The following is a 68,881-nucleotide window of genomic DNA, read 5'->3' on the forward strand; positions in this document are numbered from 1 at the left end:
TTTTTTAGTATGGAGTTATCACGGTTATCGTCTACCCTAGAGTGCTCCATACAAAAGCCTTGATAAAAGTGAAGAATAGGAGCACCTTATCAATTCTAGTTATTCTTAAGTTTCCTCTCATAGTAAATTGATGGACCCTTCACTGTTCTCTCGGCCTGTAGTAATAACAGAGCAATTTTTCTGACGCTTACGCAAAATAATGATTTGTTGATTTACAACTCCACACTCCTAATTTCTGTTTTTTATTCATTTTTGATGTGATATTGACTATCCATCTTTTTCGCAATGCGTAAGAAGAGTAATTTTCTGTGCCTTAATGTGTATGTTGAAGGAAATAATTTCAAAGCCTACGCAAAAGGGCAGCGGTGAACTTTCTATAATACAGATATCAAAGCATCTTTGACTGTAAACCGAAACCTTTGGGATATAGCAATGAAACTACGACCACTTAAAGATAATTATTATTTGTCTTGATTATAGGCAATTTTGCCGGTCGGAGAGAAAAGATCGATGCTTGGAAATGTTAAAAGAACATTACGTTTTATGTTATTAACTTTGCAATATACCGGAGGGAATGAAACCTCATCTATTGATTAAATATTGACCTAATTTCAATCCGTGTGTAAAAGACCTTATTTATATGACATATCGTGGGCATTTTTCTATGAATTTCAGGATAAATATAATTTATCCCAATCCGTAAATGTTGGTTCTGATGTAGAGATATTCTTTATCTCTTGAGAAATAGACTATAAGAGTTTGAATGTAATGTAGACATTTTGTGAAGGATAATTTGTGGATTTACGAACCAACTTGAATTATCTTCTCTCCTCTTTACAGAATGAAAGCGTTGGAAAAAGTGTCTACGGAGTAAGGAAGAGTGAAACCACCAAATGAAGAAATTCAAGTCATGGGCTGCATAGATGAAGAAGTAGGGGATAAGGCGTCAATGAGGGGGCGGGGGTTTGAATATTAGGCGGTTCATCGCTAGGTGTTTTCGGCAAATGAGTGACACTTTCGTGCGAGCGTCTTTTACACAGTTATTCACATTTACACACAAACGACACATGGTATGAATCAAGGTATGAAAGTATATAAAATCTCCATGAGTGATCACGTCAACCGAACGAACACAAATCAAAGAGTTATGCCATTGACGGCGAAACCGATACAGTGCCAATATAGAACTTTCAGTACCAATAAAGACGACCAATCTTCGAAAGGATTTATGTTACTTAATTCAGTCAGCAATGCGATCATCTTCTTCTATTTGCCTTAGGTAACGGTAAGCTTTCTAAGACTTATTCCATTTCTTCATTTGTAATAGCGTTAGTTAGAAGCTGGAAAACCTTTCTTTGTCTAAAAAAAGAGTCATTAATCCTGAATAATTATGCCATTAGTCTGAAATCTGAACGACGACGGAAGGAATAACTTTTAAATGGATCAATAAATTAATAAAGTAGTTTTTACTTTTTCTAGTCATTTGCAGATTCGCTGTCCAGATACCCATTCCCGGGTGGGATAGTCTAATGTCGTCTTTATTATGGAAAAGGGATTGCTACATGATTCTTTGCAAGCAACAATGGAGCCTGTTTTACCGACTGAAGATATAATTTACCTGCGAAAGCTACTACTTCAAGGAAAATTTAAGGAACGACTGATGGCATTGACTTCTTTCCGTGAAGTCAGTCCCAATTCTTGGTCTTCATCGTTGAATTTTAGTAGAGGTAGGTAATCTCATTATGATTTCATCATTTGAATTGATCATTTTGTCACGTGTAACATTTAAAATTGTTCATTTTGTTGACCTTATTAGTGAATAATAGTTTTGAAAAGGCATCTTGAGTAGGCTAAAACATGTTTTTAATATAATAAATTTTGGTTCGGTTTGGTTACTACAATTTAACTATTATCAGTTGTAATTAACTGTGCTCTTTAAAATCCACTAAGAAGTATGCCTATGAGAGGTTCATAGATTTTAATCAAGGCGTTTGGTACAAGAATGTTTATGAATTTTTCACCGAAAATTCATACTGCGAGGTTTTCATATCAGTGTGGTGTAATCAATAATATTGGTCGTAGTCAACTAAAGTTGAAGAGAGAGCCTTTGTCCGCCAATATTTTCGAACCGATTTCTTTTTAAGACAGCAAAAAAAACTAGATAACGCTAAAGATCGTAGACTTCAGGTTTCATTAAAATTTTATCCATTAAAATACATTAATAAATACAATGATATTAAATATTATAAAAAACATATCGCGCGGAAAAACAAAACTAGGCTTAACCAATGATATCCATGCATAAGAAGGCGTGATATTTCGATATTCGAGATATTTTGAGACCTTTTTTAATGAGAGAAGCTACGTAATATTCGCCGAATACTTGAATACTCTGATAAAAATCACGATTAGTTTTAGAAATAACCTGGAAAGTTTTCCCAGATTTACTTCAGCTCTAAAACAGCTTTGATATTGACAATTACTGCGAACTAATGTAAGTGTAAAAGCAAAAAAATTGAGAGGTAATAGTCTTTGATAAACAAATGAAAGAAAAATATAGGGCAGTAATCTTGAGTTTACATTGTATATGTCTTGTGTTGCCGGTATACGGTTGACTGTTTACAAAGGATTTATTTCAAGAAGGTAAATTCCATCAACAATTCAAGGGAATACTTTATGTGAATGGTGAAGACTTGTGGAAGTATATTGTAGGATATGAAGTTATGATACCTTGCACTTTTCCACATAGATATTTATTTAAAAATGAGTCAACATGTTTCACTGCACATCATCAGTTATCATGAGTCCAGTGAATTATGTAGACTCAATTTCAAATATAAATCTATGTGGAAAAGTGCAAATTATACTTACTTCATACCCTGCAAAAGAAAAGCTTCAGATTTTAGCAAGTAATATGTCGGAAAAGAACCTCGATTATAACCATAATCTAGAAAATATATATTCGGACGAACGTTAGTTCCACGTCCTTGTAAGGCATGTCATTCAGGAGAGAGATAGATATTGGTGGTGACATCGCATAAAGCTACGGTCAAATTGGGTCCTACTCGCCGCGATCACTGCTTCACGTAGGTTTGAACGTACATGTGTCAACATCGCAGTGGAAAGGGGAAAAAGGTTATCTACTTCCGAAGACCAAATCCATTTCTCACGCCAACCCACTTCTTCCACGTCGTGACTCAGTTACTCTCATCTCTCTCTCCCTAATTCCGCTCAATACATACTTCCTGAATAATTTTGCCAGCACATCAATCCAGAAAGTCAAAGTTAGCGATTGAAGGGCAAACCTAAGATCAAATCCTTTGCGAAAATTTCAGGTAGATCACTAATTGCCTGATGTCCGAGATATTTTGAGAAAGCCTAATTATTATAGTTGAAACGATCACTAGGATAAGATTAGGGACATGGACTACAGAACCGATAGATTTAAGATGTCGTTTTTCCGCGTAATACCTGCGATAGTTTAGCTGCGATAGTATATGACAGGTGGGCCAATCTACCCCTACATCGGGGTAAGTTGGCCCAGTGGCTGGGGCATGTTGGCCCATGTATTTTTTGATAAGCTGAACTAGTATGATTTTTGGAAATCAAAATAAAACTAATATTTATCAAGAAATATATTTCAATATACCTAACCATTTTACTAAAACAACGGGAAAGCTTTAAATTATTAGGATTTATAGCTTGCTAATACAAACCAGTTAACTTTTGTGACTGTCCAGATACAAAGGATCAGCACAGTTGTTGCACTTGTACAATAGCACGCGGATTTCATTGTTCACACATGTCTGATGAGCCCAACGCTTGCAATTTGTGCACTAATTCCATTGTGCTCCAGACTAACCGTCGAAAAAAGGCACACTTTAAGCTCAGTGAATCTTCATCTTCCTATATCGGACGCGCGTATTTTATTTTTTAGCTCCAGTTGACATGCGTTACATTGTGATACTAAGTTACGCTCAAATAGATGTCTATCTTTACCACTACGCTTATATTTTAGAAGCCTCTGTGAATTTAATTTGAGTCTTTCGGCCGTATTCATAGTTTCCTTAGTAAGCTACTAACGCCCAAGTAGCGTTCTAAGTAGTAGCATACTAGCAAAATGGTATTCATAGATCGTTAGTAAGGGCTACTAAGCTTAGTATGCTACTATCTTAGTATCCGGTTCTCAGTCGCCCTCCGGCCTTGTCTAAAGCCCGTATGACACTTGCCAATTTATTGGCCAATATATCGGCGCGCAATATTGGTTAAAATATTGGGCTTTAGGCATCGTATGACACGTACCAATATTTTCACCAATATTGGCCGTTATAGTGTTCTAATACCCCACTAGAGAACGCCACATAACACAAAATGACAAAAGAGCATCTCAAGACGCAGGTTAATTGCCAATGAGCTACAGAATGGGAGGTGGCATAATAATTGTAAATTTAATAACTATTTCGAGGGGCTGCAAAGATATTCTCGAATTGCTCGAAATTTCATTCGGGTGAGTTCCTTGAATGATGAGAGATAGGAAATATTGTGATCTCATAGGTGAGCCAAGATAACGTAGCGGCTCGTTTTGGCTGGAATATATGTTCATTGAATAAACAGAGATTGTCATCAATTGGGACTTTCACCCGAAACTTTAGCGCTCAAATCATGAAAAATAGTTTAATAATTGTAATTTAAACAAAATATAGACGCAATCGAGGAGAATCACAACGTTTTTATTCATTAAATATCCGAAATGTTATTTCCGAATTACCCACTTTAGACAGTTGATTTTTGTGAATTTATGTTCTCTCAAAGTACATATTAATTATTTGACCTATTCCATGGATTGCTATGCTTCTAAAGTTTTTATATATGATATTAAAATTCCGAGGTGAAATGTTTTGCAAAGAGCTTCTAGATTTGGCCACTAGGAGTCGACAAGACTGAGTTCTGATTGGAGATTGGCCTCGAGAAAATAGAACCCGTTCTAAAATCTAGATTGGCCAAGAAATTGTGCCCAATATTGTGAAACGGAGATTGGGCTAGAAATTGGTGTGTGTCTGTGGGTCCACAATCCAATATCCAATGGATTGGCCAATAAATTGGGAAGTGTCATACGGGCTTAAGGGAGCTACTAAATATGGCGGACCGTTGTGGATGATCGAACTCCGGTTTTATTTGTATACTTTGAGTTTTAATGCATTTGTGCCAAAATGGAAGACGAGAATCCATTCTTCAAGTAAGGCAGGCAACGTATGTAGTGTAATTATTGACAGGAATTGAAAGTTTTTCGTAGCTGCGAGGAAGCTACGACTTGCAGTGAACTTGTGCCTCTAATGTAAGTGAACACAATTTGTACATTCAGTGCGCCCCTAAGTGAATTGATTGCATATAGACGATGAAGTAAAGAGTGAGGCGACAAGTGAAGTGATTTGTGAGTGTATGAGCTTCGACAAAATTATTTATTTCTTTCATACTGGTTTAGCCATTTCGATCAAAGGTATCTACTAGCTGTTGCGAAGGGGATATGTTTCATATTTGAAGCAGTTGTTCTTTAGGGATACAGCAAACGATTATAAATTTTCATTCGTTTGTACGGTCATAATTTGTGTTTGATTATATTACTTATTCTAGCCCCTTTATCGTGAGCTTTCGGCAGTGTTTACATTTCGCGTATTTCGTTGCGCTGTTGTTTTTGTTTTGGTTACGGTACGAGTGATAGTTGGTGATAGTGGAGAGTGAGATTGGAAGTTTGTTGATGTTACAATTTCTGGTTTAAAAATTTGTGTCAGCCTATTTATTTCATTGTCTACGTATGGTAATGTGAAATAACACCAACTGATTCTAAATCATTAGTGATGAGTGGGTAGTGAGATGTGAAGAATTCTTTCGAACGTCAACGAGTGCAAATTCTTTTGGTGTGTGCAGAGTGATTGGAAAACTGATTATCATTGTTTACTAGAGTTACGTTATAGTGTTTTAAATTAAGTGTGAGTCAAGATTTTCATTGAACCAGTTGATTCAGAATGTGCGGATTATAAGTGTCATAAAGACAGCTCGTGAAATGTGAAGTGAAATGTTGTGTGCGTTGTAGTGCTATTTGTGATATGATAAGCAATAAATAAGTAAAACAAGTTACGTTAATTATGCTTTGTTTTTTACATTAACCACCTCTAGTAAAGTATATGCCGTATATTTCCGCACGCTGTCAATATTCGAAATGTAGCGAAGCAGATAGTTGTTTCCTTGACTAACATTTTAGGAGTTGCAAACATATGTTACTAATTGCTCGCACGTAGGTGTTTGTAACGTAATAAATGTGTATCATTCACACATTTATCTCAACGTTATTTTCTTAACGTTTCATTTCTGTATTGCAAATGTTTTCGTTTCTACTCCGACATTGAGGTGTATTTCTGCTTTCCGAATACAAATATGTATAATACTGACGTTGCTAGGTATGTTTTTCCATACTAATCACGCATACACTAATGGAAACAAATATCGGAAGTGCAAACAATACGCAATGTATATGATCAATAAATATATGGCCGTTTGTAAAGCGATAACTGCATCTCAAACATACAAATGCTTCGGTATTACTCATAATTCTACCCTTTCCCAAAGGTATTGCATAATTTTTGTGTACAGCAATCAAAAAATCTGTCTGAGATGCGATATCACATCGAATTATCCATTATGAAGTAAAAATTTCAATGCATTTTGCTGAATCAATTTCTTTTGTTTGATAGTGTTACGAATTTTGCGCGCCGCGGAGGAGTCAGATGCAGTGTTGTCAAGCGTAGCCTAGCGGGTTGAACCCAAATCGCTACCGAGTATCGGCTGCCGAGCTGGCTAGTAGCATACTAAGTTAGTAGCTCTTAGTAGCTCACGTAATACAATCCATGAATACCATATCTTAGTAGGCGACTAAAAGGTCTTAGTAGCCGACTAAGTTAGTCGCCCTACTAGCGTGTTTTAGCGGAAATCTATGAATACGGCCGTTTGTGTCTAATCAGTTCAGACGCAACCCAACGCTCCCAAAGACGACTAATCGCAGACCCAGCGGTACCTCTGGAGTTGACTATTGATGCAAGCTTACCCTCAAATGTAACATAAAATAATCCATGTAAGTGGGGAAGGGGTAATCCAGCTCTCGAGCTCACTTTAAATTGTAATCAAATCCATCCTACTGAAGAGGCAATAAAATGCGAAACTCCACTCGACTTTTTTTTCATTTTTCTCCGATGAACTGCTTAAGCATATTTGCATAAACAGTAACATATATGCTAACCAGAAAAATTTAATCTACTTTTGGAGAAGGAGAAAATATGACATGCTAATATCAGGCAATATGACATGTAATGCTAATGTCATGCTACGATAAATAGCCTAATAAACGTATGTGTCGGTTCAAAGCGGTAACAAAACTTAACAAAAGGTACATCCCCACACTCTTGTCGGCAAGCATGTATTGTAACCGATTTGAAACAATATTAAGTCATTTACACCTGAATGACAGCTCATTTGATGATGGAAGTGACCTTCTATTAAAATTAGGCCATTTTTGACGAAGGAATGCATAGGACGGGGCATGTTTGCCCGGATGGCCAACGTGCCCCGTCGTCGCTGGGCCAACCTTCCCCATCGCCATAGGCGGATCCAGGGGGGGGGGGGGGGGCACGGGGGCACGTGCCCCCCCAGACCCTTAAAAATATGATAGATTTTTAATACGGTCCCATTATCATTTCGTTCGTTTTGTACGATGAGGTATCCTTGTGCCCCCCCTGAACAAAATCCTGGATACGGCCTTGCTTGTGCCCCTCCCAGAAATAAATCCTGGATCCGCCCCTGCCCATCGCCATGTTTAAAATAAATTCTATTCGTTACAAACATCACTGCAGCAATTTCGAATGTATGCCACACAGAAGTTATCCTTAAACTCTGATCTTTAATGATAGTACTCAGCTCTTGGGTCCAAATTGATCAAAACTTAACTAACACACATTTAACCTGGGAGTAGAGTTTTACTGAAACACGTGCAAATACAATTAATCACTATAACTTGTCAAAAACTGCTCCGCCAGTCTTAATGGTCTTGTGGAGAAAGGGGAAGTGTGCTACCAACCTTCTGATAGATTCCTCGCACGATTCAGTGTCTATTGTATGAATTAGCTCGACTGGGCCATCCTGCCCCTATGGCCAACGTGCCCCGGTCTCCCCTACTTTTTAATTTGCGAGGGCTGTTTTTTTCATCCTGCGATGAGTTATGACCATGGGAGAAGTTCAGAGCTTTTTGTTGGGGGGAGGGACAGCAATCCTGCCGGGGTTCTATGGAACATCTTTTACTGTAACGGGGCTGGTTTTCCATAGCCCTTAGATGTTCCTGAAAATTTTGCTTAAATTAGCCTCTAGAAACAACATTTTAATAACTACCGACAAAAATTTACTTAAACTTTTGAGGCTTTCCATGATGTCATGAATAGAAGACAAATTGATTGATTAAAAATCATTTAATAGCTAAATATTAAGTACACTTTCGGTTAATTTTCAATTAGTCGTTTTTCCGGGCACGCTTTACAATACCTTCTTCGTAGAGCGTTGGAGCGCAAAGCTTTCAATGAATTTTACCGCTATCCAGAAGCGTCCGTTTGAAAACGCTATCCTTCGAGCCGCATTCTCACTCCAGCGAAAAGGTGGAAGTCAAAATCGCCAATTCAGTTGCACGGAGGGTGATCGTTAATGTCCGATTGAAATTCCTCAAGGAGCAGTTTGGCTATGCCAGCGCCGAGAGGACAAGAGTTGTCATGGGTCAAAAAGCTCCCAGAAGTCAGCATGTCTCATCTTATGCTTTGATTAGCGAAATAGCGCAATCGGCGAAATGATTTAGGGGAGAGTAGGGGAATGGCGAACACCTAAGGCATTTTTTCTCTAAATCCGAAATGACTTAACCGATTTTAAAATAAATTTGTTCCAATTAAATTACGTTTATTGTACTACAAAATAAAAAATTATTTTTATATTTACTATGACCTATAAATTTACATATTTCAAATATCGAAACCCTTGCTTTGTTCGGTATTTTCCGCCATGTCGGGCAATGGCGAACACATCTATTGCCATATAAATAACAAAAGAAATCAATTGTTACCACAACAACTCAAAAGAAATCACTTTTATATTTATTATTCCATAACAATGCATAGTACAGTCATTGTATATACGTAGTAGATCTCCTTCTTAAGGAAATATATAATATGTAAATATAACATTATAAAAAACAATAGCCTGAAATTGTCTCTAGGCAATGTCAACAATGGTTTAAGGCATATTAGGTTTATTTCTTAAAGATCCCAAGTGCCACTCATTTTCTTAAGCAAATATCACACTGGTATCCCTCTGGAGTGTCCCAGCCAGAACACAAAGCACGTTCCCAAATTCCACACGAGGTGCACCTGTACCATAGTTCACCATCCTGGCCAAAGTCCTCACAGACGAAACACTTGTCTTTGTCGGTTTCCATATCATCGAACTCATTATCATCACCGAAATGGCTTTTTCGGTGGCCCGTTTCCGTTTACTTGGCATCTGGAACAGTTAACACCCGCTATAAAACGGGTAAGGCAAGTGCAATGTTTATGGAGGGTAATGCCGAACAAACGGAGGGCAATACCGAACAGTGTACGCCATTACCCGAAACCGGTACGCCATATTAAAAAACACCTCGTGAAAACACGGTTCCTTATTTACTTAAATTCCAACTAAATGTGTTGAGTATGCATGTTCGACAACCTATTAGACTATTACTAAGGCATCTACAGTGAATAATAATGTATACATACCTTAAACCATGAGGTGATGTTCTTAGATCAGAAGCGACAAAAACACACTTTTGACATCAACTGCCTGAAGTGAGCTGAGCGAGGGGCGGGGTCGCGGCTGTAGTTTCGCATTAATCCCCTTAACGTGCAGCACCTCACGGGACAAAGAAATAACGCATTTGAAGTGAGAAAGGCATAGAGCTTAGATAGAAGCTCCAGATTTCTCCATAGAAGCTCTAAGGAGAAAGGGATGTGTTCGGCATTGCCCGCTGTTCGCCATTACCCTGTTCTCCCCTACACTCACCAGATGCATTTATTTTTGTACCCACAAGCAACTCGAAATCCACACCCTTTTGACCTCAAAACACGTCCAGAATAACCATTCGATTGTTGAAGGATGGCCTGAATTTTCTTGGTTTTCTAGGGGTTTTTCGGTAAATTCATTGGCGTATCCGCCGATCGCCAGTATGACGATTTAGTTGACCGATCGGAGATCGAAAAAAAATCATCCCTCTTATTTATTTCCCGTTAAAATTCTGCACGCTACTTATCAAACAATACTTCCTTCTCGTCTGCGGTAAAATCAAAAATGCTATTTTATATTTCTTTCAAGTTTTTTTTTTAAGCATTCACGGCTCAATGTGACCAAAATTATTCACTTCCCATGAACAAGAGACCGGAAGATGATCACGTAACTTTGCTAAGTGGACTGAAAATGGAAAAGCACGCTACAAAGTACAAAAAATGGTTTTGGGTACAAATGTTTACGAATTTGTTGCCAATATTATAGCCAAAATGGTATAAATTTCGCCAAAAACGCCGGTATTGAACTTTTTCTGAGATTCACCATATTCAATACAATGATAACATAAGTCAAATTAAGTAATTTATTACAAAATCGTTCGTTACCCCTGAAAATGATGTTACCTCTAAAAAATCGGGAAAATATAATGTTATTGCATTTATGCTCTTTGAGCGACCTCTAAATGTTAAACAATTGTGCTGAAATTTTTAGGATATCCATTCTGCACCCCATAGCATATTTTAAGAGGTAGAAATCAAAAATCCGAGAAAAAATAAGCCACACCCTAAAATGACCCCTGGCACGCGTCTCAACGGCTCTTGTTTGTTAACTTCATGGAACAAAAAGGACATTATAGTCAAAAAGCGCTAGTTGGCGCAAAATATAATAAAATATCTATAACTACAAGGACGTTTCCACATGTCTTTGAATGTTTCGTAATCCTACCTCGACATATATTTTTTTAAGTCAATTTAAGCATTTGAATTCGATAAAAAACGAGGTTTTAAAGGCTGAGAGATTACCATTTGAAATCTAGTGTTTGAGAGCAATTATATTTTAATAAAAATCCCTCTAAATAATGCTACATACCGATGGCTATAAGATCCCGTTAGAAATTGTGGTTCCTTGCGTTCTTGCTATCTAGCAGGTATGCTAGCGAGTGAGCCACCGTCTGGATGTAGGCGGAGGGTAGGCAATCTCAACGCGTGACTTTGCAGCTGCATAATATTTTTATAACTTATACAAACGTTGTAAAAGTTACTATTCATGATTAAGCATTTACTTGCGGATATCGCTACACCTACGGCAACTTTATTTTTAAAAGTAGCAAAACTGACTTTTGTCCCGCTAGATTAGCGATTGGGACCGCTGTGGGATGGAGTGATTTTGAACGAAATGGGTATGCGGTTTTAGTTACTGAATAACCGGATATTTTTTTCCTTTTTTAGGTTGATTTTTAAGTTTTTTTGGCAAAAATAACTTTTTTCTATAATTAATCTTTAGACAAAATTATCTCCAACGATTTTGATTAAATTTAGGCTACACTGTTTATAGCCTTCTGAATGCTTGATGAAATGTCTTAAACTGCATCTCTCCTAAAGTTGTCGTTCGGAAGTTATGAAAGTTCAATTATAAGTTTCCTCAAATTTTATAAGAATAGCTAATACTAGTAAAGTAGTAAAATTGTCCATCCCAATCTACTTGAGAGAAAATTTGTGCCACTGAAGTGGTAGGTACCATGCTAGGCGTTGTACTATCTATGCACTATCTTCGTCATACAATCTCTATTTTTTAGGTGACTCTTATCTTTCTCTAATGTATTTATTCTTCTTGCTAATGTCACGCAAAGCTTCCTGATTTTTCACTCGGTTTCTGTATTCTTTCAGTGTCACATTCCACAATATTTCGCTTTCTTCATATAACGTAATAACTTTTTTGTCTCCAAGTCCGACCATTTGTAACTATTTTGCTCAAGGGGATTTTCCATCCTTTTCGCTTAATCCATTGACAAAATAACACGACACAAAAAAACAAACAAAAGACAACAAATTACAGGAGACTCGAGAGACAACACAACTACACTTCAGCCCAACTTCCACAAAAGTGTCGGGAAATATCTCCCACGGTTTGATCAGGCGACAGTGCGAGCGCGAGAAATTGCTAGAGCTAAGTTTCATGTTTAGACCTGCGAGTCGAAGTGTCAGACACTCCGCCGCCCAGTTCGCGACAACTGTCACGACACTGCTCGCCGACCCGTTTACACTTGCAATCAGACTGTCAAACTCGCGCAATTTCTCGCAGGTGTAAACCTAGCTTATGTGTCATATATAATCCGTCTCATCTCTAGCTACATTTGATTTAAAAATTTTCTCTTTCATCAGCACAAATGTCAAGAAATGCCTATGTTCCAGAGAAGTAGAAAGTAGATGAATAGAAAGAAATGATTTAAAAAGTGCCACAACAGAAATTCGAACCAGGGAGGTGGGAGTAGGAACAGTAACCTCAGGACTACGGCTCACACGTTATGACTTAGATTTATACGGGAGTACATTTGACCTCAAAATGTTTAAATGCGTTTTTTGTTTAAACTATTGTTTATATAGCCTCATGTGAGAGGTTATTTGAGGACAGTTCCCGATAATTTATAACTCTACTAATTCTAAGTTTGATTGATATCTTTTCAGATAATTTTTCTAGTTTCATTGAACTCTGAGGCCCACTATTCGGACCATTCCCTTCTGAGCGTGAGGTACGGAGGACGCGAAGTTGCCCTCTGAGCGCGGTACCCGCCTAATGACGGAAAAATTGATTACGATAAAATCTAAAATCAAATTTTAATTGAAAAGTTTTGAGGAAATCGAGATCAATCCTTAATCACGGGAAAAATCTTCAAGTCATAAGTATATTGATGCTTTGATTAGTACCACCAACATTTTGAAACCAACCATAAGAGGCACTTACTTTATCACTTACTTAGGTTGTTCAAGCCTCAATTTTGCGGCATATCCATTTCCTTACAGTACACAGAAGAAAAGTAGGAGAGAAGGGAATCCTCATAAAAACCTTGTCAAGAAGAAGGAACAACCTTATAGGACATATCTTAAGATATGATGGCCTGATGAAGACATCCGTCGTGGGACAAGTACACGGCAAGAACGGAAGAGAATGACCTTGAATGACATAAACGGAACAGGTAAAGAAGGACGTCGAAAATAAGAACTGCGTAGGTGTGGAAAGATAAACGGATTATGGTGGGCTCAGGATTGTTAGCCAGTGATGATGATACAGAAATAGTATATTGTTAAACTTAAGGGTGAATGGTTTTATTCGGCAAAATGCTGGCTATTTTTAGGAATGACACAGTGAATACTCCCGATACCGGGTTAATTCCATTTAAAAAAATTGTGAAACATTAAATATTGGTGAACCTGTGATTATTTTTACTGATGTATTGTTTGCAGTTAAACGTTGAAAAGTAATAATTTATGTTAATGTTATCATAGGTACCGTATGTATTTTGAAACCAACTTCATTTAAACAGATAAAATGTATGGTGTCATTACAATAATATGATAATGAATAAAATTAAAACATCAACCCCAATGAGCAGCAAGAGGTAAGAGGTAAAGATTAAATTACACTATGATTAGTAAAATTCATGGTAATTATACGGATTGTCACACCATCCGACGGACGAAGTGCTGTGCTTCAACTGCCCTCCACGAAGTACTCTATCAGTCAGCGGGAACTCTTTGAAAAACCTCCGACTCTAATGGTATTTTAATCTGGACGTTAAGGGTGAAAAGCCAACACTAAATCCACTACACCTACCAGTTCCTAGTGTGTTAACCTAATAATACAAATAAATTATAAGCATTCCTTGCGCCCATATCCAATTTCTTTAACTCAACGGATGTCGTGTTATTGTTAAAGCACTCAATGTATGCGAAAAGAAATTGTTTAGATCGGTGCAGTCGCGTATCTGGCTTCTTCAGGAGGTTTGTATGATAAATAAGGTTGCCTTAGGCTATACTCATAACTACGTCCATAAAGTACTAGGTGCCTTATACGCTTTATGAAAGATAATTTTATGCTCGTATTCAACAACCGAATCCCATTCATTCTTTATCTTTTTCTTCTCTTCTGGTCTTGAATGCCATTTGGAAGTTTTTTAATGTTGGAGTTTTTGCGGAAAAATATAACGAACATTATTCATTTCCTTTGAATAAGTATTAACTCTTTCGCTGCTGTTCAATCTCCGAAAACCTTCTCCTCACATGCGGCGAAAAGGTTAAAATGCGTTTCATGGGCCCATGGTGCAGGTACTTCAAAAATGGGCGTGGTACATCCTCCAAAGGGTCTATTAGACCTCTGGACACCTACCAAGGTAAAGACCTTTCTGAAAAGTACGTGTAAATATTAAGCCAAGTGGTGTAACACTTTGTCCGCATAATCTTGCATTTTTTTTATTTCGAGCATTTAAAATAGCTGTCACTTGCCATGCAAGAAGAACGTAATTCGCACCACTGCCATCTTGAATGACGTCAGCTCATGCAATAGTGTTGTTCGCGTCCGTGCTCATTACTGTAGAGGAGGTAAAGAATTAGTGATATTATGGATATTACGCCGTTTTTGTTGTCGTACGTATTTCGTCGATTTGTCGAAGCGCAGCTATAAGTACTGCATTGTGCCTACGTGCAGTAATACTAGTGGAAATTCCTCAAATAAGTATTTTCACACGGTCCCCCAAGACGGTGAACGACGAACTGGGGCCGTATTCTGTATTTCGTCGGTACCGCACCGGTCGGTTTCCCTTCCCAGCCCACCGACAGCACATCATTCCGTACCGACGACGGTTTCCATACCGACGACGGCTAATTCAGCGATTCAGTATGGTCGTCGGTATCAAACCAGTCGGTACGGTTCCCCCTCCTTCTCAAACAGGGAAAATCCGAATATATCCGAAGTTCGAAGTCATCTAACGTGTCTCCACCAATGAAAGAAGGGTAAAAACAAGTGAAGACTCATTGGCACAGTTTGTTGTCGTCATTCTCAATCTTTTTATTTGCGGAAATTACGACTTATTGCTAGATTAAGATAAACGATATTGAATAAGTTGTTAACAATGCTTATATAATGTGTGGAAGTAATGCTGTACATACAGAATCGAAGGAAACAATATTACAACATCACAATAAAGTTTGTATGTGATGGAGATTGTTGTTGCTGGAATGAATTATTGAAACTATCCTTGAGATCGTAGTTTCTTTTTTTAAATATTGGTTCCGTATATTGCTATTTATTCATGATTTGGTAATATAGTTGTCATTAAGTAAGTTCCGTCTAAATGTTATCAACAGAAGGTTATGCCATTGGCACCGTAGCAGACGAAAATAACATACCATGGAACGTGAACGTAGGATTCAAAAGCAAATGTAAATGTCATACTAGAGGAACGAGTTAGGAAATTGTTATAAAAATATGGAGCTGGGTGTAATTAAAAGAAGTGTAATGACGAGGAAGTAAATAAATTGTGATTGGGTGAAATACATATGTATAAGTGCGCATTCCAAGTGAGAGAGATAATATTGCGGTAAACCTCATACTTATTAGCAAATATCTTCTTTTATCGTCAAGGGAATCAATGGCTGACGATGAAATGAAATATAGTTGCCTGTTACAGATGAAAGAAACTGATACCGTTGTGGCAAACTTCATACTTAAATAAAAAGATCTTATTTCTATGCTGAGAGAAACGCCAAATGATGATTGAGTGAAATAATAGTTGCCTATTCAGAGTGAGATAAAGTGATAACATTGCGGAAAACTCATATTTAATCAAAATTATCTTTTTTATGTCAAAGGAGCAAATAAATGATGATAGAGTGAAAGAAATCCTATTACAAGCGAGTGAAAGTGGTAGCATAAATGAGAGAAAGTCATTATATAGTGGCAAACCTCATGTTTATTAACCAATATCTTATATTTATGTCAAGGTAATCAATATAGATGATGATACAGTGAATTATAGTGGCCTATTCGAAGGGGCAGAAAAAGATAACATTGCAGCAAACCTCATTATTTACTCGGTGATGAGATAAAAGCAAAATAAAACGGACAATGCGCACCGGGGAGTTGATGAAGCCCACTAGTCGGTGGCCGCACCGACACCTTTTTGCTGTCGGTACGGGTACCGACGATCTCCCGTCCTCTCGTCGGTGCCGCACCGACCGGGTTCGTACAGAATCGCACGACTTCTTACCGGGAGTCGGTGTGACGTCGCACCCGACGAATCGGTGCCGCACCGATCGGTTTGGAGTTACAGAATACGGCCCCTGTTCGGATGAAAAAGTGCCAACGAATTTCAGTTTCTTGATTTATTGGTACTCACTACGAAAACTCTAATATCATTAACACGAAGTAATTCTCTCTTGAAACTAGGGAAAGACTGGAGTTAACAATGTTAGAGAAACTCGAATATATGCTTACAAAACCAAATGAATAAGTACCGTAGAACCCTACAGCTCTTTGATAAGTAGCAAATGTAATAATAATAAGCGGATAGTTTTATCTCCTATATTTTTGCTGTAGGTAAAGAATGTAAGGAACAGCAACAGAAAAAGGGGAATTTTTTTATCCCATTAAGTTACTTAAAAGTGAAATTTTGAGCAAGTGGGCTACTTCGAAGAAATTCCATATTATATTTTCCACACTTTAGGAAATACTAATTGTTAGGTCTATTAAATCGGAGATTTCACCACTTAAAAATTTCATCAGGTTGTTCTACACGAATAAATAACGGGAAAATTTGTTTACCTTAAAATGCCAAATAAAAAAGATACAATACCACTTAGAGTAAAGTCTTACGTGCCCAAACTGGCTATGCAATGCTTACACGAAAGAGTCACAACTTCGCTTTTGCCGCTCTCCTCCAAAAGACGGGCTTCAACAACATAGGCCTTCGATCGAACCTACGAATACGAGCACGGACGATGCATTCATTTTTATCGCGCTTAACTTGCACGTAACCTATAGCATCATCGCCGTATTCTCCTCGTCCGGCTCTATGTGAAAAAAAGGATTTAGAAACGTTAACATCAACTAATACCCTAAGAAAATCAATTTCCAATCGTGGCGATATACTCACCTAGCCATCTTCACTCCCCGGGTCTCAGAATTAATGTAGTTACTATTTCTACTTATGAATGTAAACATTGAGGCAGTTGAAATTTTAGGCAAGTTTCTCGCGTCTCCCTTATCGAAACCAGGATCCATGATGCCCACAGAAGCAAAATAACGTCCCTAGTAACTTTTTCACTCTTCGGAAAAGCACGTCACGGCGATATTATGTACACTTCTCAAAGTGAAACGCTAACGAAGTGGCGATCCGTGTTGAAGATCTCCTTGCAAATCCGCCGAACCCCCATGAATTTCATGGTACCGCCGCATGGTTGCATGAGCTGACGTCACATTTCCGTCAGCCAATGGAAATACGTATTGAGGTGGGAGTGTCTGCTGATGAGAAAAGCTTCCTTTTCTTGCGATTAAAAAACATTCCATGGAAAATTATTACATACGATAAACGTTTTACGTATATATTTATCCTTGTTGATTTTTTAGAGCATATTTGAAGGCAAATTAAAATTTTGTCCAGAGGTCTATTCGGGACCCTATTCTCGACGAGCTCACCCACGCAGGACCGTCTCAACGACCCTACCAGCGGGCCTCCCTCCCGAAAAGTGACCGCTCTGACTGCAATTTGAAAATCAACCATTCAATCCGATCATCAAAATTTGATTGTTTGCATCGCACTCCTGCCAATCAAGCAATCAAGTACGTCTTTGAACAATGTTTCTGCGATGAAAAATAACGATCTTGTTAACTTTGCTAAAACCGTGGCTGCGGACCACCGGAAAATGGCAATTTCCCATGCTTATTTCCACTCTTTGGATAAATCTGCTTAGAAATAAATGTGCTAACGCAAAATTAAGTCATTAATTTTAAAAATTAGTCGATAAAAAATTCGATGCTATTTTTTTTCTTGAGTCAACTATATCTATTATATTGATGTTATCAATTGACCCTTCACAAAATAAAAAAATTACTATTTCCTCAGACTCGCGCGTGAAGTAATCCTAATCAGCTACGGAGCCACATACACATTGACTCCAAATATGAATCTGAAGAGAGGAAATCCTCGCCACGGAGCTCGCAAGAAAACACTCCTAAGGCCCAACGTGTGCGTGGACGTGAGTTCCCTCAGTGCATTCTATCCGCTAGGGCAGCGGTTCCCAAACTGGGGGTCGCGACCCCCAGGGGGGTCGCGGGCCGTTCGGAAAGGGGTCGCGAGATGTGCGAATAATAAAGTGAACTATGTACTTGAACTTAGACAACCATTTTTAGGGGGTCGCGGCTAAAACGTATGGGCTAAAATGGGTCGCAGAAAGAAAAAGTTTGGGAACCGCTGCGCTAGGGCATTTGAGCCTGTAGTTTGACTCCTGTCTCGCTAGCCCGGTCGCCCCCGCGTCCGTCCTCGTCGGCTATTGCTGGCGTACTGGTGAGAGATGCAGGCTACCTCATGTGCCAATCTTCCAAGTTTTTACCGACCCTACCACATCAGTTAAGTGGGGCTCGTTGGTGTCTACATACTTTTGAAAACGACAGGACGTTCACAGCAGTGAAAGGGTAAAGAAGACGAGAGAGAGAACGCCCAGATGTCCACCCTACCTTTCGCTGCGTGGCTTTCTCTTCTCTCCCCCGATGCGATGATTCGGCTCGGAGTCCCAAGTCTCTCGTCACATAACTTACACTGCTCCGCACCACCCCGGCCACAAAGACAGTACTGAATCACCACCGTGAGTCGGGTGGACCATAGCCACCTAGAATACAAGGCCTGTTCACTGCTTTGTGACGTCACTCAGAGAAGTGCCAGGGAAGTTGCTACGGTACTCGGACGGGAAGTCGTCCTTCGCTGGGCATTCAGCTGTCTCCAGCCAATAGAACGCCAACTTTTACCTAAATTATTACTCATGAACTTGCCTTTGCCGTGAATAATGTAATAATTATATAGCCGTCCAGTTAATTGGCGTATTTGAATCACATAAAATAAATTACAAGAGTGAATCTTTAGCGATGGGAACTGAAACCAACTACTATCGGCGCAAAAAAGGTAGAACGTTGAACTTAAGCATTTTTATGAAATTCTGCCGAGGCTCCATAGTGTTGTGTCATATACACTATGTTATACTATGAGTCTCACTTGTCAGAGTTACTGAGCAAGGCATATCTTCTCAGGATATTTTGTTTCTCTCTACTAACACTCCGAATTCATTTACCCATTTGGCGCTACACAAATTAGAAAAGAATTTGTTAGTTGTCTTCTCTTTAGGACAGACATATGTTTATGCTTTACCATCTACAGTATGTTTTGCGGAAGACGCACGCGATAGCATCAGTTCCTAACTTCACCTCGCACGAGTGGTTCCGTACTTTCCAGGGGGGGTTAGATTCAAATTAGCGAGTGTTTTCCGTGTGGGTTTAATAAAGCCAGGTTTCATTTTCATTGGTTTTACTTTTATCCGTCTTCGGACCAAGGCCCTTCCGAAGAAACAAGTGAGTACTTTAAAAGATTGTCTGAAAATAATTTAATATGAAGAAAAGCATCTGGGAATGATGAGCGTGAATATTGGAGAACGTCTCGGGCTGTCAGCAAGCACATGACGGTAGGGGTGGCGTTAAAGCGAGCTACCTGGTGAAAACAATAAGTGGGATGAAGCCGAGGCTCAGGTGGGCGTGCCGCTGACGATTAACGCTACATTGTTCACGCTTTACACATTGCCTAGATTACATGAAAAATATATTATTAGACAGGAAAATTACAAATAATTGCCAATTTTAAGCCTATGTGATCCATCTCACAACCAATCACGGCGCCAGCGAAAGCGTTTGTTTTAGGCATTAAATGAACATTACTCTCGTGAATACGTGTACTGAAAATGGCGTTTCATGGATAAGAATTTATACATCAGAGAGACATCAGTAATAGCAGGGTGAATATCGAGTGGAGAGCAAACATTTTTAGCGAGGTTGCGTGTTCCTCTAGGATATTTAAAAGAGAATCAACAATATGATCTAAGTGCCTCGATGAAATACTAGTATTCCTGTAATTGGCTGAAATCTTGTTATGAATCCTATAACGAATATCACAATTACTCGCCAAATTCCTAGGTTTCCTGGGACAAAGGCAACCTAGCCAAACATTCCCGCATCGATCGTTTTCACGCATTCATCGTTTTTTTCGTCCATTCCCCTGAAAAACGATAGTTCGAGGTTCCACTGTATTTTATTTATCTAAATCAACATTGTGCTCAATATTCAAATCTTATCAATAAAAAAATCAGGGTAAATAAAAGAGGAAAAATATAAAACAAGAAAACATACAGTTGTCCTCAAGATTTCAAACAAGCAGAGCATTTACATTTATGTACATCATTCACAGTAGGAGGTAATTTTGATCGATGACTAAAAATGTTTTATCGTGACACCACTTGAACACAATAACATTGTCGAATGTTTCACCATAGTAAACATTTTTTAAAAAGAGAGAGATTAAAGAGAAACCGATCTCAAGCAAATATAGGATATTAAAAGAATATATAAGGAAATTCAGGCATTATTTTTATAAAATTGTCACAACTAATTAGACAAAATAAACTTGCATTGGCTCTCGGAATTTTAAAGGAATTTTTGAGTAATCATTAATTTTTATTACATTCACTAACAAAAAGGGTAAAATAGTGTTTTATCGAAATACAATTCCTCTGATTCTTTCGCTGGAAAAGTTAATGACGATGCACTTGAAATTAAAGCAAAGAATTCCTTTAAAACAATTCCCAAGTTGATGATTGAAAAATACAAGTACATTTCAAAGTATTTCCCGCATGACTTTCAATGCTTTTGGGAATCGTAAGAGCTATTTAGCACAAAATATTAAACTAACTGACCCGGCGAACTTCATACTGCCTAACAATCAATGAACTTACAGTTCAGTTACACCATTTATAAACCAAGAGCGGCTGAGCTATTTTAATCATATTTGATTTATTACAATAAAAGAAGAATACAATTTCAACAAAACCACCTAAATGAGTATCAAAATTGCTTGTCAAAAAGACATTTTCTTTATTGAATCTACATAGGGTGAATCTGAGCACGTTTACGCGGATTATTTTCAATGAATTTCTAACGTTTTAATTGAAGAAATTTTGGGAATTGTGGTTTTATAAAGCAGTTAATGAAATAAAAATTACACGAATTTAGTTGTTAGCTATTTGTGTTATTAACAGTAAAAAATGTTTTTAGGCCTAAGTATGTTGCGTAAACTTGGCCCGTTCACGGGGCAGGTTGACTCAATGGTAGACCGACGCTTTACTTATGCACAAAATCGTGTAAGAAAAGCCCCTAGGAAGCAGCATTCGTATCAAATGACAATGTGCACCAATTATTGTATCTCAGTTTGGAAAAAATGCACTGCGTAAACGTTTTGCATGCGTAAACGGACCACGGTGTGCCCTACACATTCGGGTTTAATGTCTTGCGTCAAGCACCTTCTGATAAACAACAGCTTTTTTTTATTATCAGGCGTAAGATAAAACGGATAAAGCTAAAGAGATATAGCGAAGAAAAGCTGTGACGCAGCGAGGAGGGTTTTTGGGGATAAAACCTCCCCAAGAGCTCAGATAATTTTTTGTAAAAAAATTTTGTTACCAATATTAGGGGGACTGATGAGTGACAAAGGAAACATATTTAACTATTCACACGGCCGCAAAACGCACCATTTTGAACCATTTATCCTAAAAAATGCCTGAGGGAGGGCCCTCACACTTCTCTCTTACCTTGGCGGGTTTTCTGTACCCTACAGACCCCCAGTATTAGCTGCGCCTAAAACCCCCCTATCCTTAATTCCTAACTGCGCCCTTGAGGCGAAGGAAGAAATACAGCGGATGGTTTACCGACTCGTAAACATACCACATATAATTGACCATGAGAAAATCATGGGTTTTCATTAACACATGAGTACAAACATCATAAAAACTGAAAGACTGGCCTTGCGATTTGTAAATCGTTATCACGAATGCAACACGAATTGGAAATTGAATACGCTTAAGCTCAAAAGGGCATATAACTTAGGATTATGGAATCTTCGGAATGACAACTTCCTCATCTTTGAGTTTTCCTTTGAGCAAAGTCGCGTGAATCATATTCATTTTCAATTTTTCTAATCACCAAACGCGTTCCACTGGATAGTTTTTGTTGGTTTAGGTTTCAAAAGATCATGAACAAAGAACCGTGCCTTGGTAAGCCAGGTACATCCAAGGGCTTTAAATATTTATGAGCTCACCTTCCGATGAGACTAATTTGCAAAAATTACGAGGAAGTGATATGAAACTGCTCGATTCCTAGTCAGGAACACGGACATTACCGATTGTCAACAATTGCTCGGATATTTGTTTACAAACACTTACGAAGTTCAACTATTAAAATGGTAGAAACAAAACAAATAATTTAATTTGTACTTTTGACCGACTTATCAATTGTTGCTGTGAATTGAATGAATGATGAATTGATGAAATTCTTTAGCGAACTTTTCCTATTTTTAATGTTCTATATGTTATCCGGGACTGAGATGAGACCAAAGAACCTAATAGCATTAAAATCGGAGCAGCCGTTTTCGAGTTATAAGTGTTTTAACTAACACGATTTTTGACTTTCTATTGCATATATATAGATACTGAATGTAACGTTATAACTAGAAGTGGTGTAATTAAAACTTAGATTTTAAAAATCATTTTGTAATGTCCACTCGGAAATGAGATTTGCTCAGAAATAAGCCTAGTAATTATATTAATTACGGCAATTGAAGGTAAATATAGCAATACCGTCACAAAAATGATACCCATTAGGAATAACTTGTTAATGAGTCCATCCGTAGCTTTTCAGTGGAAAATATCATTCATAATTACGCTAGGAGAAAACTAGGAATAAATAATACACACCTTATTATTTTTGGTAGGTGTGAAATCCTTTCTTCTTATTGCATGCAGCCACTTTCTGTGTAGCTCAGGGTCTTTCGGAAAGCTGAACACTTGCACTTTTGGTCCACTCCGATAATTGCCCTTGCATCCAGGCACGACGCAAGTATTAGGCATTTTATCGTAGAATATTGGTTTATAAGATGAATAAAATAATCCACAAACCAATATCGTCACAATAATTATGCAAAAACTCCACCAACACAACCAAACACAAACGTTTTCTGCCTGTAGGCGTCTCAACAAACCAAACAAACTCGCAATGGCGTGGTAGCAACGATAGCACTTCCGTACGTGACGTCATCACAATTTGAGAGGCTAGTGAATAGGCCTTGTATTCTAGGTGGCTATGGGTGGACTCCCTCGCTCCTCTCAACAATAAGAACAATTATAATATCCGTGTGGTCGGACGACACCTAGCGGCATCTCTCTACATTTACTAAAGAACGCCATTTTAGCATTGCAATGAAACCAAATATATAATGTTACTAATCAGTTATTCGTTATTATTAATAATTGAAAATGAATGCTTAATTTTTATATATATGACCTAAAAAATGTTTTTGCAATATCATTAGACACATTCATGATCGCCAACAATATATCCAGGTCAAATTGACTTTAAAGATTTGAAACAGAATTCCCCGATTGTCGCAGAATTTTTATCATTACGTTCGACTATAACGTCGAAATTAAATTCAGATTTTAGACCATGCGCCCCTGTTGCTGCTTGTGGCTCCTGGCCACGGCGAATACCGTACTTGTTGCATGTTGGGGAACGAGTCTTTTCGCCGACGAGACGAGTCGAGGACTCCGGTTTCTCTCGAATTCCGCAGGCCGCATAACCACGCACTTCTTGTGATAAAACTTCATGCCACATTCATTACATAGTCTTTCTAACTGATCCACGAGCGAGGTGAGAAATGGAGGCGGGAAGGAATATTTGGTAAGTTAAACCTTCATAGATGGAATACCCGACGAAATGATAAAACGGTACACTTCAACAGTTCCATCTACTTCTTTGCTTAAATGTTCTGCGAGCGAACTAATGAATCTCTCCACTGCCCCTCGATTTCTACAATTCAGTTCAGAGTTGCAATTGTGGTAATATACCAGTAGATCCTTTACTAAAACGGATTTCATGTTCTTATTTAGAACGCACTACTGATGTGACTGACCCTCAACTCGACAATTGAACATTATAAATTGTGTAATCGCCAATTCAATACATTAAGGTATTACCTTTTGAGAATGAGTTCTAATTTTCAGCAGTCCAATAAAGCAATGACCAGCAATTCAATATTTAACAGGAAAAAAATTTGAGCTATCTATGGAAATTTGACACTCCAATTCATAAATACCGTTCGCAGGAATACGACAACCTAATAGAGTATGTGCACATTTTTGGGAAGTGATCTTAAAAAAGAATTTACACCTCAATTAGGCTAAATTCCGAGTCTGAGAATAGAGAGGTACTTTTTAAGCGAGATATTAATTATTAAAATTTGCAAAATTAATGATGCGCTGAAACACCAGTCGGCCATATTCTCAAGGCTGTGACGTCATTTTGTTCGACGTGTTCTCAGGCATTCCTTGTTCTTTAGGGTGAGCCCCTCTACAGCGTATACTGAGTTTGGAAAGAAGCCATGGAATGCCTTATGAACTAGATTTAAAGTGTGTACATGACATCATCTACATCTTTTAATTCATTTGTTTCTCGGTTACGCTGACGACAAGACTCTATCAACTTTTCTACCTCGAACTACCTAATCGTATTTCTTACTCCTCGGTTCTCGCATTTGCGTTCGTTTGCAGATTTATAGTGACATTAAAATTAAGAGACACTTAAACAGTGATGATCCTTGAAAATAGTACGACTTAATTCGTGAAAACTAAGTCACTAATTAGTAACTAACTTAGTAACTGTACCCGTACTACTAACTAAAAAACGGAAAATTAATTTTCGATAAAAAGTGATTGTTTGGGTATTCAAAATGTTTGTAATTTAATTCCAAACACAGTGATGCTAATATTTTCCAAATCGGATGTGAAATAAGCTCATTATTACGTAACACAAGTCGGGACTACTTTTTGGAAATGCACCGCGCGCAGGGATTCCTCGCTTAATGGATAGTCATAACCGGTCATAACAAGACACTTGTACGTGCTTGTACCTTGAAAACCAATAAACTTATGCTGTGAAGAAATGTAAAATGAACCAATTTTTAAAATGTGCTAACAAATGCTTCGAGAAGCATATTGAAACCGAATGAATGAAAAGTAATCGTCTGATCTAACTATCAAACATTTGATTTCCAGCCCGAGAGATTTCCATCATTCATCCGGACCAAGTTTTCAATAACCAATTTTTAGATATAGGTACCTCTCAAATGCTATTCATAAACCTCAACCAATCAAATGTACATCTGACTGACATATCTCTGTTAGCGAACTGAAAATAACTTGTAGAAACATTGAGGTAATCAGAACTCTGCTTTTGAATGCATTAATTCTACGAAAGAACAAATACGTCGACTAAAAGTGTGTTTTTTTAAGAAATTAAGATCAGATTACTGCTTAAACTGGACCAAAATGTAACTTAAGTTATTTATGCTTACTTTTAAAACCTTAAATAGCCCAGAAGAAGAAGAACCCAGCTCAGTAACGGCAATTTAACAATGAACTATGGATATTCATCCAGTCACCACGGGCCATAACTGAATATGAAAAATTATTTTTCACGAGTCAGTAGGTTAAATAATAATAGAATAGAAAATAGTTAAATAGATAAATTAAATTATGATCGGTATTTGAAATGACAATAATGAAAATATCGATAGTTATCTACCTACCGGCACTTTTACTTCCGTAAACCTTCGAATCGTGCTAACAAACTTTTGGCCAATTACCTACTGTAAACAATCTTACTTAATTCACTTATGTTAGACCTAATTTCCGATGAGGTTTCCCGTCCATTTCTCTTTATTATGAATGAGACAAGACAACAAAAAAGCTCCAGTTCAACATTAAAACTTCGTGCCAAGGCATGTAGGTATAGTCCAACATAATCAGCACGGTCAATCATTGAAGCATCCACCTTCGGGATATTATTTGAAGAAACCCTCACGAAACCTGATTCCATGATAAGCACTTAAACGTATTTCCCTTTACACAGATCAGATCCACCAACTTTTTCCAATGCACACGTAGTTTATTGAATCATAAACACGATCATAACACGATAAACACCTTGCACGCTGATGAGATAGACCAGAATGACGTCACATACCGAGGAGCCAATAGATGAGCGTTTTCGTCTGCCTAATATCGTTGCGAAAACAATGCATATTAAATAGTAATTATTAAACAAACTAAGCAACAATTAATGCTGTTAATCGAAATTAATGATATTTACGATACACTTTATCGAATAAACTGCATTTCAATCGTATTCCTCCCGAGTGCACATACTCTATTGGAAACTAAACCGTCCCCTGAATGAAAGAGCAATATCCGGCTTCCCATACTGGATAATCCATTTCGAATGCATAGAATACATACACTATGAAAACATGCCTATGTGCAATGTTTACAATATCATCAACCACATATTCATGATTGAACGATCCACACACGATGTCCAGGTCGAATTGACATTGAAGACGCGGTTCGAGACATATCTGCTAATATTATTGGAGCCAAATGCATACGGGTGTTAGGAAAGTTAATAGCGGGACCTTAAATCGAAGAAAATTAACATAAAAAAGACATGATAATTCACATTGTCATATTGAACAAGTCTGGTCCGATTGCGCGATCAAAAACAAATACATATAGCGACTCTCTACAAAAAATGGTATGCTATGACAAACAGGCAAACATAGAGGTAAAATATTAACATTAGGGTGCTCAGGATGTGGAAAATTTAATGCTTACATTTTAGTATTCAAGTTGCCTAGCCATATGAGCCAACAGAAGTATCATTTTCATGTACGTACCTAAGATTAATTGGTTTAAATCACAACATTATTTTGCCAGTACTTAACTTAAAAAATAATAGGATGGTGCGCATAAATTTTATATTTAACATTATTCCTATGGTATAAGCAATATTATTTCAATTTATTCAAACTTATACTTGTTTACAGTAGGGAGAATTTGGGGATTCTGGGCCATCACGTGATATTGCATCATCCCCCACCCCCCTCCGCTACCCAGCGCACACGTGCCGTGGTCAGCCCCTCACGCGGCATCTCCATTGCCCCTACCCTCCCCGTCACTATCATACGCGCACGTGTCGAGGTCAGCGCTGACGTCAACTCCATTCACGCGACATTACGTCATTCAGATCGTGATCTGTCAGAGCTGCAATAACAAGTCGGCATTGCATCACCCTGCAGGTGTCCCGCAAATAGCCACAAGTGCCGAGGTCACCCCCGCCCTTAGCTTGGCATTGCACCATTCATTTCCTGGAGACGCAATATCCCCCCCGACATTGCGTCACCCTACACGTGCGGTTGCAACGTGACTCCTCCCACTCCCGCATATAAGTAACTCCTGAGTGATTATTAGCTCATTCGACGTTAACATGGCCTCCAGAACTGTCGCTGAGCTGCAAAGAGATCCCGAAGCCACCCTGGAGTACACCAATCTCCGGGTGGAGAAGCAGTCAGATCCGGATACTTACATAGTATTTATCCCTCATCTAGGCACAGATTTTGTGCTCTCCGTTCTTTTTAACGCAGTTTACTACTGCATATTCCGACACCAAAGAAAGACATTTGAAGTGATCGGACAGAAGGTGACTTTCTCCGGCTTCGAGAATGAGAATGGGGTCGTAGAGAGATTTAATATAACTACCCAGGATGACATTACCGATCCGGAAAAGCGACGCCTCGCGGAAAAGCAGCACCCAATCATCTGGTGTGATGTGTTCGAATGCATCCGGCCTCGAGTCTACGCAAAAGGAGGAGGAATTATTCAAAGTGATTGTATTGACGGTCCAAAACCTGTGTGTTATACAGACCATAGACTGTCAAAAGTGAGATATGGTACCACAGACGCCATTAAAGGTACCCGTCTGAGAGTGATAAAGTTTATAGTCAAAATTGAAGACGATATGTGTATCTATTGACAATAAAAAAAGTCTTAAAGGATTCCATGTTATTTTATTAAATAATAACTCAGGGTATAGGTTAACAGTTTTTTTATTTCAACAAATTTTATTTCGTATACACCAATCAGCCAGCTTAAAACAATTTTTTCTGGCGCACTGTAGATTACCATCCATATGAATTTTAATTAAACAACCCTCATTCGTGGTTAATTTCGTTAATGAGGGACACCCATAAAGTTCTAGATTAACCACACAAATTCCCTTGGGAAGAAGACTTGTTAAGAAGGCAGCTTTTTGAGCACCCTTTGTGAATAGATATTTAAAATTTTTGGTATAATTGTAAAGTATACTCTCCAATTCTGAATAATCCACATCTCCAGAGTATTCGCAAAAGCCGTGATAGTGGTTTCTCAGCCAAGAAGACTCTTTTGTAAAGAGAAATTTCTGTGGTGATTTAAATAACCACGTATTACAGCATTTATTCTGGACAGCGATGATTGCCAATTCTTTGACAATAAAATTTCCATTGCTGCCCGTAAATCCTTGAAATTCGATAATGGCACCCATCGTGATGTATGTCCAAATTACAAGGTTTTTACGCCCAATGCCAGGGGTTGAACTTACATCAAGACTTTCTAACTTACAGAACTTTCATTCACGCCAGAGGTTAGAAAGCCGTTCACTCACTCTCAAGCTGACAACTTTTGATTATCAGCTGAACCATACGCTATGAGTACCATCTCTAATTCAAGTCTTTCAAAATCACAATCTGTGATATTCTTTGCTAATTTTGTGGCGAGAAAATGTCTCACTTTGTCACGACTAGCTGAAAGCCTCTGGAGAAATAAATCAATCAGCTTGAAGAGTATCACCAATGCAAACCACTCATCTTCCTTTAAGTTAAAAGATTTTTTAATAACCAAATGCGTCTTCCCAAAGTAATTTGCATATGCCAAACAGGAAGATAAAAAATGCTTTTCTCCTTTGTAAAAGAACAAATCCACGTCCTTTTCACAGTTCAAGATGTTAACCCACTCGCTTTGTGAAACTATTACACTTTTTTTTCCTACTTGATTAAATTGTACAACTGATTCAAAGTCTCTACCAGGATCGTAACCGATACACACACTCTTTGTCTTTGCACTGTTCAAATAATACACAGTTTGAAGAAGTAAACTGTCCAATTGTCCAAAAGAAGGAATAAAATTTCCAGTAGGTTTCTTTCTCTTCACCGGAGGAGACTGATGGCCTGGATCCACAACGGCTGCATGACGACTGACGTATGGTTACGTTATCATCCTTATTTAGAGGCTGATGTAGGAGGAGGGGTGGGGGAACAGTCATCGGAGCAAGGATCAACTTCGGTTTTGAGACGGATATACTGGAACCACTGGGCGAGAGAATGTGCATCTCTCAATGCGCAAGAGCTGTTGCGCAATTTGTGACAAGGATTGAGGCAGGAAAAGGCAAGAAAGGAACATTTTTCGGGAGGGGGACAGCTTAAATCTTTTTCGAGAGAGATGAAAGTGCGTCCCGTGAGATCGGTCAGGAACTCACACTCTGCTTCGCTGAATGCGTAGAGAGCGGTTGCACCCTCAGTTATAGCTTCCAGGGTAGTTGAAAGTTCGGTATGTGAAATGAATCCCTCGTTGAAGGATGTCTCATCTCGTTGTAGGGGGTCTGGGAAACGTAGCTTCTTTCCTCCAGCGAAGAGCTTCCCATGTTTCTTGAAACTTCCCCAAAATAGACGATTTGAATCGACGTCGACGGCTGCAAGCTCCGTCACCCCGCCTTGGCTATGAGTCACAGATACCACGATCTGCATTCTGCGGCTGATTCTTCTCAAATAATCACATCCTCTTCCTGCTCATCGTATTTATTCGGGAACAGCACCGCTGAGCTCTGGGATGACATTTGGCCCGCCGCACCCGCTTGAAGGTCTGATGAAAGAGCTTCAGGGCTCGGCAGTCGTTGAGATGAGGGATGGTGTGATGAAAGTGTGTGAGGAATTTGTGTAGTGTTTGACCTAATGATTTACTAGCCGTAAAGAGGCAGCAGTATTCACCGCAAATATCCGAACGAAAACTTTGAATTTGAACGTGATTGCGAGTGACTGAGAATAACTTTAAAAATTTACTTATATTTGAGACGAAAGGAGGTAAGCCGTACGAATCGAAATACTCTGCATGATTATTATGTAAATACACCGCCACCCAGTGTGAACCCGGTAATTTAGATGGATCTAAATTTATTATGTAAACTCCATTTCGTGGTGATTTTGGTAACCTATCAGATGCGTACACTCCGCGAAATATACTGAGTGGTCTTAGTAACCTGTTAATTTGAATTCCATCCATGACTAAAAGTTTGTGATTATGTTTCTGTTTTTATCAATTTCCAATGTCGCATCATACTCTGAGAAAAGTAAACACGTAACCGTTCTCGATAATTCGTTCTCGAATCTCGCCTCTATTCTCACCACACCTCTGTCTCCTAAACTTATATAATCCTCATTATCCGAATCATCGGGTGTTAGATCGAAGACTAGCATAAAATAACCGTGTCCAAACATATCGTAAGTGATTTAATTACCTCTATTGTAATGCTTAATCCCACTACCTGAGAATATTGTGTCATACGCCCGCGCCCAATACTTTTTACTTGAAAAATTGCATTGTAATCCCTCGGATGGAATTTGCACACCGTTCACAAAGAGTGAAAAATTCTCGAGCGAATAGTGGGAGAGAGCAAATGGATTCTTATTCAAACTTCCTGCATATGCTTCATTATCCATCATTGCAAAAATAATTGTATTAGGTATTCGACCAACGATCGCATTGTCGAGGCTCAAAGTTCGTCCACCAGAAGAAATGGTAAAAGTTTTCAACTCGGTACGCTTGTAGTGATATTTGGCATTGTTGTTTTCCAGGATTTTATTATGTGCAACTAAAATGGATGGGTTAATATCGAAATGTTGAACGTATAAAGTTGCGTCTAAAATTTTCAATAGTCCATCGTCACTCCCTCCCATAAGATAGAAAGCATGATTAGAGAGCAATAGTCTTATACCGATGTCTACTCGGTCCATCATTAATTGCATCTGATTAAAAACATCTACGTGCAGTTTACCATACAACTCAACCTCTGCACTGTTCTTAAACCAACCCTTGCGCCTTGTATAACCAGAATTGGAAGCATCTGTCATGTTAATATCGTCTCCCGAGTCCAACTCCCACCCCACATTTCGTAAGTGTGTTTTGCTCGCATCTGTGCCATAATTTGACACATTTTCCAGGTAGCTTCTATAATGGTAATTATCCTCTGATGGGGTGACCAAAGTCCCATTGAAATAAACGTTACACTGCTCGAAGAGAGAGTGCAGAATATTGTTCACTACTCCCGGTTGATTGGTAGCGGATTCATTGAAATCAGTCCCGTCTTTTTTACAAAGTTTCACTTTAAGTCTAAGATGACTAAGAAGAAGACTATTCAAATCCTTGTACGCATCCCCAGAGTCTTTAATCAGGAATTCTACAACCGATCGATTATCTAGTGAAGATATGGGTTTGTAGGACACTAGTCTTTTTGCTAAGATGTTAGTTTGCAGCGGTGGGTTGGGTTGGAATAAATCCAACGAAGTCAGCATATGCTCTGCCATTATCGCGAAAAAACATCTCCTCCAACGACCTTCTTTCCTCTCCGACTTCTGATTGACTGTCGCTTTTTGTCAACGCAATTATGTTTTATTTTATTTAACCTTGGACGTTTCGCGATCCTCAACTCACCCCCAGACATGCCTTTTATCTTTTCCTCGGCCTTGCGTTTCAAGTTCTGACCTGCCTCGTTTATTCTACTGCGCAGTATCTCCTTAACCGGTTTTGTTCCAAGGTCTCCAAGAGCTGCTGCCCCAGCGCTCGCGGCCTCCTTACCAACAGTCTTAAGCCCACTAAATAGCAAAGGTTTTGCAAATCGCCACAATCCCGCGAGGAAACTCCCGATACCTCGTCCCTTTTGCACCCTATAAGAAGCTCTATACAAGGATCCAATCTCTCCCCCCACCTGTTTTGAATAATAACTATAATATCGATCCATCACCGGTGCCATCTCGTCGTAAAATGATGTACTAACGTGAATCAATTCTTTTTAATAAAGTGTAGCACAACTATCGAGCTTTGCTCCCCACTATGAAAAGAAATTGCTTCACCGAGTTTATCTGCAAAAAGAAATTCAACACTCTCAATATTGTTTTTCTCGACGGGGTAGTAATAAATCGGATTGAAAGTTTGATATTCACCAATTTTAACATTTAAGATGCGGATGCATCGACTCAAAGTGTCACCGACCAACTGCGGTTTTATTATATCTGTGTAAACGTAAACATTTGTTGAGGAAGTTGCAATGCTTCTTTTTCCTCTTTTTCCTATGTCGTCTTTAGTGTTAATCTCTGCCCTGGCACTATTAATGATTTCCGCCAACTCATCATCTGTCAACGTTGAATCTTTAAATGATAATCTAATTAGAACAGCCGATAATAACGATAGGTCATTTTTTATCTTTTCCTTGCGAGTTCCACTAAAGCCAGACAAAGTTTTATTGAATAAGCTGGCAAACGAATCATACGTCCCCGGAGACAACGAGTATTTTACTCCGCTCGCTAAAATTTGCACAGCCCGTGGTAATAATAATAATAATAATAATAATAAATGCGTTTATTTCGTGGGCCTGTGGCCCATGAGAAAACCATTGCACAATTTTCACTAGTTCAGCATACCATTCCCATACGTAATGACATTACATTCCCAAAAGGAAAGAAAAAAAATGAAAAGAAACACATAAGATTCACTCGTTGCGTTCACATTACATTCCCAAAAGAAAAGAAAAAAAACAATGAAAATAAACACATAAGATTCACTCGATTGCGGACAGCCGCCAACTTACATACAGTTAGGCAAAAACAATACCAACGAAAGGAGAAACATCATGCTGCGTTATAACCGAGTAACTGACCAACCATCACAAGAAATCAAGGTGCCAATTTATTATAACAATAACAATAGTGTCAGACAAACAGTATAAAAAAGAAGAAAAAAAGTAAATAACAAATTAGTATGACACTCTAATTTAATACAATTTTAAATACAATTTTCTTCAACCATATGTTTTTTCATACACCTTTTTTCATACATCTTCAACACCGTTTTAATTTTACTTTAATCAGTTTTAAGCAGACAGCATTTTCGGGTTATTTATTAAAATATCGTACACCTGGGTTTTGAAGGCATGAATGGATTTAATATTTCTTATTTTGGATGGTAGGGAGTTCCGTACTCTAGAGGCGATTATTGTGAAGGATTTAGTTGCGTGAAGTGTGCTATGTTGAGGGATGTGAAGATCTACGGAGTGATTCCTAGTGGGTACTGCATGTAGATCTTTTTTCCAGGTAAATCTAGCAGATAGGTAAACGGGATTACGAGTGGATAAAATTTTATAGGCAAGCAGGATCACATGGTATAAACGACGCTGTTTTAGTTTCAACCAACGTAATCGAACTTAAGTATCAGATATCCTATCCCATTTTTTTAGGTCATAAATGTAGCGCATTGAAGAGTTCATTGTTACTTGCAATTTGTTGTTACTTTCTTCGCAGAGATTAGTAAACAGAGAGGAGCAGTAGTCAAGGTGAGGAAAAATTAGTGACTGAACCAAGGTGGTTCGAATTTTGGGCGGAACTATGTTCTTGGTTCTATATAATTGATGTAGTATGCTCAGACATTTCTGTTTTGTGACATGGAGTTGTTTTTTCCACTTGAGTTCCTTATCAAATATTATACCAAGGTTTTTTATCGTTTCTTCGTACGGTATTACACGATTTTCTAATTGAATTTTTCCAAGAGCGGACTCATCAATTTGAGTAATAAGATGTCTAGGACCAAATATAATAGCTTTAGTTTTTTTTCATTGAGTTGCAGTTGGTTTTTCCTCATCCAGGAGGCTATTCTTTGGATATCATTATTGATTAATGTTATGGTGGAAGATAGATCTGATACTGCCGTATGACAATAAATCTGGAAGTCGTCGGCGTAGAGATGGTATTTACAATGCATTAAAACCTCAGGAAGGTCATTTATAAACAAGGAAAATAGCAGGGGGCTTAAAACTGAACCTTGGATTACCCCTCGGCGGTTATATGTCCAGTTGGATCTGGTGTTGTTTGTTCCGATGACTGATTGAGTACGGTTGCTTAAGTAAGACCGAAACCATTTTACAGTACTCGAAGAGAGATTGTACTTAATAAGCTTACAGAGTAGTATATCGTGGTTTACCATGTCGAAGGCTTTAGATAGGTCAAATAGTAGGTACCAGTATTGTGACCTCGCGCCTGTCCATTGCTCCTCTGATATCCTCAGTGATATTTAACAAGGCAGTTAGAGTGCTGAATCCAGTTCGAAAGCCAGATTGGTAATTAATTAGTATATCATTTTCAATAATATATTTATTCAGTTGTTCGTAGACCACACGCTCACATATCTTGGCAAATGTACATAGAATACCTATTGGTCTATAATCTGATGGATTAGAGGGTTCAGAGCACTTCGGGATTGGATGAATTAGAGAATGCTTCCAAATGCAGGGATATTGTGCGGTTTGGAGGGATGAATCTAAGATGTTTAAAACAGCAGGAAGAATAGCCGGGAGGGCATTCTTTATTATTACAATATTTAGTTCATCGTAGCCTTAAGCATTGGTTGTGATAGCTGTACAAGCTTTTATAACTGAGGAGATAGATACGTGAGAGAAATAGAACTGGTTTCTCTTAGGGCCATTCGGGGCGTTATTCTCTATGGGTGGAGTAACATAAGTAACGTTTTCGTGACGAATGTCTCCCGATGAGTAATAATTGTTGAGGATGTCTAAGTTTATATTTATAGGAGCTCTATTTTTTGATGATATCACACCGAGATTGCGAACAGTTTTCCACATTGTTCTTGAATCTGCACGTTTTCTTATGGCGTTTTCACAGTAGTCCCTTTTGGCTTTACGGACCATGTCCTTGACTCTATTTCGAATTTCTTTATATTCAGCAAAAATAGTTGGACTCTTGGAACGTCTGTATAAAGCCCTTAATTCATTCCTTTTCTTTATTTTAGCCTTTATGTCGAGAGTAAACCATGGTGTAGGAGGGTGGGTGACACGAACTGTCCTCAGAGGAACATATACATTGAAAGCAGTTAGAAGTAGAGAGTTAAGCGCCTCGACTTTTTCGTCGATTGTTTCAAGTTCCTCAATAATACACCAGTTAATGTTAGACAGTTCTTCAAAAAAAAATTCCTGATTAAATGATTTAGTCTCTGAAGGTGACTAATTTTGGCTCAAATACAGGCGTTTTCGTATTATAGTTAATGTATACCTGATCGTGACAAGAGAGAGGTGGGTCAGGTGATTGTCCGTAGGACGACACTTTTTTGAGATCGTCGACAAGAATTAGATCCAGGGTGGTACTTGTTGTTTTTGTGTGACAGGTGGGCGTCAGGGGGGTAATACTAAGATTGCTGCTCTCGATAATATTTAAAAGGATGTCGCTGCGTACATTTCTGGTCAACATGTCGATGTTAAAGTCTCCCATTATTACCACACTGTCATACATAGGGACCTTGCTGGCCAACATGCTTTCAAAATCAGACAAGTTATAGGACTTTGGTGGATTATAAACCACTCCAATCAGCATTTTACTGTGGTTGTTGATTATTTCAACAAGGATATATTCTAGCATAACCTCACAGGAGTTGGTAGAGCGACCAACCCGTTTTGATTTCAATGACGAATGTATATACAGTCCAACTCCTCCCCCACGTTTCGTTTCTCTATCATTCCTGTATAACGTAAAGTCAGGAAGTGAAACCACATTTGATGTAACCGAAGGTTTTAGCCACGTCTCACTCACTCCGATTACATGAACAACATTAGTATGGTAGTACAGTTTAAATTCTTCGAAATGAGCGAGCAGTGACTGCGCGTTAACGTGCGACAATTTTAATAAACCTGAGGAAGTTGTTTTTGCTACCTGAGGGTGTGAATTTATAGGTAATATAACAGGGGAATTGCGATCAAACACAAGTCTCCTGTTCTCACGACTGATCATGTGGATTTCACTTGCAGGAGGATCCGTGAGAAGAGGGCATAATCTGTTCTCTATAAAAAACGATCAAGGTCTTTTTGTGTGGATATGACTACTACGGGAGCTCCCTCCGACTGTCTAACCAGGATATTTCCATTTCTCACCCACACAAATTTCACTTTTCCCTTCTTTTTGAGGTCTCTAGCTATGGCGAAGAGTTTTCTATTGAATGGGGTGAGGGCCTCGTCGATATAGATTGTTTGTTGGGGAAGAGGAAAATTAGACGCTAGGCTAATATCATCAACATTAAGTTCTTTCCGAACCCGACGTTTGGTTATCAGTTCGTCCCTTTTATTCAGTCTGAGAAACCGAACAATGATTGGAGGTGGACGAGAATTAATTGAGCTAGCTTGTCTTGGCCTTGGCCGAAACACGCCATCTATATCCTCAGCTGACATATTCACATTAAGGGCAGTGCTTATTTTTAGGACAATACTTTGGAGGTCTTCGTCAGTGGTCAGCGGCACCCCTCTTATCTCTACCGAATTTTTCAGTCTCTCTTGTTCGTTTCTGTTCAACTTAACCTCAAGGTCAAACACTTTTTCTTGAAGTTCGTTTACTAAACCAGTGACATTTGATAATTCTTTCTCGATGGCATGAAACTTCACTGTAAGACCACTTAGCATGTCACTGTTTTCACTTACTTTATGAGAGAGTGCAGTTTGGTCTGCCATCAGAGCATCCAGCTTCTCATTGATCACTGCGAACAGGGATCGGAGCTCCGGAGCTGACATCTCTGGTGTGTTAGGTGTTACAGTTGATAGGGTCCTAATTGGAGTATCATAACCACGTGTTGACCGGATCATATCCTGGCACTTCCGACAACTCCAAACCTTCTGGAGGTCCTCCAGAGTCTTCAGATCTTCTTGGTAGACTGATTGGCAAGCCGGATGATATAAGTCGGAGCATGTACCACAGGAAATACCTACGCCGCGCTTAACAGAGAGACCACACTTAGAGCAGTTGCTCGGCATTATACACTCTATGCCTGAGGAGAGCGGTAGACACGACCGTCCGTCTCGACTGCGAGCGAATGTAGTAAAGGCGTATGCGTTCATCAACTCCAACCTGATTAATCCTTACACTCAGTCTATCAATATAACGCATTACTTCATTTGAAATGTAAGTTTGTTTTTGTGTACTGGAGGCAATAAATGGTCTTGCAAAAGACACAGCAATACTGTTAAAAGTGCCAATGGGAATTGTAAAGTATGAATTATCTAGAAGTTTCACATTTACAACTTCTTTATCCCCTCGAACTATTCCCTCTTCAGTTCGGGTCCTATTATCCTTAGGAGGCAATTCGTCTGCTTTGCGAGACGCTGGGGTAAAGTTATCGATAACAGCAGGTGTGTCTTCGGGAGTTTTTTTTTACCTCAATAGAAGGAATCGAAATTTCAGCAGGTGTGTCTTTGGGAGCTGTATTTACCTCAATAGAAGGAATCGAAATCTCAGCAAGACCGACATACCACTTATTGTTTTCCAAATCAATGCGATGACTCAACTTTGTGCGATAATGAGCGATTGTGTTTCTCGGGAAAAATTCCCTCGAGCTATCGCTGGACAGTGTAAGATAAAATTCATTCATATTTTACGCACGGAAGAAGCGGAAATCCACGAGTTAAAAGACGGTGGATATCCGTCCCACTTGATAAAATACTCTAAATTAGGACCACTCCCCCGACGTCTCAATATTTTCTCGATCCTGTACTCCGTGTTGGGAGACACACTAACTTTGACTGATTCTTCCGCATAGAAGCTACCCTTTATATCCTCCCCGTTCTAATCATTCAATTTATAGGTTGGTATTGGTTTCATTCGATCAATTTTTGAAACTTGAAATATTTCCTTAGTATAATTTGGTGTGTATACTTTGGTGAATGGAAGCCTCTCTTTACTAATCCTCACGTAATCACTTTTATTAAATTTTGCATCCGTCTTCTTTAAGCTTTTTCTCCGACTAGCAATGATAAATGCATTTTTAGCATTCACTTGAGAGGGAGCGATCCCAATGCTTGAATGTGCACTATGGTTATAAGAACTAATGAGTTTTGGAAGCACATCGATATATTTATAAGTTGCGTATTTTGTAAAATATTTATACATTTTTGTCTTGAGAGTTCGATTAAAGCGTTCCACGAGACTAGCCTTAATTTCTGGATTATTTGTAGTGTAAAACTTTACACCTTGATTCGAGAGAAAACTTTTAAACTTGCTATTAACAAATTCCCCTCCCTTATTGCTCTGAATTTTCAATGGTTTGCGCTCGCGAAATATAACCTTAAATGCTTCTATAATTTCCTCTGGTCTTTTTGACTTGAGAGGACTAGCCCACGCATAACGGGAAAATATGTCTATTACGGTTAAAATGTAACAGAACCCATTGTTGTATTTTTTTCAAACTTCTCAAATCATTTAAATCACATTGCCAACACTCATCTATATAGTTTATTTCGTAACAGTTTCTAACAAACTCTTTTCTTGCCGCCTTGTGACGCGTGTACGTCTCTTGAGATTCCAACCACTCGCAAATTGTTTTTATTGGGATCCCAGTCGCTTTATTTAATTTGCATTCTGTGGAAAAACCAGCAGGATGTGCGGGACTGTTGTACACGCTAGTTATTACGTCGTGTCCCACTCTGCCCCAAACATTTTTGGTGTCCTTTTTCGCTTGCTTCGCCTTGGAAATGCTCTCGGAGATGTCCATCGCTCCTTTGGAGATGTTCTTTGCTCCCCTGGAGGTGTGCTTGGCTCTCTTGGAGCTGCTATTCTCCGCTTCATTTTTTCGGTGGAGAATCGCTTTCGATTTGTTCCTTTATTCGTGCCCATGTTGAATCTAACTCTGAATTTGTCCTCTTAATTTCGGCTAACCGTCTTCTCATTGCATCGCTACCCTCAACTAGTCGTGTTGGTGGTGAGTGTTTCACTATCGGAACGTGTACGGGAGATTTAAAGTCTGACACTGAGTCGAGATATTTATCGAGTATTCTTTTATAGAAATGCCACTTGTCAATATCCTTGAGGTTTTTACTCGCTAGCACAAGTTTCATTTCCTTATCCAATTTACTCAACCTAGCCTTTGCATGACTTCGATCAAAGACTTCGGGACTCACTACGAGCATTTTCTGCAAACTCATTTTCCCAGCAGGCTACCGATCACACCACTTAAAATCGAACCTAATAGTAATGGTAAAAATCCACCTCTTTGTACGAGAAGCGCTCGTTTTCTTTTTACACTCATCCTCCGTTCAGCCAACTTTCTCAGTGTATTTCGATGCTTGGATAATTTTCGTTTCAATCGTTTATCGATCTTATGATTTCCGTTCAGGGTATTCAGACAACAATCACAAATGGCTTTTATCAATTCGTCGTCGGAAGATTTTAATATCGCAGCGCGTAGTTTTGGTCTTGCACACTTTAATGAATGGAGCAAATGTTTATTGTTCTTCAATCTTTTCATCGTGTTGAGGCATGTAAACTACTGTTGCCCCGTCTTCGGGAAAAATATGTGTTCTAAAACGAAACCTTTCGTCCGTACCCTGACAGAGATCTAGTAATAAATAACCAAATGGTTCTTGCGTAACCTGTTTATATACTCTTTCCAACTCCCCCGATTTTTCTGGATAGACCTGTCTAGCCAAGTGACCAAATTGTAACCTATCTCGTGGATTTTTAAAGGTTACTATATATTTAGCATTCAGTGATATATTTCTCGCCTGCGAACTTTGATGGAAAATATTCTGCGTAATAAGGAAAACGGAAACGTTGAAGTGATGACTCCCTCTGGTGAATAATTTGCACACGTCTTTACTATAAGCTCCCTCACTCATCAAATCATCAATCACATACAACGTTGGTACACCACCGAATTCCTCGAAAGGGGTAATTTCATTTATAAAATGCACGGGTTTTCCTATGTCAGGCTCACTTCCTGTGGCACAGCACCAAACTATTTCACGTATAGGAATATCCACCATATCATCCAAATTTTCTATGAACTGCGTAACAAATGTGGTCTTTCCACATCCTGATGGCCCAGCACAGATACAAGTAAAAGGGTGTTTCTAGACTAACGTCATGTTCAAGACTGAAAACTGTGAATTTGAGAGAACGTATTTAATGTTTCTCAGGAATCAGCAAACGCTTCATCGTACGTCCTCTTACGCGGAATTCTGTAATGACCCCAAGCAAGCGTGTTAATTCCATTCTCGCAAATATATCGTTTATCATCGGATGCATTCAGTGTCACCTTATTTATTTTTACAGTGTATAACTCGTGCATTTTGCTACGGATTACGTTCATCTTTCGAAATTGCGTCGAGTTTTCTTTTAAACAACTAACATAATCATCAAATTTTAGGCATTTTTCCTTCACAGACTTGGTTATTCCCTTTGCTTTCTTTTTTTCTTTACACGATTCCATCTTGAATGAGTACAGTTTGCTTCTTAATCCAACGAAAGACGTCATAATTAGACCATCGCACTCGTCTTTAAACTTTCCAATGACCTTCTTGTTTTTTTCAGAATAACATGGATGTTCTTTTGGATAATTCGAAGTGTCGAGCGCATCTAGTTTTTCCAGCATATCTCTGTATAAATCATCCGTTCTAATCTCATAAATTAAGCTGTCAGTGTCTGTGTAGGCGAGTGACAATTTATTTTGGTACTTGGGCTGCATGGTACGGTAATGAAAGTCGTACATTAAAGTTTTGCTGAGATCGAGAACGCAGAAACCTCTATATATCGGCTTATCCATTTTGATGGTAGCTTTCCGCATGTGAACTGCCACTAAAGACTCGTTGAAAATTGTCCTATCCAAAAATGTCGATTTATTGATTAATTTTTGCAGTCTTTTTTCGCTTGTCACTAATTGCATATTCATCCGTTTCCTCACATTCTCCATTGTCTTGCCAAATACAGCATTATTCATGAGCTTGTAAAAGTCCTTCTCAAACTCATTTCTAGCAACTTTTCGACGATCTGTATTTAGGTCAATATAACCACGAAGTCTTTAACCACGAAGACTGTTTGAACTCGATAACTCTGTGCACTTTTTTGAGTATGATGCCTAATTCTAATGCCTGTTTCAGGTTCATGTAATGAATTACATATCTACTTTTATTTTCTAGGGTGGTCAAAAGTTTTTTATGTTTGCCATTAGGTGGTGTCTTGTTTTCCGGGCAAAGAGGGAAATCAGAATGCGTGTCGTGCAGCCGATGTGGGTACTCGAGATCCACTTCGAGAATATATCCAGTTTCACTGTCATCGGGAACATTTTCCACGCTAAAATCGTCAATTTCCGCCTGTTTTAACCACCGAAATTCACCGTAAGGAAGGGGTCTGGAGAGGGCCCATCCGTAGAGATTATTCGCGTCAAGATAGATTAAATATGTCGAATCTTTATATGGGTCATAACCTGACATGTACTCATTGTTCGATTCACAGTATCTTTTACAACACTGTGAAATTCCACCACGGATACCGTTCTCAATCATTAGAATCATATCATAGTCGGTCAAAAGCTCTAATTGTATTTCGGTATATTTTAACATTGCATCAAAAGTCAAACCTGGAGCAGTATAATACCATGCAGGATCTAGTTTGTAGGCTCCGTAGCAAACGTCACGAAAATTCGTCAAAAACGTCGGCTAGAAGAGTGACGTCACTTTTCAAATACACATCACTGTAATCACCGAGTGTCTCACATCCAAACGAAGACCATACCTTCAAAGCGTGACCGTAATCTTCGTCTGACACATGCTCGTCATTCAATCTGTTGTAAAATTTATCCTTGTCCGGGAGCAAGGTTTCATCGAGACGTTCGTGTGAATCTGTGTAATCATAAGGATAAACTCCTTTTCTTGTTACTAAATTTGTATTTTTACCAAATACTTTACTCGTGCATTTATATTGTTAAATTTGTCACCAGTGAAGCTAGAGACGCGGGCATGAATCTAAATGTATCAACAAAATGAATTTTGAATTTCTCCTCGATAGACTTGGAAAAAGTGATATATTATTCTTCAGAATTCGGAATAATGAATATTTGCCTCTCGTCATAGTCTAGCTCTCGTACAATGAAATGGCGATCATATGATGACATGTTATGAATGAATATAGGCATAAAATTGGGGATCTCGTACTCAATGTTACAAAAGGAGTGCGCAGGTCCTCTATACTTTCCCGTCAGGTGGTCATGGTCTTTAACTCTGTCCTCATTCAATTCTTTACCGCAAATGTGACATGTCTTTGCAGTTTGAAAATCTAAGTCTTCCCCTTGAGTGAGAGGATTCATTGGAATAATACTTTTGTAGAGTTTGCAAACTTTTTCAGCTTCCTCTTTCATGCACTCAATAAAAACTCGCGCTGCGTTTGGACCTCGATAGAGCTGAGGTTCCTGGCATCCGTCTGGCGTCATCAACACATAACAGACGCTAAACGGCTCGTGCTTCTGTATTACATTAGTATATGATGAGTTGGGATAAGGTTCGCAAGTACTGGTATTCTGTAGAAGACATTCAAAGTCTGCATAAATAACAAATGGGACTCTAAAAGAATGATTAATGTGTTTAAACTTTAATATGTTGTCTTCTTCACTAGTCAAAACAATTTTACTAGGCTCACCTGTTCCTCGACACAATTCTTTGTGAGCCTCGAGTTTTGTTTCTTCACGGTAATAAGTGAGGCATCGTTTGCAAATGAACAGTCGATTTTTATGTCTTGTAATTTGACTTCTAATTAGTTTATTGAAATTCTTTATCCAACAATAGTGGGCAGTATGCTCATTTGTAATGTACAGCAAGTCTTTATGATCAGGAAGCTCAATGTCTACAAATTTCAAAGGGTAGACGTTATTTTTTTCATCCAACCCAAAGAGATTTATTGAAATATTGTTGGCACGTTCGAATTTTGCGATATCTTTCAACTCCACAGGATACTCAATGCAGTCCCAATTATAAACGTGGTTAAATTCAGCAGATTTATACAAGCTTACCCGTTGAGATTTCCTTGTAATATTTTTTGCCCAAATTGCATACTTAAAATAAAACTGGTCTTCGTTTTGCACGTTAATGACTGCTTTGGTATTCTTAATCTTCGCTGGCAAATCTATATAAGTAGAACTTCGAATTGGTTGGTATTTGTTAATTCTTAATTCTAATCCAATCACCCTAGCTAAACTCCATCCCGACCCTTTGCTTTGGAACTCGGATTTTTCTTTAAGTAATTTTGAAAAAGTATCCTCAACAACTTCTCTAGTTTTATCCACTAAAAACAGACGACGGTTGTTCGTTTTAAAAGAAGCATCCATTTCCTCTCCTTCACTCTTGTGGAATTTGGAAATTAGGACAAGAATAAATTTAATTACATTGTTTTCATTGAGAGAATCCAATAATTTTTCTATTACTTGTACCTTTATATCATCCAAAAAGGAAACAACATCACAGACACCGTCATTCTCTGGAGTAATCCAGAATGTTTTCAGTCTGGAACGAATAGCTGATTCAATTTCATTGAATCCTCTACCGCGTTGAATAGTAATATTCTCTCTGTGTTCATTTGTATTCTCGTGTGGTAAAGCCTCATCTACCTTATAATAGGTTTCACAATATATGCAAAATTGTCTCCCCTTTGCCTTATCCACTGCATTTTTTAAGTTGTTATACGATTGTATATCATTGACTGTTTCGTCATCAAAAATAACGTGTTCGTTGATATCCGTAAGCGCCTGTTCTAGCTCCTGTGGGGTCACATAAAACCCTTCATTAAAATTTTGTAGGACGGTGGATATGAAAGATGACATTTTTACGATTCGGATTTCTGTATAAGGAGAGAAAATCTATATGAATTGAAATAATCAGGGAAAGTTGTATTAGCAGCGATATTCTATTAAAAGCAAGAGTATGAAAGTGATCTTCCTGAAATTACAATATCAAATAAGATATTTGCGAAATGTAACTGAGTTATAAATGTTTTACCCTGAAATATAATTAAAATACTGATCCTAAATTAAGCTTTATTATAATGGGGTTCTTTTAAGGGTTTACGATTCGAATTACTAAGAACTAATGATTGATTCTAGTATAAATTTGTCGGAAGACAACTTTTATTAACAAATACCAAAACGCTCATTCATCAAATAAGGGAACAAGAGTACCCTGAAGCTGAACATTTAATGTAGACAAAACTAGGTGCAGCTCCAAGAAAGAGATAATGTAAAGTCAACACTAATTCCGCTAACAAAATATTTGTGTTCAAATACGAAAGATATTAAAGGATTTATCTGTTCCCCCAGACGAAAGAAATTTTCCAAGTCCCCACTTAACGTGAAACAGATTTTTTGGACACTTTGGGGGTATTTATGCAAAAATCAACCAGTGCTTCGTGTATAGAGTTGAAAGATGAACAAGTTTTCTAATAAATCTAAAATAGGTAGCACGAAAAATAAGGGTACACCCGTACCCTGAATCGGAACCCTTAAGGATCGTAGAAAATTTGATTGCTGTATTCGAAGAATAGTTAAACGCAATCACCGATGTAGTTTACATCATACATTTATCACTTCAAATAAGAAAGATATTAAACGATTTATCTATTCCCCCAGACGAGAAATTTTCCAAGTACCCACTTAACTTGAAACAGATTTTTGGAAACTTTGGGGGTAGTTATGAAAAAATCAAGCAGTGCTTCGTGTATAGAGTTGAAAGATGGACAAGTTTTGTGCCACTTAAAAAACGCTAAGCCTTCAAATATGATCTCCGAATTTAAACTCAAATTACCATAGATTTTAAATAATATAGCGAAAAGCTCGGAGATTGACTTAAGGTTGGTACTCAGTTCTTCACTGCCTGATTATTGTCGGCTTCTTTTCTTGAATATAACACTGCTGCTTGAATCTCGAGAATGAGTCTGCTCTGCTCCAGTCGCGGTTTTATATGCTCGGAAAGGAGGAGGGAAGGGGGAATTGCATCAGATTCTTTGCGCAAGACCGGTCACGTTACAATCGCACGTGTGCGGTGTTGCGATGCGGAGCACGTGCCGCGGCGTGACGCAAGGCGGTGAGTCGGCACGGGAGTAAGTGGGAGCACCTGCAGGGTGGTCCAATGTCGGATGTTTATTGCAGCTCTGACAGATCACGATCTGAATGACGTAATGTCGCGTGAATGGAGTTGACGTCAGCGCTGACCTCGACACGTGCGCGTATGATAGTGACGGGGAGGGGAGGGGCAATGGAGATGCCGCGTGAGGGGCTGACCACGGCACGTGTGCGCTGGGTAGCGGAGGGGGGTGGGGGATGATGCAATATCACGTGATGGCCCAGAATCCCCAAATCTCCCTACTGTTTACAACTGCAATCAACTGCTTTTCTGCGCCGTAAAGAATAAGGCGCCATTAGAACCTGGAAGAAAATGGTGATTTTCAAGTAAAATTTTCAGAAATTATACCACGGAAACCCTATTTTTGTGGTTTCCAGACAATGAGGATTACTTTAAGGATCTTTTTTTTTAACCTGTGCGTGAAAATGACAGGTACTTTGTTTCTAACACGAACTTCCATCATATATCCCTACTGGTTAAATCTCCGCATCCGAAAGTCAAGCCCTATACCAAAGCGTATAATTTTACCATTCCATGCATTAAGTTAGATTCTAAGTTTAGAGTACAACTTGAGAAGTAAAAGGAGTTTTGGAACGATGAACAGCCACTCACCACGATTTTTACGCCGGCAATATAAATTATTTAGTAATGAAATATAAAATATTGAGGATATTGTTCGTGTAGTTGCGATGATCATTCGACAGTATGATTGCAGTGGAAGGTAGAAGAAAATTAAGGACTTTAGAAGCCAAGGGGAGTAAGTGATTTATTTTCTGAACAGAGCTGCATACAGAAATTGATAGAATAAATATACAAAAACTTGGTGTAAGTCTAGATTCATCACTGACATCAATTGGAAAACCAAATTCACCGCTGAATATTTAGCTGATTCTGTTTTTTTCTTTACCTAATTTCCGTAACTAACTCTGTTTAGAACAAAAAATTACTTGTGCCCCTTTGGCTTCTCACCCCTCATTTGAGGACCCTTAAGAATCCCAGGGGGATAAGTGCATTTTTTTATTTGAGATAAGTACAGATGGATGGTTGGTGCGGTACACAATATTTTTGTAACAAAGAGATACTTGAAACTCACTGAATCTAAAAGTATCATCAGTGATTCCCTAGTACCCCTTTGCCACAACAGTTATGTGTACCCCACCAACCATCCATATGTACTTATCTCAAACATTAAAAATTGCCCTTATCCCCCTTAGCTTCTACGGTCCTCATAATATGTTACATGCGAAATTTCAGTCATAGTTATCTTGATGGTCACCAAATGATTACTGACATGTAGCTAAACGAAAAAATTCCAATGGTGCTTCGATACGAAAAAAAAAATCAAGAAGAGAAACGCTTCTAAGCAAATTACTATTATCAAAAGTATTATACCGATTAATGTATGCATGGAGTATTTAAGAAGCATTCAGGCAGTCTACCACTTGTACCCCTTAGCTTCTTACCCCTTCTATTACCATGAAGAACCACCAGTCGACTGGATGCGATTGATAATAAGAGTATTGCCCTGAAGTGGCCCTCAGTATAACGTGGAATAGAATTACAGGAATCTGAGAAATAAAGATGACAACATGATAGAGACGGCTAGGGGTAGGACTAACAGGAGGATAAGGAAGGCGTCCTGCAAAGGCAATTATTGAAATTTATAAGAAACCTGTTGATCCAATTGTTGTAGCAGCAAGAAAAAGGCGAAGGATTCCCGAAATCCATGTTACAAGACAATTACCAGTTAAGTGAGAAGTTCTTTATTGAGAAGGAGAAAAATATGCATTATTGCTCAATAAATTGCTATAGGAATTACTAACTTTGGCAATTTTTGCCCTTTCATGAATATGCACATATTTTTTTGTTATATTTGTTATTTTATTACCGCGTGGTGTGCTTGTAGCGGTCCTCTTGCATGTTGCATGTTGGTAATTGATCACCCCCCGCCAAACACCTTAGAGGTGGCTTGCACGGTAGTATGTAGATGCACTTGTTGATGATTGATGAAAATAAGTTAACAAGGATGCAAATAGCTCGCAAAAAATAACACTTTTGAAAGAGATAAGAACCTGTCGAGCAAATAGGGTGGTTTCCTAATATTTTTTATTGCCTAAATCGAAAGATTATTACTCCTGGAGTACATATTTCACGCTTTTAGATTTTTAAATGACGATATCTATTTTTCGCGATTAAATGAAAAGTAAATATTTTCAAGCGCGTGAAAACGCGAAGGCTAAGTATGAATGCTGGGAAAAGCCCGCGTGACGTCTGACCGCTGTTGTGTGAGGCCACCTGGGTGCGAGGTTATGAACGCCGCTACGATACAGGCTGCTTGCTGCCAATTCAAATAAGAATTATTAATACCCTATGAAACAAAGGAAACTTTCCAACCATAGGCAATTTTAATAGGTGATTATTAAGAAATATTTCCCTGATCTTTGTACCTCATGCATGTATAATCTCAGACGATGTAAGACTCCTATCTATTCTTATGGAATAGATAGGAGGTTTACATCGTCAGTCCCTGGTCCCTGTGACGTCACGTGGAGTGGCATCGCTAGGGCGTCAATATGGCCTTTTTCAAATGCGGTTAAAATTGACCATTGCCATTCGTGTAAACTGGGATTTCTAAAACCAAATAATTTACATATTTTGAGTACACTAATGTTGGGTAACGAATCGCAATCAATGCCTTTCGTTTTCTTTGATGAAGGAAACTACCCTTTTGAAAACATGAAATTAATATAAACCATTATAAATTAACATAAATATTTAAATCATAAGAAAACATTAAGAATAAATTCACCAGCTCTACAACTAGTTTTCATTTGCATTCAAGGGAAAAATTGACCCCGTGATTATCACTTTTTTTCTTCCACTGATTTCACCTCTGGGTATGAAGATTTTTTTGCGTCTTGCCCTTTCATAACTAGGATAAAGCTGGTGGCCACAGATCTTGGCAGTCTTACGAATAATTTTAAATAGAAATTTTGTTAAATTGCAATCAACAGTCGGCGAAAGAGCTTCCTCAGGCGTCAGTTCATTTTGAGTTGAAGGTATTTCCCTCCATTTCTATAATATCAGTTCCCCTCGGGTGGGGGTGGTCGTGGTCATTTCCGAGATTATCTTCGCTGCCGCATCATTCCCTTGCGAGCGCAGTGTCATAGATGTGTCTAGCGTTAGCTCAGCTGCTGATGCTTTCTCAAATCAGTCACATTCTACTCTTATTGTTAGACCTATCACTATACCTCTTAAAGTCTTTCTTAGAACTTTCTTTGCTGATTTACTCAGAAAAACCAGGATTTAGACAGTAATAGTGATCTAAAATCGCCCTGGAGGAAAGTACCTAAGTCCAATACGAATACGTTAAACAATAATAGGTTACAACCTGAGCAAGGAATCTCAAGGAGATTATTTTGCATGTCAGCTAGGAATATTCTTTTCTAAACAACAGCGACATTTTTTTTAAACCTGTAGCTGGTTCTCTCGCATTCGTCCCATTTCTGGAAATACGTATTGATAAAGTATTTTTCATGACAATCTGCATTATTTCCTTCGTCTTCACTTCTTGCTCCAAGTTAAACGTATTGAGATGATATTGAGCAGCAACCCAGACAGCACCGAGAAGTTATGTACACGTGTTTTTTTGGTGTAAATGCGGTGTAAAAATAAAACTCGGATATTATCATAATAAATCCCGTGTATAGAAGTATTCTACATTTAAACGCACATTTTGCTATACTTTCGTAATGAAATCCATTCATGCCATAATTTTTATGTTTTTTAAATTGCTTGCGTGCTTCCAGATAGGCAAATGTATAATTTTAAAAATATATTTATTTAAATACGTCCGTGACTTGATCAAATGACTGGATCGTCCTTTCAAAAATTGCCACCTTGATAAATATTGTTTCAGATGTAAATTGATGAGCGTACTTAATATTGGCGCATAATTCTTTTTACAATAAAAGAAGATAATGTTTTTCGTGATATTTCTGATATTTCGTGATGCTGATGGTAGCAGACATGTTGGACTGTGAGTTCTTGTTAGCACCGTGTGTGGCGCTCCGTGTCGCTGGATAAACACAAGGACAAGGACGCAAGATGCAACGATAAAACCTCAGGTACCACAACGCGCTAATATTGCAACCTCTGCCGTCTACTGCTCCTTGCTGCTTTCATAAAAAGGTGAGTTATCAATTTTTTATGCGACTTACATTTGTTTGCCATACGTAATCTTATAAATGTGACCTATACCGTGAGGTTCGTGATGTCATGAAAATGGCCGAAGGACGCCATTAGGTAATAGCGCATTTGTAGTTCTATTATTCATATTCTATTCTGTTATCCTTGGGATTTTTATTGGATCTAAATTTATAATTTCTCATCTGTGTGATATAAATACTTAATATACAGCTGGGATTCGGCGGTATTCGTCTTCGGTTCCACTTCGACGCTATCTTCGTCCGGTGATAGGTATATTTTTCATAAATCTTTGAGCGTCAAAATTCCAAGTACCCTTTAAGTAACTATGTTAAGGTTCTTGGCTGATTCTATGGTTTCAATTTGCTTCGATTTCGATTCACATTTATTTATCATACGTAGTTAACTTTACAAATGTGTTGCTTTCCCTGAGGTCGTGGCGTCATGAAAATGGCCGAAGGTTCATTGTCAGCCTTCCTTTTTCTTAGCCATTGCTAAAATATAAAATATTCTACTGTTTCATCCACTGAGTTTTTATTGGCTCTTAATTCATTATTGCTCATCCGTGTGGTTTAATTACCACAAGTAGAGCCGTTATTCGACGCAATTCATATGTTTGCCGGGAGATTTATTTGTGTTATAATTTTGGGCGTCAATTGGTGACTTTATTGGGCTATTTGGTCCGGATTTTTCAATTGATATTTGGAGAATCAAGTATATGAGTGCTAGTGTGTAGCATGTTGCCACGACGATTTAACGTCGCTGTTAATATGCTCGTGAATGGTTAAAAAATGAAAGCCTTTTTTCGTTGCTGTTATTATCATTTGTTACGGTGATATTTGTTATAATATAAGCTAATTACATTTCGTTAATTTCGTAGTAACACTCGAAAGTAATCTTGATAGAAAGGTGTTAATTATTTTTTTATTTACAATCTCGTGCCAAGGTTTTATGAATTTTTAACCCACATTTTCATACACACATATATACCCTTGAATGGATCCAAAATAAGTATTGTAAATTACTTGATTACAATATTGAGAAAATACTGCAGAAAGACCCAGGATGCTATAGATATGTGCATTTATTGAATTTGCAAGCTCCCTCAAATCGTAGAAGAGAAATTGGAATGTTCAACTTAAATGGCATATTGTTGGATAAGATCAAATTCACTGATTTGTTTTCTTTTATAACTTTTAGAGTTCCAAACATCAATACAAAAATTTCGCCCCATTTTTGTGTCCATTATTACCTGCCATCGAACTACACCAAAACACTGCAATTTATGTTGTAATAAATTTGATCTCTCTCATTCTTCTTCCTCAAGTTCTAAGAAATATAAATAAAATAATGTAACTGTGTGATATATCAAAATGTTGCTCTCTGTCAATATAAACTTTTTTTGCATTTATCTTTTTCTTGAGTATAGATTTAGTAAAAATATCATCAAATTAATTAAACACTCAAGTGTACTCATTTTAGAGAAGGGTGGGTGGAGATGGACTCACTACTTGTAACTTAGTCTCATCCACATGAGAATACTATGAATAGGATTGGAGGCAAGACTGAGGCTGGTATAATGAAAAAGTATTTTCTGAGGCATGCTCACTTATGAGCCAGCAAAGGTCACAGCATACTCTAGAGTCTTCTGCTCTGTTAAATATAGAAAGTTCACGGCAAGAGGATTGTTTCCTGATGATTAGGACATATTTCAGTTCATATATATTTAAGAGTTGGTTAGATTTCAATATTATATGTAGGGTCATCAGCCTTGCTGCAAATGACTGTACTTTTTTAATTGGTGAGGTACTAGACGTGCTCCTCATATTTTTAATAAAAAACTATTCTGAGATACTAAAATACCATTTCTTATATATATCACTGTGTCTCGTTTTCTCTTGTGAATATTGATCTAAGTGATGGCATGACATGGTGTAAAGAAATAATTTTGAGACCATATATGTAATCATAAAAATGTTTTAATGTGTCCTTTGCATTTATAAATCTAGGAAGCTCCATAGGAAACATTGGTTACGGTCGTTTGATGGATAAACATTCAAAGCTGGCCGTAGGAAGGAGTCTGGTGAAATGGGTATAGACCATACTCTGTGGCGTGATGTGGAATACAGGTACCAAATACTTATTCAAAAGTTATATCTCAGGGAGGGAGTTGGCACTTAGTTTCACATGATGCCTAAATATTGTAATATAAAATTGTTTGTTAGACCAGTTTGCACCAGGTTCCATATTTTATAACTTTTTGTTGTGTTCATCATGGCATCTTTGTTGGAACGCTTACTAGTTGTAGGCTTTGCAATGTCATTCGTCATTGCATGTGAAAAAGATTGTTCATATGCTATAAGTATTGCTTCTGCATTAAAAGGTATTAGCACATAAATGAAGTGATTGATAGCTTTGCTACTTCAACAATAATAATGATTTTTATTTTTTTTCAGGGATGAATTGGCATTGATGAGTGCTAGTACGAAGATAAAAACATGTTAGCATGGTATGGTAGACCAGAACAATTTTGACTCCTTAAGACATTTAAATTTATGATTTTTTACATATTTTGTTACATTTTTCATTTAAGTACTTGAAAATTAATTACAATTTTGTTTACCTGCATGTGTTCCTATATACTCTTTGATACTTTGACACTTTGATACCAATTTCATAGGAGTAGAAGTCCTAATTATTGAGTGTTGCTTTCTGTCCCTTCTTAGATTTTATTTTCAGTCACTGTGTGGTTTTTGCGGAGGATATGTCAATTCTAGGGTTTCTTTGAAATGAGATGGGCTTGAGTAGGTTCCGGGAATGACTTGGGTGTTGAATTAGGTCGCGAAGTACCACCAACAGGATTTTCGTACAGCTCTGATAAATTTAAGCTGGCTGTTTTTTTGGATTCAATTTTTTAGCAATATCTTTTGGGTTATACCCATACAGATGTGAAGTTTCAACACATGTCTTATTAAGGTTTGCTGGCTGCTCATTGACAGCATCATAGTGTTCGTGATCAGTTTCGTCATTCATTGATTCGTCAACATTCTCTGGGTCAATGATGATTTGTGTTTGAAAAGCTTTTTCAAAGATGAAGTCCACGTCATTGAACTCTTCCGGTATAAAGGGAAAGATTTCTGCTACACTGAATCCTGAAACACCATTTTGCATTCTTGGGATCTTAATATACGCTTCATGAATGTCGCAACAAGGATGAAAGTTTTTTCAGGGTCAAAGTTATGTCGTTTACTGAAATCTTCTGGAGGTCATTAATCCATAAGGGCCTGTCCCACTGTAAATTAAACACTTTCTTGAGAGAATCATAAAAAAAATCCAAAGGCTGTGATTATGCGGGGGTATAAAGACAACATGAACATGATTACCTCTATGGAATTCATAGCTATCAAGAGAGATTTGACTTTATGGTTGTCCATAATCAATTACACATGAACTTTCATAGTTGATTTTTTTTATCCATGAAATTTTTTAGCCTATCTGCGGAGAGTTCTTCATTTGCCTATCTGTTATCAGAGCATTAGTAGATTTAGTCTATCTGGGTTAGTAATCTTTTGTATCTTAAGGAGGCTAAATAACCGTGATGATGAAGGGTTAATATTGATAAAACTCTGTGGAATGTTTGCGATATTTTATAAAATCATGTTTTTTTTCTGCCTGTCAGTGGGAAGTAACAATTGTTGAGCTCTTTTTTCATTTGTCTCTAGTACATATATTAAAGATTCACAATCATTATCCTCATTGAATTGTTGACATTGTCATGGCACCCTTTTCACTCTTATATAACCAAACTGCTTCCTTTGTCTCTGCAGGTGATAGTATGGTCCTCGTATTTACATAGAAGTATAATTCTTTTGATTGTTCTTTCTTTATTTGATGGTATGGGATCACGGGTATGGTTTTTCCTATTAATGAAGCTCTTTTTGTGATTGTAGATGCTACTGAGTATTTGATAGTGAGTGGTTCATTCCACAATGAAGTTTCACAGACCGACTGTAATTCACTAAGGATTTTAAGTCTCTTGATTGCTGGGGATGCGAATGAAGTCTCATGTATGCTTTGTTTATTCTGTATTTCGTATGCTTTGTTTTGTATTCTACCATTCACCTAATAGTGTCCAAATAAATTTTTCTTAAATTGAAGTGTCATTAAATTTTTAATCTGCATTTGAAAGGTTTTCCCATTTACTTGGTTGAAATAAGTCACCTAGCATTAGGTGGGCTTCTTCAGTGATCACCATCATTAATGGGTGAGTTTTTCTGTGTAAGTCCTCATGCTTAGGATTGGTAAGCATTCCTCATCCATGAGATGTCGGACGCCAGTGGCAACCAAGGGGAGTTGGGTAAGTATGCATTGTTTGCCCCCTGGGGAGCAAAATCAACCACTTGGGATATTAATTTAATAGTTCGGGGGAAGTTAGTGTCTATAGGGTCTAGATCTATAGGAACTTATAGATCCAGGATAGTTTTAGTTGACCTCTTAATTGTAAGTTTAGGGGGTTGCATTGATTGTGAATTCTACTATTGCTTTCATTGTATTAAACACCATATCACATTAAATGGTGCATTTTGAGAGGATCACGTTTGTTTACAGGAATGCTGAAGGACCTCCTTCCAATGAAAAAACATAGCGGTACAGCCTTCGAAATGCACCACTTTAAATGTACTCACTGGTTAACTCCAAGCTTCCGCTTTTTATGCATTCGGGGTCATAGGTGGTTTCTGGTGATAGTTCATTGAATTTACTAATCTTTTTGGGTGAAAAATTAAACTTTGTCATTCAACAGAATATATTATTAGGTTATATAGATCACCCTATAGATACTTCATGGAATTTGCATTTTGGATGAAAAAATTGAACTTTGTTATTCCACAGATAAAAAATTAAACTTTGTAATTCCACAGAAATCAGTGTAATTGCAAAGTTTAATTTTTTGATCTGTGGAATAGCAATGTTTATTTCATCCTAATCGTTCAGGTTCGAGTAATTGTCAAGAGCGACCTATCGATGAGTCAATATATATCGCCAAGAGCGACCTATCGATAGCTCGATATAATCGACCAATCGATTTGGCTGCAGCGATAGTACTGCCAACTAGCGGCCATATTAGAAAGTAACTCAATGTTGCGACGGTGGCGTCGCCCTCGGGAATCGTGGTACTACGTGGGACCTATGGAATAATATACGGATAATACTCGTGTATACACCAGAAATAGCGGACATAGTACCGGAAATACACCGCAATTACACCAGTCCTACACGAGTAGAAACGGGATATACACGAGTTTTTACCCGTGTTTTATCACGATTTTACACGGGTTTCGCACTGCTTGTGCTGTATGGGAAGTTTACGTTTTGAGGACAAACTTCCACTTCCATTGACAATAAGGTCATGTATTTCTTTTCCTGTTACTTTCATGCGCCCACATTTTTCTTATCCGAAATATCAACAATCTGAATCACCGAGGAAGAAAATCGAAATTAGAATAATTTTCCCCGCATAATACAACACACAAAATCAGTGAGATATTTATCTTGGTAAACATAGGAACCTTTTTATCAATGCGAGATATCCTCCAGTAGTGGTAGTTCGTCCTCAACGCTGAAATCTCACGCTATAGGGAAAATACACCTTGGTTCCTCGCTTCCGTAGCTCAAGCACTGAGATCCTTTGGCACTCACTAGTAAAAGCTGACTAATTTTCTCGGTAAAATCGTGAAAGGAAAGTTTTTCAATCAATTTGGAAGAAGCATTTGTGGAAATCCCCGTGCAAGCCACCTCGTAGAAATCACCCGTATCGAATAGAAGCGATCTTCAAAATGGCAAAAAAAGCCTTTCATATAATGAGGCGATAAAGCAATAAGCGGCATTTCTACAAACGGACAGCTATGCTTTGAGTACCAAACTTCTTACACGATAGGTAAAAATCGTTAGACTGAGGTAGGGTTTACGGGCACAATAGGGATTTACGCGGTAGGCAGGGCAGTTCCCGCAGCCACTCTTGAGCCCTTTCCAATGTTTGCGCTGATGGGAGCTATGAAAGACCTAGGAGAGTGTGATTAGCAAAATGTGGGTGCATTGAGGTAAGATATGGGTTCTCCAAGAATAAGAAACTATTTCCTTGCAGCCGCGCGCTTTCCGACACAAGCTTCTAACTTGCCAGCGCAATCGTTGAATCCGTAATATATATCTCATGAATAAAATCGTAATTTGCACATTTAAAAATAAAAAATAACACTCATGTGGAATATACAATTTATGTAAGTGTAGAAAACTGTAATATCGTCTCATCTTTAGCGAAATATCCTCAACTATGGGCTACTTCAACTCAAGGCTGAACAAATTTCCGCATCTAATCACCGCGTCGGGTGGTTGGACGAAAAGGCATATAACTTAACAGGAGAGGTGAGGTGGCAGGTTGGTGTAAGATTTCTCTTTTGAGAATAGGGAAGTTTCCTTCATCAAAGAAAACGTAATGCATTGATTGCGATTCCTTACCCACCATTAGTGTATTCATAATATACAAATTATTTGGTTTTAGAAATACCGGTTTAGACGAATGGCAACGGTCAATTTTAACCTCATTTGAAAAAGGCCAGATTGGCCCCCATGCGATTCCACTCCACGTGACGTCATAGGGACCTAGTTTCTATACAAGTAGATAGGAGTTTTACGTTGTCTGAGATTACTAATGCATGCATGAGGCACAGAGCTCAAGGAAACATCTCTTAATAATCACCTATTAAAAATGCCTATGGTCGGAAAGTTTCCTTCGTTTGATAAGGTATTAATAATCCTTATTTAATCCAAGCGCTACCTGCTAGCAGGGTACTCAGCTACCTGCTAGCAGCCTGCGTCGTATCAGCGCTCAAGCCTCGCCCCAAGGTCACCTCACACGCCGGCAGCTGGAACCAGAAATACGTCACGCGGAGATTTCCCGGCATTCATTCTTACCCGTCGCGTTTTCGCGCGCTTGAAATTTTTCACTTTTCGTTTAATCGCGAAAAATAGATATCGTCATTCGAAAATTTAAGAGCGTGAAATACGTACTCCAGGAGAAATAATCTTTCGATTTAGGCAATAAAAAATTAATAGGAAACCACCCTATTAAAGTTGATGATTTGTTTTGCATTGCGGTGTAAAACCTTATGCGTAGCCATGTATTAAACTTGAAATTTTCCTCTAACCATGTTATAAATGCGTGAAAAAAAATGTAATCGTTTAATAAAAAATAATACATACTATCAATAGAAAAGAAATGTTCACTACTGCGGATTCTAAACATATTCATTCTTGTTATGGCACCCTCAAAAAATTATTCATTTTAAAACAAAACGCAATTGTAGACATATACTTAGGAAATTTTTCTCAAAAGAAAGGAAAACATTTTTGAGATAATCTTATTTGAATCTGACGGGCGTCTCTGTTTGTTGCACGTTCTCCTTTTCTAAAGCTATGGTTTTACCCCTTCCCTCCCTCTCACCCCCTCGACTTTATTTATACCCCCTTAATTTGGGAGCCTTACTTACATTGGTGCAATGAACATGAATATGGGTTTGTTCAGTCGCACTTTCCCCATTGATCATTTGATCGTTCTAACATATATCTATTATTAATAAGTAAGGTAAAAAATTTTAACCGCATCAATCAACATGCTATATATCTAGAAAAGTAACTGTACCAATATCGTGAAAATAGCTTCAAGTGTAAGGTTCGTGGTAAGGTTTTTGTAAGCTTTCGAATTTGAGTCAAAGCTTTGGTATGGTATGGACAGTAGAACAATAATTTCCGAATAATTAAGTGACAGTATAACTACGATAATAACATTGGGAAAAGGAATAAGTAATTAATATTAGCTAAAATGGAGTTGTTTCCGGTAATTAATTCATAAATTTCATTTCGAAACATATAATTCATAAAAAATACCGAAATAACTATTCCTATAGAGTTCAATCAAAATATTTTTTGTTTATTTACCTGAACCGACCATTCCCAACCATAAAAATACGTCACATTATGTCGCATAATATATGTTTTTAAATTTTAAAATGTAACAAATTCCTATAATTGATGTATAAAATGGTTCATTTCATATCAAAGAGCAGCCAAATCAAAACATTAATTCATAATTATTGAAAAATAGTGTGGTCTATTTGAAAAACACATTTCGTCCATTTGAGTTTCAGCGCCTACGCGGGGGACACTGTCGGCGGATATGGCTAGTCATTTTTCATTTCACAACGTTGTCTGCTAAATTTTGAGTATGCTCTTGAATAAAATTCGTTGTATAGGATTCCGGGATTGAATACACTCCTTACAAGAAATATTTTCATGTTAAATTTTTTTTTCAACGCAATGTGGATATTTGGTTATGGATCTCTCATTTGGAAAACTGACTTCCCGTATGAGACAAAATGCTACGGTTACATCACAGGTTATGTTCGAAGGTTTTGGCAATCAAGTGAGGATCACAGAGGAGTTCCAGGAAAGGTAGCGTTATATTTTATTAAATGAAATTCAGGATTATATTAATAAGGTTTGATATCTGCCATAATTAAATGTAAATAAAATATTACAGCCCGGCCGAGTTGTCACACTCCTTCCAGCCTCGGACCCTGAGGTAAAGTTGAATTATCTTTCGTGATATTTTGTATAAAGTATATAGGTTACTTTCTTGTACATTTACTGTTTGAATATTGTTTTTTTTAGCTTTGTTAATGTTCACCAATTACGAATTCTCTTTTGTTTGTCATTAATCGAAGGCGAGAACTGAATCTTGTGTACTGTTCATGACATTGCAGGCAAGAGTTTGGGGAGTGGCGTACAAAATCAATGAGTGTGATGTCGAGGCAGTTTCTCAGCATCTGGATTATCGAGAGAAGGATGGCTATGATAAAGTGACAATCACATTCTTCCCAGTTATATGTCCAGTTAGATCACATTGTGACGTTGTGACTAAACTGCCTGAAGAACTGCCAGAACCTTTTCAAATGTGTGTTTATATCGGTAAAGAATCCAACTGCTTCTTTGCTGGTGAAGCACCTCTCGAAGATATGGCACGTCAAATTCTCGAAGCAGAAGGCCCCAGTGGAACGAATCGTGAATATCTGTACCAATTAGCAGAATCCACTCGGTTGTTATTTCCTCAATGCCAGGACGAACATCTGTTTCAGTTAGAGGCTGCAGTAAAAGCACTTGATAAAAACTACAGCCGAGGTACATGCACATAGGTGATTATATGCATTCTAAACAAAATATCATCGTGCCTTTTAATGAATTCGTGGATGAAAAGATAATGTATCAAATAAACGACGAGGTGCAACTCTAAGGGCAACAGTATTATTGGAAATAGTGCGAGAAAGTTCATGAGCTTCGTGTTCATGAACTTTGAGGTTGTGATACATCTAATAAATAACAGTTTTACTCAAACTCTGGAATCCTTATGCTATCATTCGTTTCATTTTAGTGTGTAAGGAGTTTAACTGACAGAAACTAAGATTATTTCAGTGGCCATTGGTAAATGTAACAACTTTTCCTCTTAGATGCAACATAATTGTTATGTTGTCATACAATGTGTTGGACCATGGCCTCCTTTATGAGGCCATGGTTGGACTCATTAAATTTACCGTCTTGCTATCATTTATGATATCGCACTTTAAGCTCATATTCCCAATGTGAGAAATGTCTTACTCTGCCTTTATCTGCAGATAATTATATATAGTAAAATAATTAAATAAGGTTTTTTTTAATTTGAGGATGAATTTTTAGCCCTACATTAATGATCATGATCTAACAAGCATCCTCAGCTGTTTTAATTGGTTTACTAATGCACCTACAGAATGAGGTAAACTATATGGAGAAACATGAAGATGTATTTAACCTTAGCAAAGTTTCCTACTGGTGGAGCTCACGTAGTGCATTCTCCTCACATTCTCCCCATGTCTAACACAAAGCATTTTGTCCTTCAGACGCAATCGGAGTACATATCTTGTTTCTCACTCACATTGACATTTAAGCTATTCTTTCCCAACCATGCTCACTCTGCCACTAGAAGTTTACATATGGAATGAAAGGTAAGAACAGAGGCTGGCTTCACCCTCTCAGCTCCAACCCATAGTCATTTCCTCTCCATCCCAGTGCTGTTGTTGGGGAAAAAAATTTAGGCGGTACTCACCCAAAATTTGCCTACAGCTGAACATGTATTACACCAATTTATAAAGGTAGTTAAACTGGTATGCTTATAGCTAGTTTGGATTTTAGGAGGTACACCATACCAGCCCAACTACAGCACTGCTCCATCCATTGGTGGCTCAGACATTAAATGAGAAGAGGAAACACAAATATTACCACAGGGCATTCATTCTCCATTTGGCCACTAAATATGCTGTCATACACTTAGGTGATATTTATGTAATGAAAACGAGGTATCCTTGTGGCCCCCAGAATAAAATCTTGGATAATATAATAATAATAATTTTTATTGTTCCTAGAGATAACATGTTCCGGTGACATTGGAAGTCGTCAAAATAAAGTAAATAATTAAAGTAATAGTTACAAATAAATGAAGTGATATATTTACAATTTTTACAGATAAAAGGAAAAAAGTTACAATTTTTGTGGTTGATGGGCAAAGATTACTCAGAGCCCAACATAAAATCCTTCAGGCTATAGTAGCTGTTTTCCATTAAATATTTCTTCAAAGCAGTCTTGAATGGTGTAGGTGGAAGACATTTGATATCATACGGTAGTTTGTTGTATAATTTTGATAGGGAGAAAAGGGGTCCTTTTTGGCAGAAAGTGCTAGGGTAGTCTTTGAGGTGAATGTCATTGGTGGTTCTGGTAGCGTGATTATGGAGAGAACTATTTTTTGGAAAGTATTCAGGGTTATTCTTAAGAAAAGAGGCACAGTTGAGTATGTACAGTGATGGGAATGTTAGTATTTTCAGATCATTGTAAAGAGGTAAGCCAGGTGATCGCATAGAAACTCAGGCCATGGCTTTCACTGCATGGAGAAAACTTTGTGGCAGCAGCTAGCATTACCCCAAAAGATGATGCCATAAGTTAGGTGAGGATATATTTTGGCATAACATATCATCTTCAGAGTATCAATGGTAGTTACTTCAGCCAGCTTTCTTATAATAAATATGCCAGTGGATAGTTTATTCATTATATAATCAATATGTGATGACCAGTTGTCAGGTTGTCAGTGAGGATAACACCTAATAATTTTGTTAAATGTGCCCGAGAAATCACGTGAGGACCAACATTTAAGATCATACTTGAGGTACATTGAGACCGGTTGCCATGGAACTGAAGAAAAACTGTTTTGTCAATGTTGACTTGAAGGGCGTTATCATGACACCATTCTGACATGCTGTTGATACTGCTTTGTGTGGTATTAACTAGGTCGCTCCTATTTACCTCACTTGAAATGATTGAGGTGTCATCTGCATATAGAATGGCATTTTGGAGGAGGGGTTTGTCTGGCAAGTCATTAATAAAAATTAGGAAGAGCAATGGCCCTAGTATAGAACCCTGCAGTACTCCTGCTTTCACAGTTAGGGGATTTGATTTACTACTGTAATGCTTTTTGCTGTTCTGGAGGTATATTTGACAAATTGCTGACGGTCAGTTAGGTATGATGACAACCAGGAGAGATCTTTTCCCAAGATGCCCACTGACTGCAGTTTAGAGAGGAGAATTGCATGATTAATTCGATCAAAGGCTTTGCTTAGATCAAAGAAAACACCAGCTGCTAATTTGCGTTCCTGAAAAGCTGTGCATAGTTGGTCTAATTTCATTTCATTTATTTCCAACGGCAGCAGCCAATTTACAATAGTAATACAATAATTTACGATAAGTAATTCAATAATTTACAATAATATACAGTAATTGTTATGTATGTGCGCTTAGTGTTTATTGATGTTCATTTAATGGAGTGAATGCTTTGAGATAATAATTTTGATAATTTGTGAATGAATTGACTTAATATTTTTTGATAATTAGTGTGCCAGGATTACTAAAAGGGGGAGGAGTTGTTATGTATGTGCGCTTAGTGGTTATTGATGTTCATTTGTTAATATATGAATACCAGCCTGTCCAGCAGGAGTAAGTAGGGGCAGTGGGTAACGAACTTCCGGGCTCGCGGGAAGCAGCCCTGGCTTAAGTGTACTACTGTGTGAAGTTGGAAATAAATCCTGTGCCATCTGATGAATTAAGTATCATTCAACCCGCAGATGTAACAGTAATAATACACAGTGATAATATACAGTAATAATATAAAGTGGTATATGAAGCATAAGATGGTATAAAGTTCGTAAAATATCAGAGGGGAGTGTGACAACGAAGAAGGTTAGACAAAGTAAAGTGAACAAGAGAAACAAGAACAAGAGAACGACATGTCAAAGAACCAGGAGAATGGAGGCCCGTCTGCGGATTTTATGGAAGCTGTCAAAAAAGAGGTCGCATTTGGACGCTACTTGATTTCCAAGGCGGGTAAATCTTGCAAGAAGACTGTTGAAGTCGAAATTGGTTGCATGGTATCTGCGGCTCAAAATGTCACGGGATCTTGTAGTAGTTGGGATTCTGAAGTCGATTTCAGCTAGGAGATCTGAGCAGTTTACGTAGCCATTAATAACTTTGACTAACAGGACTACATCGGCTACATTACGCCGCAGGGCAAGAGGTGGAAGATTGAGATCCCTGGATAGGTCTTCCACAGGAACATCCATATAGCCGAAACCCATTCATACACCAACCAGACGAATAAAACGTCTTTGCAGGGCCTCAAGTCTTATATTGTTACCAAGTGTGTGTGGGGACCACACGGGACTTGCGTATTCCACCAGTTTTCTTACAAGGGAGCAGTATAGAGAACGTAGAGCAGTAGGGCTGTCAATACCTCTAGAAAACCTTGATATAAAGCCGAGCATCTTGTTTGACTTGTTGCAGATATAGTCTATATGATCATGAAATCCCATATCACAAGAAAATATGACACCAAGGTCTTTTATGCTCTGAGAGCGTTGGATTTCACTCCCAGAAATAGAGTATCGATGTATAACTGGAGATTTGATTTTTATGAAAGGTGATGCAAGAACATTTACTGGGATTAATAGACATGTCGTTTCTGGCACACCATTTCTCTATTGCAGATAAGCTCTTTTGTATTCTTTGATGGTCTACAGGAGAGGAGATTGCAGTGTATATCTTTAGATCATCAGCAAACTTCAAGGCGCAGGCTTCTAATAACTGAAAGATGGCTGTACTTGTGGATTTGGATTTACAGAAACCGTGTTGAGCATTTTTCAGTATTTTAAAGGTTTTGAGATAACTCATTACACGATGGTAAAAGAGTTTTTCCAATATCTTTGAGAAAGCAGACAGTACAGATATAGGTCTGTAGTTTGCCGAGTCATTTAGAGGGCCCTTCTTATGAATTGGGGTAATTGAAGCATATTTGAAAAGGTCTGGGAAGACTCCAGAGCATATGGAGGTATTGAATATGTCAGAAAGTGGACCAGCAATGACTGAAATGGCAACATGCTTAATTATAGGCATGGGTATACCATCAGTACCTGCTGACCAACTATTTTTGAAGGAGTGAATAATATGAATAATTTCAGTTTGCGTGCTTGGGAAGAGAAAAATACTCTGTTCGGGGTTAACTACTTTGAAATCAATTATGGAATTCAGGGTTGAGGGTGAGTAACAGAATTGTTTATTGAAGCTGTCTGCAGTGATTGATGGATCAGAGCAAGGAGTGTCATTAAAGAAGATCGGGGAGGCGGTCAGGGTTCCACAGGAGGATTTTGTGTTATCTTTGATCACTTTCCATGAAGCCTTTATAATGTTGTTTGAGTTTTTTATGTATGTATCACTAAAGGCACTAAGTTTTGAGTTCAAATCCAGACTTGAGTATATCTCTTCCCAATTTTCTAGAGATAGATCATGAAGGAATTTTTCCATAGCAGAGTCTGAGAAAGCTCGCTGAGACATAGGTACAAGACGAGGTGGGGTGGGGGTTTTGATTTTTATGCTGACATTAATTGCAAGATGGTCAGACATAAGGGAATCAAAAGTAGTACATGAGAAACACAACTTAGGGAGATTGCTAATTATCAGGTCAATGAGGGTTTCAGAGTGGGAGGTTAACCGGAATGGTTCACTATTTATGACATTTAAACAGTGGCGGCTGGTGGTAATTTATCTAGGGTGTGCATTAGAGCAGATATAGGATGATTTAATTATATTATGTTATTCCTAATCCATGAGCATCATATTTCGTCGTAATAGAATACATAGCAAGCAAACATATCACTGGTACACTCTACCCTTAAAATTGCATGAACAGAAATAATATTAGCATGTATGAAAATAATTATTCTCAACACACCTTTACAAGTGACGGTAGTTGAAATTCATTCTCTTTTCCTTACACCCTATGAGGAAGTAGTGTAGAAAACGGCTATACAGATGGCTCTGTAGACGGACTAGGATCCTGGATGCAGGTAGTGTAGGTGGCGGCTACACCACTACACTACCTGCTAGTCAGTCACCAAAAACATGCGCGTGCGCATTCGCATGGTTTTGAGTCTGCTCCCATCGCCCCTTTGAACAGCACATACCCCCCCGCTTACCTCGTCCCGCCAGAGCTCCCGCAAGCGATCGCACAGACCGAAAATGCGCCCGGCATGATGCCACGGGATCGCACACTTGTAGAGCGGTGAATTCGAAAAGGAGATAGCTGTAGCGTTCGGAGGCTCATGTTTCTTGCATATGCAGACAGTACTTTTATCCTTCGCGTTGCAAAGTAAAAGTTTTCTTTTATAATTTATTCATCTTTGGGTGTGCACTTGCTAACATATACGTATATATATATATACTTGCGTATACGCACGCGCCGCCACTGCATTTAAACCAAAGGATGATAACACATTGAGAAAGGATGACTTATGAGGCGAGTTGCTTGATAAATCAATATTAAAATCACCAAAAATTATGATGCCATCTGTGTGTTTAGAGATGAGGAAATTAACAGTTTCTGAGAAGAGGTCTAAGAAGTCACGAACTTCACCATTTGGTGAACGATATATGTATCTCACAAATAATGTATTTTTGTGAATTCACTGCTAGGATGGACACTGCACACACTAACACAGATTCTACAGATTTATTGAATTTTAAGCTTTTTAGGCCTATGTAAGGTTTACTATAAACAGACACACCACCACACTTCATTCTTTGACAGCAGATACAGCCTTGCTTGTGCCCCCCCCCCCCCCCCCCCCAGAAAGAAATCCTGGATCCGCCCTTGTTGATATCATTCATTAAGAGTTCAAATAGCCATTATGTAAACATTTGGAGAATGAGACCATTCTGATCTCGCTGGATGGCATACATATTTGAAATTCAAATAAAAAGTGAGCAAAGTGATTGCATAATTCAAGCTTCTATTGAGAGAGACTGGGATCTCATGTATTTGGTTCCATTGGTGCTGACTCTGAACCCCCTTCACAATGACCATTTCCCATTATTGCCAGGCACTAATTTTATTCCCAAGTGGCAATTGCCCCTCAGTGCATCCACTCAGGAGATCATTAGTCCAGGAGCACTTATATCCCCTTCAACTCCATTATTTCACCACAGCTCCATTACATAACGTCTGCCTCTCAATCACTGAGAAGCAACATTTCAATCATAAAATTTCCTTTTAAATAGTACTACTTTCCTTGATAAATATTAAGAAAGACGAACAGGTGAACATAGAATTTCCGATGACCTTAGTACACCACAAATCCACCTTTGGTAACATGATGCTTAGTCACTTTTTAGCACTAGGAAGTATCTGATCAATCACGTTGTTTATAAGAAAACCTTACCAGCATTAAGAGCAATGAATAAGTGTTTGTGGGCTGGAAAAATTAATTATGTATTGACTTCATGAAACTCTAATGTAAATGTGTATACCAAACAATGAAAATTAAAGAAGAGTAATCTTATTTAGTCACCAAATGGAAAGGCTGACATTTTAACCCTTTAACGTCACGTGTGCCGAATTTGGCACATACCTCCAGAATCATTTTGCCTCAGTAGTCAAGTGAATTATTTCACTATTGCCCATTGTGACGTTTTTGGCATGTTATTATAAGCTGACAGTAGTAAGTTTTGTCACCAAGCGAGGAAAGATAGAACTCTAACTTCAATAAGAAAAAGTCAAAGCAAACCATGTTGAAGATCGTCTACTTGCTGTGTTTTTCTTTTACTTTTTGGCTTCCCTAGGTAAGCTTATATCTTCCTAAAATTTCTTTTCTATTCCTCTTGGTGTAATAAAATGTGATATATGTAATCATGACATGTTAGCATTTCATATTATTATAAATTGAAGGAAGAATAGGTGTGTGACGAATTTGTCCCATCGGGGTCCTACAGATTGATAGCAATGTAAGACAATAAATCGTGGTCGAAACCTGATGTCTAATATTTAATAAATGTACTTCATTATGTTGTCGTAGTTATATAATTGAGAGTAAAGTGTAGTTATATGGCTAAGTTCTAACAGGCTAAGGCGAAGTCTTGCTGTTCGATTTCTGGTTCAGGTGAATTTTTCCCACTCATATCAAGGCCTTTTTTTGTTTCAAGGCAAATATAGTATTTCCTCCCAATAATTAATTAAGGTTTCGGACCGACCGACTTTCCGACCTCCTCTCTCTCCTGGATCTGCATGTGTCTCCATCTATTTCAGCTCCTCTGTACACACTTAACTCCTCCAGTCATCGCTTGGCCATTCTTCATTGGACATTTCCCCAACATAAAAACCTTACTCCAGGTCTGACTTCTCCGACCATTATAATACATTCTTACCATTGATTCTCCAATCGAGTATTTCTAATTCATAAATGCTTAAACCCTTGCCATTGCTTCTATCACCCTAGTATCCCTACTACTATTTCCATTTGCCTCTTAACCCTTTCGCACCAGACCTCTGGTGGAGCCAACACATATTTTCATGTACGGAACACAAGATGTCAGGTGAAGCTGTCGCAGATTTTCCAGCACAATTGACCGTACATCAGCTCTGGCCGACACGAGGTAAGGGAAGTGACCGCTGAGGTGGCAATAGTCAGATGCATTCGGGCCCAGCATGAAATCCAGCTTAGTGAGTCTGTAAGGCTACTCCTAGGCAATAAAGCCCGACCCTCCCACTCATTTATGATCATCCTCCCCGCAGGAATCCGTTGCAAAGGGATAGTATTGGCAATAGTTTTTCCAATGATACATTTTGTTGCATACCACATAATTTTTTTATATGTACTTAGAAATGAATTCTTCCTTTTGTTCTGTGCGTAAGCAATTTTAAACAAAATTTTAGCATTTAAAATAACGGACTTCTGGACTTATAGTCTTAGTACAATATGTTCACTAACTTTGTTGTTATTAACGCTAGAAATCTGTTTAAAATTTCACAATGCTTAAAAATATGTTCGAAATTCCTATAGAAGAGTATATTATTGAAAATCAAAAGTAATACATATTTGGTTTATAAAAAAAACTGTTAATGCAAGTTGACTGTGGATTCGTGCTAAGATAGGGTGAGAGGGTCTAGACCAGCAGCCGGGGTAAGAGACGGGCATTGAGTTGGATAAAAAATCTGAGGGAAAAAAATACCAGGGTAACTCCTCCCCAAAAAATAGCTCTGTACGGAGAGGTTTAAAATATTCTCATGCTACTTGTAGCACGGAAAAATGTTTTCCAATTGTAGGCGCCGGCAGGAAAGGGTTAAAGATTTCTTACAATCAAACTCAATGCCTGTTTACAATTTTCACCTTATCCATAGGAAGGCTAACTGATTCGTCAAAAACTGCCACGAGTAAATTATTATTATATTATACGAGTCACATATTGGTTATTTGCCAGGTGGTAACAGTGTATATGTAATGTAAAATAAATAAATGAAAATACATCACCAAACTAGATCGGTGCAATGGAAAATTTAAAATAAGCAATGAAATTAGTTTAATTTTTTGCACCTGTTCTTGAAAATCTTTTTGTGTCTAGGATAGGGCTGAAATAGTTCTGCAGAGAGTCTATTCCAATCATCAATTGTCCTGTTGAGATATAAGAACTTTTTTACATTATTCCTTTGAGGCCGCCATTTCATCTTACATTGGTGATCTTTCCTATCTATATAGTCCGCCACATCGTACTTACTCCCATGCCTTTTCCCCCATAAGTATGCAGAAGAGTTTACAAAGCCTATTTATTTTTCTTCTCCGTTTTCGTGAGTCCCATTCTAGTACTTTCAGCATTTTAGTGACACATTGTCTTTTTATGCTCCCCATTATATTCCTTGCTGACTTCTTTGGACCTTCTTGATGGATTTGGTTTTTCCCTTTTCATATGGGTCCCACACTAGCGATGCATATTCCAAAATCAGTTGGATTAGTGTCTTACATATATGCCTTTTCCTTTGTAGTATAATCGCTTTCCTTTATATTTCTCATTGCCCAATTGCCTCTTAACCCTTTAACATTTTAAATGCCTTTTTTTTTGTTAACTTCTCCACATTTGCCTCCCACCCTAAATCTTTCATTAAATACACCCCTAAATATTTGCACCACTCACTTTTTGGAATAACCACCCCTCAATATGAGTAGTCTCTCCCAGTTGAACTTAGTTTCCCGCTGAAAGTAATAAATTTGCATTTTTTACATTAATGTCCTTACCATTTTTTTGACACACAATCTGCCATTTTGTTCACATCATTTTGAAATACTTCACAATCACTCTCGTTTTCTATTTTCCTGTGAATTACACAGTCATCAGTGAAAAGCCTAACATGGGAGTTAATGCTATCCAGGAAGTCATTTATGTAAATTAAGAATTAAGGCAGTCCAAGGATGCTACCATACGTTACCCAGCATTACTTGTGCTTCATCGGAGTACATTTCACCCACTATAACCTTTAGCACTCGACCCTTCAGGAAATTTTCAACTCAAATATACAATCTGCTGTTTGAGGTCGACAATTATTGCATCCACTTCTATCCCTTGATCCATG

At 38.0% G+C, this 68,881-nt stretch overlaps 2 protein-coding genes and 1 long non-coding RNA gene across 3 annotated transcripts; 2 read left to right on the plus strand and 1 right to left on the minus strand.

Moving 5' to 3' along the window:
* Positions 1–36,519: 36,519 nt before the first annotated feature.
* Positions 36,520–37,479, minus strand: LOC124157060. The gene has a single exon (XM_046531532.1). The coding sequence runs from the start codon at positions 37,477–37,479 to the stop codon at positions 36,520–36,522; it is 960 nt and encodes a 319-aa protein (XP_046387488.1).
* An 11,753-nt stretch (positions 37,480–49,232) lies between these two features.
* Positions 49,233–54,317, plus strand: LOC124156978. Its single transcript, XR_006864499.1, has 3 exons — positions 49,233–49,791; positions 51,816–51,935; positions 52,263–54,317. It is a non-coding gene; the product is annotated as an uncharacterized LOC124156978 (long non-coding RNA).
* Positions 54,318–57,841: 3,524 nt separating this feature from the next.
* Positions 57,842–59,250, plus strand: LOC124156979 (putative glutathione-specific gamma-glutamylcyclotransferase 2). The gene is made up of 3 exons (XM_046531421.1): positions 57,842–58,311; positions 58,400–58,441; positions 58,623–59,250. The coding sequence occupies exons 1-3, from the start codon at positions 58,153–58,155 to the stop codon at positions 59,049–59,051; spliced, it is 630 nt and encodes a 209-aa protein (XP_046387377.1). The 5' UTR covers positions 57,842–58,152; the 3' UTR covers positions 59,052–59,250.
* The last annotated feature ends 9,631 nt before the right edge of the window (positions 59,251–68,881 follow it).

This window comes from Ischnura elegans, chromosome 4 (assembly GCF_921293095.1).
Source record: "Ischnura elegans chromosome 4, ioIscEleg1.1, whole genome shotgun sequence".
Classification (NCBI taxonomy): Eukaryota; Metazoa; Arthropoda; class Insecta; order Odonata; family Coenagrionidae; genus Ischnura; species Ischnura elegans.

Coding starts and splice junctions, on each gene's coding strand:
- LOC124156979 (XM_046531421.1), top strand. CDS start 58,153: ATGTTAAATTTTTTTTTCAACGCAATGTGGATATTTGGTTATGGATCT. Junction 58,312..58,399: donor ACAGAGGAGTTCCAGGAAAG/GTAGCGTTATAT, acceptor AAAATATTACAG/CCCGGCCGAGTTGTCACACT. Junction 58,442..58,622: donor TTCCAGCCTCGGACCCTGAG/GTAAAGTTGAAT, acceptor ATGACATTGCAG/GCAAGAGTTTGGGGAGTGGC.
- LOC124157060 (XM_046531532.1), bottom strand. CDS start 37,479: ATGCCGAGCAACTGCTCTAAGTGTGGTCTCTCTGTTAAGCGCGGCGTA.